The sequence below is a fragment of the Leptosomus discolor genome, chromosome Z, assembly GCF_034619465.1.
Source record: "Leptosomus discolor isolate bLepDis1 chromosome Z, bLepDis1.hap2, whole genome shotgun sequence".
NCBI classification, from domain to species: Eukaryota; Metazoa; Chordata; class Aves; order Leptosomiformes; family Leptosomidae; genus Leptosomus; species Leptosomus discolor.
Window position 1 is genome coordinate 91,534,321 of NC_141419.1, and position 65,662 is coordinate 91,599,982.

The following is a 65,662-nucleotide window of genomic DNA, read 5'->3' on the forward strand; positions in this document are numbered from 1 at the left end:
GAGCAGATGTTGAGCCTGCATGTTCCAGTTCCTGAGTATCTTTCTGCTCGTGGTTTTATTCACAGCTTATATTGCCTTCTTTTGAGTTACATCAGTTTAAGTGACGCTGCGGTTCTTCCCTCTGTCCTCTGTCCATATAATACAAGTCCTAAAATAACGTAATTTTCGTACCTTTTGGGGACTGGGCCTGATGTGGAGCTCTATATTTATCACTTTTCAAGATGCGTAAGCCCCAGAGGCTACAGATCTGGGGCCTTTTAAAAGATTCTATAATCATGTTGACTTTCAAATAGTTTGCTGAAAGTCATACAGGAAGTTTAGAGCAGATCACAGCCTTGAGCTGAGATCTCTCATGTTGTATTACCCCCATTACTAGGCCAGTTGCAGTACTGGAGCAGGTAGGACACAATAAGCAGGTAAACATTACCAGGTTCACTTTCCTATAGAGCTCCTTCCAGCTGAGCAGGGTGAGCTGGCGGAGGATCTCTGCGGCATTGTTCCTCTCCGCATAGCAATTAAATCACCTCACCTTCTTAATCCACTATGTTTCACCAGCATTGAAAAAATAATCTAAAGAAATCCCTTCCCTTCACTAGTCTTAATCTCTTTGCCCGGGTGAACAAGTATCAGGGTGGAGGCTGGAGGGGGACAGCAATGAGGTGAAGAGGAAAGCCGAGAGCTTTTCTCAGGCTATCTGTCCTCAGCGCCGAGATCCCTGCCAGTTACAGTCACCAAAGCAGCAAATCAGTTGCCGGAGGTCACCTTGTCACCCTTTTATCCCTTGGCTTTTGTATTTCTTGGTGTGACGCGGGCAGCTGGGAGTCAGACTGTTGGTCCTGCCACCCAGCTGGGGTCGTTTGCTATAGGGCTGTTGATTTTGCAAGACCAGCCAAGTGTTTTAGAGGCGGGAAATGATTTTGCCTTTGTGTTGTGGGACCCCTGAAGAGCGTTTCATTGCTGGGACAGAGCACCCCAATACCTGAGATAATACATCTTTTAAAGGCAGCTCGGTTAGGAGCCGGTTTTAAATTTGAATCGTTTCTAAAAATGGGTGTTGTCAGGTAATTGCAATCGAGGGAGTTTGACTGGCTTGAGAAGTTATCACTCAGCAAGGTGACCCTTCAGGGACGCTCTTGGTTCACGATGTCAGAGTAAACTGGTGATGTTCAATCTCAGTGGGGATTTAGGTTCATCTTTTTTACTGGATTATTGATATTGTTAATCATATTTTAATCCCAAGTGTTGGGAAGGTGATGAAGGGCTAAATGAAGTTGGTTTGGTTGTTGGGCTTTTCTTCCCTCTACTGGTCCCATTTGATAAATTACTCATCCCTCCTGCCTTTTTTAAGACAAGAAAAAGTTCTCTAATATTAATAAGAACTTCGAGATCTGTAGGTGAGCAGTATATTAGCAAGAAAAAGGCAAAAATAGCAGCAGCAGCATGCGTATCTGTTTGAGCCCTGCTGTTTCTAACGAAGCCATCATCTGCCTGTCTGATAGCAGCGTGTCTTTTGCAGGTATCACGTAAGCCTCTCCTCCGATTTGGAATGGAGACACGATAAATACCACGACATGGATGAGGTTCAGCGGGACCCCCGGGCAGGGTCTGAATCCATCGCTGAGGAAGCACAAGTTGATCCACGGAAATACTCACAAAGCAGCTCGGAGAGGTTCTTGGAGCTATCCCACTCATCCATGGACCGAGTATTTGATGCCGACTGTGGGAAATCGTGTGATTACAAAGTGGGGTCACCTTCCTACTTGGACAAATTGCTGTGGAGAGACAATAAGCCCCATCATTACTCAGAGCCCAAGCTGATTTTAGATTTATCCCACTGGAAAAGAGCAACCATAGCACCCGCAGCTGAGCTATCGCTGGAAGAAGAACCATCCAACCTTTTTCTGGAGATTGCTCAGTGGGTGAAGAGCACGCAGGTGGGTCTCGAGTGTCCCAGTCCCCTTCCGGAGATTCAGGAACGGAGCCTGCCATCTTCTCCTCACCGTCTCCACAAAGAACCCACAGAGGTGAACAGTGAAACAGACCCTGAGTTTGACTTGGACGTCTTCATCTCCAGGGCACTGAAACTTTGCACAAAACCCGAGGATCTTCCAGACAACAAGCTCAATGACATCAACGGGGCCTGCATATCTGAGCACCCCGGTGAGATTGTACAAACAGAGGTGTACCAGAAAGAGCGATGGTGAGGAACCCACGCCTGGGAAACCCCGCTGTATCTCCCAGTTCCTCTCTGATGGTGTGGCCATTGCCCGGGGCTGAGTGGCTTCCGTCTGTCATTGAGCATCTGTTTTTTACACTATACAGAATGCCTTTTTCTGAAAAGGCAAGCACAAACCACATGCCCCTTTTGATGCCTTAGAAATACCCTTAAGGGAATCAAGAGGTGTGAATGAAATACTGAGTTCCTTATACTGCCTTAACACTCTTGCCTTGCGATCTCTGGGACCTGTTTGAAACTTAAATGTACGAGGGAAAGGTGACAGTACATGGTAAGTTTACAAACAGAAGTCAAATCAACTTCTTTTCCTTTCTTTTTCTATAGCATCTTAAAATGATGAGGACAAAATCAGCATTTTCATTATGGTCAGATACCCTCCTGGTTTGATGGGTTCCCAAAACGCCAAACTTTGAGCTCCTCTGAGGCACCCGTGTGAGTACAGGTGGGGCGGAGCGAAGCGATGCCAGGCAGTGTCCGTGGTCAGCCGTCAGTCAGCAGAGAATGGAACTAGAGGTAGAGTTTGGTCATCAGACAGAAAATAACTCTTCAAGAATGTTAATGGGGAAGGAATTTGACCTACCAAATATGGGCCACTTGGGATTTTGTTTTATTTTTTCTCACTGGAAGACAAAATTTTTGCTAAGCGCATTCTCCTTGTTTGGTTTCTCACACATAAATTCTCCCTTCGGTTGCACGGGGTAGATCTGAGCTCTCCGAATACTGAGGAGGCCCCATACGATGCATTTCAGTGTAACAACCTGGTGCTGCGAGTCCTGTCTTGGGCAGCTGCCCAGCAGACCAGCAAATTCTGGTGGTAAGGGCTGGGCAGGAGTCAAGAGCTAGGGTGTCTCACGGTGTGATGCTACCTGGCACCACCAGCTACACAGACTCAGCAAGGGCACCTGCCTTTGCAATAAAAAAAAAGGCATGAAAGTACTACTGTTTTACCTTCTGACAAAGATGCTGTGAAGAAGACAACAGTTCCTGTGGCACTAGATTCGTAACTGGCCACTTTGCTTCCAGCTTCTTTGGAAGACGCTGGTGTCAGCAGGCAACCGAGCGCCGTTTGTAAATAGACGCCAACGCAACTGATCTGCTGTGACTTCTGTTTTCATCCATACTTCTGAGCACCTTAATAATTAATCAGCTAATGAGAGTTTGTATACGGAAGAAATGTTCTATACTTATATTTAATCAAACTCGGCAGTTTTTAAAATGGAAAAACCTGTAAATAGCGTCATAAAAAAGCCAATCTCCGCTTCCCTTGCCGTAGTGTCACTGTGCTCTCCAGCACAGCAGCACTGCTTCTGTTGGTGAAAGAGAAGCTACTGTACTTAGTAATTCCAAGGTCCATATTTAACTATTGTTCCTAGATGAGTTATTTCTACCCTTTTAACAAGCAATCTACGAAACGTTCTGAGATGTGAAGAAAACTCATGTGAGACTCGGACGATAACTAACATCAGCATTTACTGTATTAACCCTGGTTTCTCTTCTTGGTGGGATCAGGTATGGGCTTAGCTGTAGGAGAGCTTGTGCAAGGCATTGCAAGCTGCAAAACTTGTTCTTTATTGTGAAGATCTCTCCTTAGCCTGATTGAAATGCTGTTACTCCAGCTGATTAGCAGCATAGGTGAGAAGGCTGCTGGCTGCATGGATGGGATGGGGTGGAAGTGCTGGGGCAGGGGTGGAGAAGCCATCTGGAAGGCAAAGTCATTGGAGAAGGCATCTGGAAGGCAAAGCCATTGGGCTCTGGTCTTTACTTTGAGAGTCTGGACATCCCCCACAGTGGTTTAGAAAGGGGAAACGAGGGAGAAACAGAGGGTAGGTTCCCAGTGTGTTGCGGATTATTGATATACCTCTACTAAAGCTCAGCACTTTGACCGGTGGTGGGAGAAATTCAGATGCTGAAAAAGCAGCTGCCCCTGCAGTGGAGCGGATCCAAATCCGGCCCCGGCAGCCCATGACTCACCACCCGTGGTCCTGCTCAGCTTCACTGTGCGCCCGGCAGCGGCCAGCAAAGGCTGGGAACGGGATTGCCGGCGCTCAAGTGAGTGTGTGCCGAGAGAGGAGGAGGCGGCAGCAGCCTCAGTTGTGTCCCATCACTCCCTGGTGCCACCCAGGAGAAGAGGAGCAGATAACGCCCAGCCTCTGATGGGAGATGCACAAACACTGCAGCCGGGGGTGTCAACTGAAAATTAGATGTTTGGGAGCCGACGGAGTTTAAACCTGAAGGATAAGATCAGCAAGGCGAGAGCTGACCTTTAAAACTCTCTTCTGACAGATTCAGCAACAATTTGCTACCGTTGGGTTAAACACGGAGACACGCTGACTTGTGAAATCAGCAGTGATCAAACCAGGCCAGCATTTTCCTCGGCGGACATCAGTCGCCACGTCCTCTGAAACCAGAAGCCATTTTCCGTGGGTTGTTACATTCGGGCTGAAAGTCTTCACCAGAGACATACGGGACTATTTATTATGGCCATGAAAGGAACAGTTTTGCTTTTGGATATTGTCTTCTAAGGAGGAGTGGGAGCTTGAGAGCCCACCATTAAAGTGTAATCTTAAATTCACAAGAAGCAAACGGAGTGTATTGCTGCTGCTCTGGATTTTCCATCTCAGTTTGAGCTGTTACTTAACGGTGTCCAAAACCTCGGTGTCATGTGCTGGGAAAGGGGGGAACGAGAGGGGTAGCTTTAATTTGTTACCTGAGTGTGCTCAGCCGATCACAAGCCAGATTTATTTCTCACCTACAACAATAAAATTTAAGGCCTGAGCCTTCCTTGCTTGGTAGTGTGAAATTATTTTGCTTGTTATAAGACTTGAAATGTCTATTCCAGTACTCACATCCAGGTTTCTTCTGCAAATCATAGAATCATTTAGGTTGGAAAAGACCTTTAAGAACGATCACGGACACCTGCATTTGCACATGTATTGCGTGAATATTTGCATTCTGAGGTTATTTGGTCTTGGGTGGCTTTTCATCGAGCTTTGCTTTGGCTGGTGCAGTCCATCTGAGCACTCAGGGTCACAGGGAGGGCATTTAGACCTTGTCGCCCACACACCAACTTCTGCCAACTGCTGCTTCTTGCAGTTGTTTGACGAAACATTTCAGTGCGAGGTTAACCATCAGGTACTCAATAAATTTGCGTGTGTTACTTGAAAAAGAAAGAAGGAGCATCGCTGTCGTTAATAACATAGACAGTGTGGTGGGCCCCTGAGGCCGGGTGGCAGTGGGGTGGATGGATGCCCTGGATTTAGAGGTGTGCCAGCGTGGGTTGTGCTGAGCAGAGGCAGGAGGGACGGAGAGAGCTCGATGTGATCTCTTCAGAGCGAGTGATGTGGTCCTGTTTGGTGACTTGGAGAGGCACTGTAATGACAATGCAGGGGGCTCACTGACGGAAGCAGAGGGACTGCAGGTGTCTCCAAGCTGAGGAGGACCTCAAGTTTAGGCCTTTAAGGTATGTACGTGCCTTCCTGGGTCCCAGCTGTGGTGACCGGCCTTTTACAGTGTTTTATTTGAAGAATCCGCCCTCCCTGAACCTGTGGGAGCTGCTCATGGTGGCCTCCAAGCAAGGGTCTGTCCTCCCACTACAGCCGTCCACCAGCCAGAAGCGGGGGACAGGGAACCCATCTGGGAGACGAGGATGCAGCCGCCTACTCAGCTGCTCGTAAAAACCTTTAAATGTCAGAATGATGCCTCTGACAGTTGAGTTGCTGGCCTGGTGATTGTTCTTCCCCAGTCACAAATACGTGACTATTTTTGCTGCAGTTTATTTTTAATCATGTTGGGATTCAGCAGCTGTTACACCATAACAGGGCTGCGTTAACCCGATCTTCAGAGCTTTGCCATTAGAGTCATGGAAAAAATCGACTTCAGCTTACTTTTAAATATGGCTTTAGGGACATCCTAGGAAGTGTTTCCTATGCAAGCCCCAGCCAGATCCCAAAGTAAAACCACAACTTAATATTACAAATGGAGACTGGGCTGCTAATATTTGTTTCTGTCCCTTTTAACCCAACAAACGTGTATTTGAGCAGTTTCATGCTACCATCTAATGTTTTGGAGAGCTTGCGGTGAGAACACTGTATAATGTGGCATGCAGTCATTTCAGGTCTGAAGCGTTCTTTCTTTATTTTTTTCCCCCATTGATTGTGAGAGGAATTGAAGAGGACAAATACACCGTATGGTGTTTGCTCGTGAATAGTTGCCTTTGACATTTTCAAAGGCAGAGTTTGATTTTGAAGTAGTACAATAATACTCGGGTGAACGTAGTCCTCTCAAAGTGCATCTTCACTTTCCAAGACCATGCGCATTTTGAACTGCCATCTGGCCGCTGTCAGAGCTGGTTTGTGACAGTGACATTGCTAAATTCAAAGAGTAGGATTTGATTGATCAAAAAAAAAGGAGAATCTGTCTTAAAAAGATGACTTTTTCTCATGGGGGCTTATTCCGTCGGCTCTTGGGTTGCAGCGGAATAGATCGCAACAAAAGGACCTGGAAAGGGTTGCTTTGATTAATCTTGCAGTGCAAGTAAGGTATTTTAGGCAGCCTGTATACATTTTTATTAAGCTTTGGAGAGAATATACCCAAGTACATCTTTGACAGGACAGGCTATACCTAAAAATATAATGAATTCCTGTGATATGTCACTCTTGCATGAACATTTGTGTGTACACAGATAGTATATTGTTTTAAGTTTGAGCAATATATAATATTCCTCCCAGAAACTGGCAATAGATGTAGGTAAAGGTGCTGCTTCAAGATGTGATTTGAACTCTGCTTGCTCTGTGTCCATGGGTGAGAACTTTCTGTGCTTCAGTGTCCATGAGTGAGAACCACTCAGGGCACGTCTGATGACCTCTTGGTGCTTGGGCACTGGCTCTGTCCTCACATTCATGGGAATTCCTACCTGGGTCGTGCTGGTGGTGATATAAATATGTAGGGCAAAATCTGGGGTAGTTAAAACTTCGATAGTCCAGTCATCAGAATGGAGCAGGCAAGAATAACCTTTGCATGGGATGGGCTCTGTGATCAGGGGTAGCAGAGGGAAGAAATGTCGTTTATTTGGGGTTTTTGTTTGAAGGATAAGGAGTTTCTCATGCTTTCCTATTTTCATACAGCTCTCCACTAGAAGGACGCTTTATAAAACTGATTGGAACAGCCCAAGTGTAGTGCCAAGTCTCATGAAAACAATCCACAGCGGAGCACCCTGAACCTTGCAGCTTGGCTAAAACCACTGTCGCAAACTGGCTGCTAAATGTGCAAAAATCTTCAAACTCTGCAGAGTTCACCCCTGTCTCGCACCCCCCGTCAGCACGGGCTGCTTGGGTAGCTGGGGCTGCCACTACTTCGTCCGTAGCCCGTAGCTTGGGCACCCATTAGCGCCTGCCAGCCCCGCCAGGGGTGCACAGGGAGCAGGAGGGAATGAGCTGGTGGTGACGCCCTGTCTCACTGCCATGGCCTGTGCTTTTCCATCCCTCGCTGCCTGTTAGGGCAGTTCCTTCCATAACTGCCACCAAAAACCAGCAAGGCACCACTGGGCAACTCTTAAAACTATTTGAAAGGAGCTGGTCCGCGTTCCTAACTGAATGCAAACCCCAGTTTGGGGTTTGACTTGACAAACGTGGGTGCAATTCCGACAGTGTTCATGTGGGGTTTTTTTCCCCTTCTGTTTCTCCTCTGCTGTATGTTGACATTTCAGTGCAAGAAGGGCAAACGCCGGGTTAGCGAACGCCCTGGGAACTCCATGCCTCCAGCAGTGAGCTGTGTGGCTCCGGGATGGAGCAGGCAGTCCTGGGCTGGCTGCTTCTCTGTGGTTATTACAGTATCTATTTTAAAATCCTGGGGCGCTTCTGTTAGTCCCGCTGGCGCTTCAGGAGGGAAGCGGAGATCAATGGAACAACTTGAACTCAGCCAGGTCCAATTATAAAGGGAGGTTGAGCTCCGGGATGAGTAACCATCTGGCTACGAACGGGGCTGGGTGATGGGACAGGCAGCGCTGTGGTGTTTGCGTGCAGTCACCCCGCTGCTCTTGGAGCAGGAATTGGGTGGGTTGATGGCAGATGGATGGGGTGAAATAGGTTTTGGAATGACAATTTAGTAAAGAAAGATTTCCTTTACAAATACACACTGTCTGCCCCCAAATGCTGCTGGCCACTGTTAACTGCTTCAGTACCAGCAGGAGCGCCCAGGGCAGAGCCACAGTAAAAAGCCTCTCGCTCTACACAAGTTCAGTGCTGCATCTCCCCATGAGAGAAGAAGGACGGTGAAAACCCACTGCTGATGGGAGATGGGATGGGGAAGAGAGCTAGTGAGTGTATAGAGGTGATGAAATGCCCCTGCTGAGCAGTAACACGCAGTGAGGGAAGAAAATGGTTTCAGCCGAAAGCATTTTTGCTCGGTTCTGCACAGGGACCTGTGGTCACGAGCGGCTGGGTGCCAGGAAGCCACCGGTTACCCGGGTAAGTCTTCCTCTGAAACACTCAACAGCATTGCAGGAGGTGGAAGGTGAAAGGAAACATGCCCTGTGCGTGAACTGGGCTCAGCACGTAGAGAAACGCATGTGTTTCATGTGCTGAATCCCTGGGGGAGCTTCTGGATCAGGCCTCTGGATTGGAAAGGTTTGTTTCCGTCCTTATAGTTCCATCTTTCCCTCTCATCACAAAGCTCAGCCACATCTCTTCAGCCTCCTTCGCCTCTGGAGATGTAAATTCCTTCTCCATGATGAGAGCTTCTTGGCACCGTTGTAGGAATAAAACCACCAGGAGCTCGGGATACCACAAAGTAAATGCACAGAGGATCTGAGCTGTCCACATACAAATCATCTGCTTTTTCAGCTTGCTGGGGGTGGTTGATACTCGACTTGTTCCATCCCTGAGTGAGTAGCCCATACTTTTAGGAGTTTGATGGGCCTAACCACGTCTGCAGGTGGGCGGCATTCTCATCGTACCAAGGGAGACTCATCAGTCCCCAAAGCAGTCACTGGTGGGGAGAAGGAGACCTTCAACTGAGAAGGTCTCCTCAGGTTCAAGAGTCAACCGTTTGGCACAGCTGGCTGTGAGGAAGGCTAGGCAAGGCGAGAGAGATGTGTGGGCTCCTGCTGTCTGTCCAGTGTAGATAAAGAGTCTCCAGGGATGTCTAGAGACAAGTCACGACTCTCCTGGAAACAGTTAAAAACAGTTTGGAGGGGCCTCCAGATTTTCCTTGTGTAATCCCATGCAACTGTCAGCTGTGAAAGGAAGGAAGAAGAAAAGCCTTTCTCTCCAGAGAAGATGGTGTATGATGGTTATTCACCACAGGCTGAAAAGTCTGTCACTGCGGCAAAACAAGGCCTTAGGTTTGAGTGCTTCTGCCACTACTTCAGCGTTCCGAACAGCTGGAGCCCTCTGTGGTCCCACCAACCCGGATAGCTCATTATTCTCTTCCTACAAAAGGATGCAGAGAAATCAGCTTTTCTGGCTGAAATTAGCAGCAAATCAGGGGCTTATGCTGCCTGTGCATGGCCCATGCTGTCTCTCATCCCGCTGTCTGCTTCTGGAGCTGCACGCCACCACTCTTCTGAGTGCCGCTGCCGGAGCTGGATGGGCTTTGCCTGGTCTGGGTGAGCTTCCTCACCCTCCCATGGCAGAGGGACAGGCTTGGCTGGGAACAGAGACGGTGCCGGCACGTGGAGTTGCGCATCTGCAGAGAGCTGGCAGTGGCAGTTTATTTGTGTGTCACCCCTTAATCCTCAGCCAGGCTGTGCCTTCACTCAGTCTCTGGTGGAAAAACAAACGGGAAACTGAAGGTAACGGTGGCAAAAATGTCAGTCCGTGAACTGCTGAGCAACAAACTGATATATTTAATCACAGAGCTATTTGCAGAGGGGCTGGACAGCAGGAGCCTTAGTTTCTGTGACTTCTCTGTCTCCAGACTTTTTGCACTGACTCCGCATTTTGCACTGACTGAACTGGCTCACTAAAAACCAGATATGGGCAAGACCTGTTTGTCGTCTCTCCACCGGGCGAGGGTCCATTCCCGTAGCAGGTACTTGTAGCTCTAAATGATGTTTCTCAAACCCACACAGTAGCTGCCAGTAAATGCTAAGATCTTCCATCTTCCTGCCTGCCACTGAGTTGTTCCCCCAGGAGCTATGTGGTCTCTCTGTGCTGCTGCAGCTTCAGACGAGCATCACTGCCCACGTACTCAGCTTCCATTAGCCAGCCCTTATTTCCCAACTCGGTGGTTAGGAGCAAGGCAGAGCGCTGCTCTGGGACTCGCTCTGCAGCGCGCTCCTCCCTGGTCTGCTGAGTGCCCAGAGGCAAAATCATTCCAGCTCATGGGTGTCCTTAACGTCATCTGTAAAATGGGGGGGACGCGAAAAAAAATGCTCAGAGAGCGACCAATGAAAAGAGTGAGGTATCCTCCAGTTTTCTTCTCCGATTGTTAAGCTTTTAGGGAATCATCGAATGGTTTGGGTTGGAAGGGGCCTTTAAATATCGTCTAGTTTAGGGCAGTGAAGTTACGAGCGGGCTGAGCGGCAGCCTGCAAGGGAACCCACCTCCTGCACCAGCTCATCCAGGGGAAGGGCAGACACTGAGCCCACACGCCCCCGCTACTGCGACTCCGTTTCTGCTGGAGGTTCCTGCTGGACCTGCGGCAGCCATAAAAGAGGCAGGATCTGCTCTTTGAGGAGACAGCCAGAGAAAAGGTGGAAGGAGAAACCGGGGGAGATAGGAAGCCATGGGTGGGGGGCTGAGCAGGCAGATGGAAGAAGTGGTGGACTCAAGGGACTCCCATCGAGTACTGTTTGCATCTGGGGTGTCAGACAAAGGTCTCCTTCGGGAGGATGTCCCCAGGCCAGGGCTGTCGCTCTGGAAGGCAGCTCTTTCCCAGCCACTGAGCAAGTGGGAAGAATTGTGTTTCCTGGTTAAAAGTCTTCAGAGTTGTGCAGCTCTTGGGAGCTGTGAGCTGTCTTAGGCGAGGAGGGACCGCCCTCTGCAGGGGAGCTGGTAAAAGTGGCCTTCCTAGTTCACTGCCTGGATGAAACCCTACAGATCGACCCCACCAGGGGACTCAAAACTGGTGACACCACCCAGGCCGAGAGCCCAGCCGTGACCTTACATCCTCCAGCAGACTTCCATTTGTAGTGCCCGTGATGTGCAGAAGAGTTGCAGGGCAAGGGTGTACGAGCAGTTGGTGATTTGACATCAAGCTTTTCCCCCTGCAAGGAGAAATAATGGGATCACACCTATTTGGCATATGTGTGAGCAGCGAGGAGCTGCTGTAAGTCTGGGTTTGCAGGTTGGCGAGTGTTCCCTGCTCCTGTGAACAAAGGCAGGAGGTGCTTTGTCCGGCTGAATCACATCTGGTAGGTTTTCTCCAGCGAAGTATTTAAGCACGTCATCACCAGAGTCATTGAACTCAGTGGGGATTACTCTCGCGCTTTGTTGCGTGCATGCGTGTGGTTAAGCACTTTGTTCGCCTGGGTTGGTGTTTAAGTTACGGAGGTCAGAACAGAAAAGGAAATTGTGCTGTTTCTGGGGACCTGAGTCCACCCCGCGCAGGCGCTGAGGCCACCTGTATTGTGTCATTGCGTCTAAAAAAAAATAAATTCCCACCTCTGACAAAGAGGGCAGGAGGGAGGAACCTCTTCCCATGTGGGACTGGTAAGTGTACCTGCTAAATTAGGTGGCTTTTAAGACCCAAAAGGCTGATGCTTTGTAGCAATATTTAAAATATGATGCTGGAGACTGTTTTTAACTCTCGTAGAGAGAAGTGAATGATCTATTGGGGGAGCTCAAAATAGGAAGTCCAAATCTTTCTGAGCAGTTACCTGGTGCTGCCACCCGTTTGCTCGTTAACTAGGTATTTGAGACAGATAATGCACAGCTCACATTCACACAAGTTTATCAGCAGTTGAAAAAGTAGGATATCTGGTTGTTCAGGCCTCCGTGTGCAATGCTGGAAAGTAAAGGATCCAAAAAGCAACACGTAGAGCTGCCATACCTGTGGGTGTCCTCCGACGGCTGCAATTTGCCGTGTGCAGGAGCTGTGGGGAACAACTGAGGCTGAGGGAGAGTAATGAACTGACTCTCCTGGGCTCAATCATGCAGAAAATACACACTGACTGCAGTCCAGCACGCCCGCTTCCAGGCCTGGCCACACGCTTTCCCTGGGGACGGCTGCGGGGAGGGTTGGCATCTGGAGGCTCTTGCTTCTGATGGCGTCTGACAGCTTCTGCTGGCAGTTTCCCAATGAGGGACTGCCAGCACCTTTTGTCTTCAACTGACTCCTGGAGCGGTGGAGGAGCAGCCCTAGGTGTGCATTAAATGAGGGCGTTAAAGAACATCTGGGGTGCAAAGGGACCCCAAAACCCTCCTCAGGGCAGAAGGGATTGCTCAAGTGTGGAGGTTTGGCAGCCTCAGCTGAGGTCCTGCAAAGAAAAGGGAGCGAATCCTCCTTAGAAGCCATTTGTGAGCACCTGAAGTGGATAAAGGTGGTGGGGAGCAATGGACATAGATTTACCGAGCTGTTCCTAACAGCCTCCTGTGATGGCTGCCTGGCAGCTTTCTTCTTTCAGCGTGCTGCCTTTAGACCTCTGGCCAGCAGGCTCAGAGCAGAGGTAAGATCTGTGGCTTCTGCATCTCTGTGCTGTGACATTTTTTTATCCTCAAGTGCCTTTCGGCGGTGGCTTCGTTCAGCCTCAGCCCACCTGATCCTTGGATTGAGGAAAATAAGCCTAAACTGGAAAAAAACCTTGCTAGCTAAATGGGCCTGAATTTTCAAGAATTTCAAGTTCTCTCGCTCTCAGAGAAGAATCTTGTTTGTGGAAGCTGTCAAGAATCAGAGACTTCCATTCACAGCAGTGCTGATGAAATCTTGATGGAGTTAGGTTCTCTGTAATTTAAACTACAGAAGAGCTTCTGAATAAGTGCCAAAGCTCGTTTTACAGCAGAGGTTTTGTAGCTGGCTCATAAATCTCTGTCTGGGTATCTCATAACTAAGATGTCTGACGCCATTCCAAATCCAGATGTCTGCGCCTTCTGGAAAGTGATACGATGCACAATCGATGTAAAGGATTTATGACTTTTATTGTTTATTTGAGATCTAAAAACTCATCACGTAAATGTTTCTCCTTGATCGCATCAACCTCCTCCTGCAGGACATTTTATGCTTCAGCTAGCAATGTGTGGCCAGTGAGAGTACATGTCAGATGCCTTAAGATGCAAAGGAGTCCAAGCAGGACGTCGATGTCACATCATGAGTCAGCAGCTATGACACCGCTTTAGCCAAGTCCTGTGGATTCCTCTGCGTTCAGCAACGTTCAGCAGGCAAATGGTAACTCCAAAAGCAAAAGCCTTTCTCCTTAGTGCCAAGCTGGTGCTCTGCTGGTCAGCTCAGCCTCTTTTCTCCCTTCTTTCATAGGAAACTAAGTTGATTTGTGCTGGTTAGGATGCTGCCCTTATGGAGAAGTCAGGGTGGAGAGGATGGTGTTGTGCTATCAAGTACAGAAAACTCACTCTGACCTCTCAAGCCAGTACAATTTGGAGGCCTGTGAAGGTTAATGGATCTTTTCTGGCAGTTTTCTCTATTCTTTTTGTCTGTCACTGCCATATGGAGACAAAAGTGCGCTGTTTTTGTTAGAGAAACCGGTGTAATTGCCTAGGAGCCCAGGCTGAGAGCGTGGTGTCCGTCAGTTTAAAACCAGAAGCAAGAGTCATCGAGTGTGCGTATGCTGGTGGGACTCATCCTTTAACTTTCAGGTCTCACCACTGGCTCTAACGAGTCCCTGTGAGGTCCATTCTCATTCCACAGCACACATACACACCATATTAGGTGAGAGAGAGAGACAGAAAAGCTCTGTATGCCGATTTCAAGAACTTGAACCCAAATGCAGTGTCACCAAACCCTTACTGACAGGGTTAGACTCCCCTGTGAGGTGTCTGAGTGACACCTCTTTCCAGCTTAGCTGGAGTCAGTGGGACTTTAGGACTTCTAAACTCAAAGGGAGTTTAGGGTTAAGTTTTTGGTGCTTTTTATACCAGCTTGGGTCAAATAAAGGCAGGACAATCTCAACTTGGTATATACTGAGCGATCAGAAGAGGGCAGTCCTTCCCCTCTGTACTTGCTCTACTTTATGCTTGAATGAAGAGCCTCAAAGCCACAAGTTGAGGCTGCAGACTAGCGCTGATATGGTTACACTGGTCGGGGATGTGGATCGATGCAACCCCTGAATGGCATCATTGCTGCGCTGGAGCAGGGCCCACCGCCAACACAAGTCTATCCCCGTGTCCTGTCCTTCCACCAAGACAGCTAAGGAGCTCAGCCACTTGAGAAGAAATACAAGAAGCGTGATGTCAAGGGAGATGATTCAGAAGGGCAGAAGTAGGGTGCTGTAGATGATCTCTGGAAGAAAGCTCCCAGTTACGAGGATGGTGTAGGAAAAGGTCACGGTGTGTCTGCACCACAGCTGAGAGCTGTGACCACAGCACGTATAAATCTACCTGGGTTTAATGCAACTAATCCAACCAGCAGCCAGGGGCAAGGGGTTTACCCTCATTCCCAGCAGCAAAGTAGAGTCATTAGGGGATGAAGGCACCAAAAAGGCTGTGGCCTCCTCCCTGTGAAGGCTGCTCTGTGAGCTACCTGCGGCCTCTGCCCCGTGTAGTAAGGCAGGAGCTGGGCAGCCTTCCCTTTACAGGGCACTTGCTTCTGCTCCCACCACAGCGGCCAGATTAGCTCCAGTATGGGTAAGCCTGTGCAAACCGCAACCGTATTTTCCGCTTGCCGTGCGGCTGCATTAACGGAGCAACGAGGAGGAGGAAGGAGGCGGCCATTGGTCAGTAACATAGCGTGGGGCAGTGTGGAAGGTGAATTGAAGAAACTGAAAGTTGAAGGAAGCGGAGGAAGAGCCAGAAAAGCAAGATGAAATAGCACCTGGTTAGACCACCTCGGGTTTTGTCACCACACCCCTGGCTGTTCAGGAGCTCAGCAGAATAGAAGCCACAGATGATCTGAGGTCAAAACGTGTCACCAGCCTAAAAAAAGGCTCCAGATGAAAAGCAGAGAAATTAAAAACATAAATTAAAAACCAACAAATGCCAGGCCTGTTAACCTACAGTTATATGAATCACTGACAAAGGAATTCGTCGGAACTAGGGAGGGGGAGGGACGTGTAACCACACACTCCCTAACTGGGAAGACTTACAGACCCGTACGAATTTACCTTTAAGCAACGTCACCCCTAATCAAGGTGGATTGAACAGTGCCACAAAATGTCCCCAGGAGCTGGAGCTTTGTCATCGACACTGTTACATCGTTAGCACAATCCCAGGCACGGTGCTGGATCAGCCCAGCTAGCGTTTTCCCAAACAATTACTGGAGACACTGTGGGAGTTAGTGCACTGGTCCCAAACTACAGTCTGCATGTGAACATTGGTTTGGATGGTAAAATGCTTTAATAGCATGGATGTGGGCTGTTCCCACGCGAGCTGGGAATACTCTGGACACCTTGGATTGCAGAAACACTGCGTGAGAAATTTTAAGCAGAATAACTTTAAAAGACAGAAGCAGATTGCTAGGCAGACGTAGAATAAAAATAATGGAAACAGCATAAAGGTAATTAGCAGCATTGTTGCTCTAAAAGAGGCAAGGTTTGTAGAGAGAAGTCATATCTTTCAGTGGAATTGGTCTAATAAAAGATACTATTTTTCTTCACAAAACTTGCCTCGAGGTAACATTCATCTTTACTGCCCCGTTCCTGCTGTAGTCTCATCGTCTAAATGAGAAGACTCATTAGGGTCGTCTCTCTACGTGAGGATTAGTCTAAATACATAGTTAACCCCCAACACTTTTTAGCAGAAATAAAGAGTGGAAGGTGAAGATGGCAGTTTTTATCAAAATTTCTTCCTGAGAGATGGCTTGTCTGGCAGGCTGTACTGTAAAAATTTCTGAGGTTGGAGGGAGATAAAAACTAACACTACCGCTTAAAAACTAACACGACTGCTTAAATAATTATTTGTTCAGCAGCTGTGTATGTATAGCTACATTATTGGGGTATTTGTGGGAGTGACAGTGTAGGTGTTGAGGCAGCACTATGGAGGGAAGGAGAAGAGCCCTGGATCTAGGTGAGTAGAACAGAGAAGTGATGTTGTTTTTTTTAAATTCAGATCAAGAATCAGTGATATAAAACCCAAGAACATCAAGTCCAGCTCTGGTGATGTTGCTTTACATAGGATGCTTGAAATATGGGAAATGTTACAGAAAGGAGAGGCAAAATTATCTCGAGGATGGGAAACAAGTCTTCTGTTGGACTTATCAGACAGACTCGGTTATAATCAGTAAGGTTTACCACTTCCTGTTGGAAGTGTCCGAGACTGATTTAGCAAAACCAGACAGAACAAATCATCAAAAACAGACAGAACAAATCATCAAAAAGTCCAGGAAAACTCAAATGGGAAATACAGCACAGTTTTAGGAGGGTGAGTGATTTAAGCACCTTGATGGATACCTTCAAACTGCGGTTGGATGACTGCTGGGAGATGCATTTTACTTCGGCACAAACCGCTGGCTTCCTCTGAAGAGGAACCCCAGAAAAATGCGATGGCCTGTATACGTGGGAAATCCGCCGTTACAACCAAATAGTCTCCCGTTGTATTAAAAATCTCTGAATGAATTCGCGCCCTGCAGCTGTGACGCTGCCCGAGGCCGCTCCTGCGCAGCCAAGAGAGGGAGCAGAGCCATGACAGTTGGCTTTACGGAGCTGGGGAACGCCAAGGGCTCCCTGTTGTTCTCTTGGCAGCAGCAAAGCAACAACATCATGGGTGCCAAAAGAAACTGCTCTGTGTTGAGGACCAAATATGGTGATAAAAGTCCTCGGGAGGAAGAAGAAACGACGGCTTCTCTTGTTCTATAGCACAGGCGGTTGCATGGATTAGCTATAAATGTTAAGAGTCACTCAGTGGCTGTGTAGTAGCATGAGGTGAAGAGAAAGAATCCACACTACATGGGATTGCCCTCTGTATAGATCGGATGTAAAGTGCCCTCGTTGCGGTTGGTTATCAGGTAGCGGGCTGGGCTGCAGCGTGACGCATCGCTCCCGGACGCTGCTGCCCACCTGCACAAGGCCGGGGTTCCGTTAAGGCACGTCGTTTGAAAAAGCTTTGGTGGAGTCTGGAGTTTGAGAGTGAATGTGACTGATGCCAAAGAGCTGCCGAGAAAAGTAGTGGGTCTAGAAGGGAAAGCTCTCCCTCCTGTTAGAAACGGTCGCCGGGAGTCTCAGCCCCTGCAGCCCTGCCAACTCTCATTCCCTAGGGTGGAGGTTTTTCTCTTCCGCGGCTAATTGCAACACAGCTTTCAAGTCGTTCTTTCAGGAGGAAGCGTTATGCAGTACATTTCAGCGAGGCGTTAACTGTTGTATGTTGGGCAAGATCCTCAACCGGGTCTAAAAGGAGGTGGGTTTACAGCAGCGCTGATTTACGCCATTCGGGTATGAAGTCCGGCGTTTTCAAGTGCCTTCCATGCCGGCTATTTTTAGCCAGGCACAAAGTCGCGACCTCGCATGTTATTTTAGCAATCTCCTTTGTTTATGGGTGCAGCAGCGCATTATTCAGAAATGTTTCAAAGCCCTCACAGTCGTGCTGACGGAGGGGGAAAGCAGCGCAATATGCGCTTCATGACAGGCCTCAAAATCATGATTAGAAGAGGAGGTGGCTTTATGTATTTATTGTTACCGTTACTATAGCAACTCTGCTTCTTTTAACTGCACAGTGCTTGTTCGTACATCTAACAATTTAAATCACGAGAAGTGCCTGAAGAGAATTAAGAGCCTCAAGTTCTGTAACACTGAAAAACATCTTGGAGTTTGGGCTGGAGAGGAGATGGACGAAGGCTCAGATGATCTGAGCAGTCACGTCTCGTACTGTCATACCTTCCCACTCCAAACGCGGTGAAAGCTCAGCTGGAGAAGAGTATCGCTTCTGTTAAGAAGGTGAAAACAGTGTTAGGACAAAAAGCACTGTGTTATTATGAAAAGTGATGCTTTTTCAGACGGCGATTCTTTTCCAGGCCTGGCAATTTTAGTGCTGACCTGCAGCATTAGCTGCCTTGCCGTCTTCTGTTTTAATCCAGGGGTATTCCAGCCCTTCAGGCTCTGTGTGGCAACACACAAAGCAGAGCTTAACTCCTCAGTGCTGTTGCTCGGCATGTTTTGAGGAGCCCTGATCGGTGGAGGGGGTCCAGCACTGCGGCTCCGACCGCTGGGAAGCGGTGTCCATCTTGCTCCGAGTAACTAGACCCAGGGGGGACCCCGCTTCACCCCCACTGCCATGAGGGTCGCTCTCTGCTGCCTTCCTCCTGCCTGGCCTTTCCTGCCTCGACCTCCTCCTCAGCCTGCAGACCCTTGGGAGCTGCAGTGCCCCGCCATCCCGGAGGCCACTGGGCCGCCCTCACGGTCCCCGTCCCCTCAAGGTCCCCTCAAGGCCCCCCTCTCCTCACAGTCCCCATCCCTGTCCGCTGACAGCCCCCGTCCCCTCACTGTCTCCTCACTGTCCCCTTCCCCTCACGCCCCCATCCCCTCACAGCCCCATCCCCTCACTGTCCTAGTCCCCTCACGGCCTTTGTCCCCTCACTGTCCCCCTCCCCTCACGCCCCCATCCCCTCACAGCCCCATCCCCTCACTGTCCCCATCCCCTCACTGTCCCTGTCTCCTTACAGCCCCCCCCTCCCCTCACAGACCCTCCCTTCCCTCACAGTCCCCCTCCCCTCACGGCCCCCCTCCCCTCACGGCCCCCACCCCCTCACTGTCCCTGTCCCCTCACAGCCCCCCCCTCCCCTCACAGTCCCCCCTTCCCTCACAGCCCCCTGCTCCCCTCACTGTCCCTGTCCCCTCACTGTCCCCCTCCCCTCACAGCCCCCCCCTTCCCTCACAACCCCCCACTCCCCTCACGGTCCCCACCCCTTCACTGTCCCTGTCCCTTCACGGCCCCTGTCCCCTCACTGTCCCACTCCCCTCACAACCTCCTACTCCCCTCACAGCCCCCCACTCCCCTCACTGTCCCTGTCCCCTCACAAACCCCCCCTCCCCTCACAGCCCCTTGCTCCCCTCACTGTCCCTGTCCCCTCACTGTCCCCCTCCCCTCACAGCCCCCCCCTTCCCTCACAACCCCCCACTCCTCTCACGGTCCCCACCCCTTCACTGTCCCTGTCCCTTCACGGCCCCTGTCCCCTCACTGTCCCACTCCCCTCACAGCCCCCCACTCCCCTCACTGTCCCTGTCCCCTCACAAACCCCCCCTCCCCTCACGGCCCCCACCCCCTCACTGTCCCTGTCCCCTCACAGCCCCCCACTCCCCTCACGGCCCCCGTCCCCTCACGACCCCTCGCCCCGCCCCCTTCCTGGAGCACTCCCACCTAAGCGCCGGACTCCGCGCCCCGCCCCTCCACGCTGATTCGCTGTCTCGCCTGGTCTAATTAACATATAACAGGCCGCGCCCGGCCGCGCCTGGCCTTGTTTCCCCTCTATCAGGGCGGAGAGCCGCGGGAGAAAAAGCTCATTGGCCGATCGCCACCGCCGGCCGGCGAGCCGTCTTCCTTTTTATTGGCTGCCGAGGTTGTCAGTCATGAGGACTAACCCGCCCTCCGGGGTGTCCCTCCCGGGTGCCTCCTTATTTGCTCCATTCAGTGGTGGGCGCCGAGGTGGACGGAGCTCCGGCGGATGGGAGCTGCTGTTGCACAATAGAAACAGGTCCTCGGCCAGCATCACTCGGAGGGCAGCAGCCGCAGGAGGAGGAGGAGGAGGTAGATCCCGTTCTGGTAACAATTTTACGATTGCAATGGCGTCCGAGAGGCCTCTGTCTCTTTACAAACCCGTGTCTTAGGGGCGTTTTCCCCAGAGCCTCGACCCTTGCTGCCTTTCCTCCTCGAGTGCCTCCCCGCCTTTGAAACCTCGTCCCCCGGCCCTGCCGCCTGCGTGTTGCCAGGGTGAGGAGAGGGCGTTTCGCTTCGTCCCCCGGCCGAATGTGCCACCGAGCTGTAGCCGGAGGTGTGCGCTGGGGAGGACCGGGGAAGGGCGGCACCGGGACCGGGGGGGCCCGGGCATGGGGCCAGCTCCGTCCTGCCGTGAGGAGGGCATGAGGCCCGCCCGGGAGCGGGATGAAGCAGCTGGGGGCGACTGAAGTCGTACCAAAGAAGCAGCTCCCCACCCCTCTTTTGTTGGGAGGCCCCGGGGCTCGGCCTTGCTGCGGGGAGTCGTGTGTGTCCCCACCCCGAAAGGGGCAGCGGAGGCCGCCAGCCCGCCGCGGCCCGCTGCCCGCTGCCCTCGGCCCGGGCGGCCCCGGCGGCAGGTGGAAAACCCCAAAAGCGGCTGGTTTTGCTTGGGAGGAGACAGGACGTGAGCTGCCTTAGCCGTGCGGAGGGGGTGCGTGTTTGCCAGCTGTCAAAATGGGTGACAAATTCAGCTGCCGCCCTCCGAGAACAGCAACCCCCCCCTTGTTGGTAGCAGCTCCCCGGGTCGAGCCTGGGAGGAGGCTCCCCCAAAGTCGCCAGATTTCAGGGCAGCAGCTGCTTCTGCAGCTCCCATCAGCGTTGGCTGATGGTCCTGACTTTCACCCTGCGGTGAACTTCTGATGGCGTGGCCCTAAAAGCCGGAGAGTCAAAGTTGGGAAGCGGCAGAGCTGCTGGTGCAGTGTTGGAAGAGGGAACCTGGTATTTTGAGAACAAGTCGCTGTGGTCCTTGGGTTTTGGCTCTCGGTACTGGATAAATGCCAGTCCCTGAGCAGCTTGGTGTGTTATGTCATGGCACGTGTCTCTTTAACTAATGGAGGGCACCCGAAAACTTACAGCATGTTGATAAAGGATGATCTTGCAGCCAAGCAAGCCGTTAATTATTTAGTCTCTTTGTGGTCTTAATTCTGAAAAAGTTGGTGGTGAACAAAAGGGGAGTTTTCCACATAGGTGTATGTACACATGGGTAATAGAAAGAGCTAAGCGGAATATGAAACTGCAAGTAATCCATGTGTGTGGGCAGCCAGGAGCGTCTTAACATGATGTCGGCTCTATTAAAACATGATAAGGTCTGCAAAAATTTAGTCTGAGCATGTATTTTTAAGAGAAAGCGTGTGTTACGGTCCCAGGACAAAACTTATGATAATCCTGTGCAGTTTGTTATGAGTCAGCAGTGTGAGCGCAGGCAAGATTTGAAGCTTTTTCTTCCACAAACTAAGAAAAAAGCTGTCAAAATGCGTGGTAGTGTGCCACGCTTGAGCGAGTACTAATTGAATGTTCATCTTTACTACTGGTGGCAGCACCTTTATTGCAACAGAAGGAGCACTTCGCTGTTACTTGGGCTGGTAACTAATTGTACATGGGGAGTTTTTCAGTTTCTTTAATTTAAGCAGGATTTTTTATTTTAAAGGCCTAACTAGTGCACACTAAGGTTTATAAGTGGTTGGCAGGCTTGTACTTCACCTGATGGACACTGAATTAGCAAGCAGCTCAGTTTCTCCGTGCTTATTGCTGAGCTGTTGCCCCAGGAAGAATTCCCTTTTGTAAGTGTGCAACAGTTGTTGAGAACATCCTTGTTTCTCTCTCAACTTGGATCCAAAAAAACCTGTATTTTTGAACCAGAGGAAACAGCTCTGATACAGAGATGTACCAGCTCTCCAAAAAAAGCAACAGTGGCTTTGTATTTCTGCAAGCTTTCTGAGGATTCTGCAGGATAAGGCCTTTGTCCCACATACATAGATGCACTTACTTTTATTACCAGTAGCCCTCCCAGTTAGACAAATGGAATAAAATCAAGAATGAATACATCTCGTTGTCAGAGTAGGCCAGGAATGCTGCTGCATCTTCCACGGTGCAAGATAATGGACTTTCTGATGCTTAAGAAAAATACCAAGGCCAGCTCCATTAATGTATAAAAAAAACAGCGCTCCTATGTTGAGTGGCAAGAGCTTTTTATGAACCAAGACTCAATACTGAACGCTTTAGTCCTACTTTCTTGTAGGACTTCTTCTAGTTGTGCTGTGAGAAGTTTGCTAATATTGTAAGTTAATGTTGAGAACACACGGTATTTTTACAAACGTGTTCTGAAATGATTCTCATTTGAATTCGCCTGAGTGTGCTCTATTTGCTGAACCTTTCAAGCCTCAGGTTGTGAACTTACTCTACTTAAGTACTTTACATCTAACTTTTCTCCTTGTTGAATTGGTTGCCTCAGAATAAGAGGGAAGAAAAGTACTTTCGATAGGTTAGAGATCTGCTTCCAAAATGACCCACTTACCACTGCCAAATGTTTTACTGGTAACACCTCCCCATGTGATCGTTCCTTTTAATCTGCAGATCTCCCAGTGTCCTTTAAAATGTCAGCTCAGGACTTTGCTGGAAGGAACCTGAAATATTATTGCCACCGTTTTCCGCTAACTTCCCCCAAGAGCGGCTGGTTCAGCTCGGGGAGGCAGAGGTGCCGAGTTGCTGTGCGGAGCTGCGTCGCCCAGCCTTGTCCCTCTGCTCCCTCCTCCGCACGCGTACGCGCTGGGGGTGCTCCTGGCGTACGATAGAAGTGTCCGCCTTGATCCGCAGAGCACCTGCTGCAGGGTGGCGGGTCCAGGGAAAGCTTGCTTTAAGTAAAAGTCTCGGTGGGAGACACATTTATAGTTGGTACGTGCCTAATGTAATCGTTTTAGACTGCTTTATCATTACCGAAGTGATGAAGCCAGCTAGAGTGTGCCTGGTTTGTGTCATGCTTGGGTAGGCAAGGCTTGTCTGTTTATTTTAAAAAAATAATAGAGAATAGAGTGCCATGATGCATCCACACCCGACTTGGGATAGTGCAGACTCACCGGCTAGATTGCTGGGGGAGAAAAAGTTTGTTGGCCGTAGAGCAGCAATGCTTAAAAAAAAAACCAAAACAAAACAAACAAAAACCAAAAACGAAACCAATTGAGTCCAGAAAGACTGGAAATTTTGTGAGGCCTGTGTGATCTTGAATTAATAACTCCAGTTTGTGTTGTCAAGAACAAGCTCCTGTTAACACACAGGTCTTGGTGATTTCTGTACATGAAAGGAGGAGTGGAACTGTTCATTGACACAGGATTTCAGGAATGCTTGAAGTATATTTATGTTTGGCCATCCTTCACACTGAAAGAAGCCTGTGAAGTCATCAAGCGCAAGTTGCTGTCCACAGGGAGATACTCCTTAGTTTTAAGGTGTAAGCCACAGCCTGTGCAGTAGTTGAAGCAGACCTTGCTTTAATTGGTGCTGAGCTTCCTGACTCTCTGAGCAATATAATTGTACCTTTTAAAAGTATGATGAACCTTTCTCTTAAAAGTAGCTTTTGCAATTTAACAAATCCATAATTGCAGCAGCAGAACATTTGCTCCTAGATAAGGGCACTTGTGCAGCATTGGTAATTAGTTTGACCTGGCCAGATGCCTCCTGATAAGGCACAGAAGAGAGCTGTCATCTGGTATGCTGGAGAATTTAATTCTCTTAAATTGTGACACAGCATGTACGTGGTAATGAGTCAAAAATTGCCGGTCATATCGGGTTAAGTCCAGTGGTGCACCGCAGTCTTGTTTCATCCTTACCATTGTCAAGTACTGAAAGAAGAAAAGAAATCCTTGTTCTGGTTATGCTGACTTGTGTTTTAGCAGGGATTTTATTCCTCTTTCAATTCCTCTGCTCTCTCCCTAATTCCTCCTAACAGGACATTGCACAACCTCAGTCCTCTGTGTGTGTTTTCACACCATCGCAACCCCCTGTCTTTCCCTCAGTTGACATCCTTCCCCCTCCTCTGTCAACTGGATTGTCCCGTGCATGTGTTCTTGGGGAGGAGTTAGGATTTTTAAAGCAGAAGGACGTGGGCAGAGAGGTGGCTTGTTCCTGCCAGAACCAGGAGGAGAGGGTAGGTGGGTCACGGAGGGCCGTGCAGGCAGAGCACAGAGCTCTTGGCACTCCTGCAAAGGAGTACGGACAGGGATGGGGAAGGATGCTTGCTTCGGGGCAGGTCCCATTCAGGTGAGTTTTGGAGGCAGATTCTTGCTAAAACACATTTAAAAGTCTGCGACAAAAGAAGTTAGAGGAGATGTGCAAGATGGGAGATGAAACCGAAATAGGAAACAATTAGAAGTGGGGGGGGGAGGAGAGCTGAGGACCGAGTAACCAGTCAGGTTTTATGCTGGATGTAAGTTAACTGGGATCTTATCTCTTGGATCTAGAGGGACTGAGTGGAGAACAAAGCCTGATTCCTCCCACATGCTGTATGCATCTGAGATACTATCAAGAGACTCATTCTGGAGGTGCTGGTATGGCACCTCAGAGGAGAGGAGCAAGTCTCCTCTCTCAGAAGAAAGTAAGATTTGAATCACATCTCTGAAAAGTCTCTCTCCCTCTCTCTCTCTCTCTCGTTGATTAGAGAGTTAATTGATCAAGTTAGGAGAAATCTGGGCCACAATCTTGTTTGGTTCTTAAATGCTCATTAATGGCAACAAAGTAATTTAAATTTAATTAGAGTGAGATAAGGTGTGGTGTTTGTCCTGCTTTTTAGTGCCTTGTTTAAGGTATTTGCTCCTGATGGACTGAAGCGACCCTGACACCAGGCTGATGGGGTGGGGGCTGAGGTTTGCTGTGGCAGTCACAGGTCGTTTTTATCCTCACGTGCGTGAGGAAATGGACTTACAATTGTGTAATGATGGCAAATAAGCAATCAGAATTAAAGCCAGTTAAGATTGAATTTGCCGTTCCTGAAGGCTGCTCGCTTTGCAGCACAAATTGCATTTTGCTTATCTGATCCTGATTTTTCAGCTGCCCTGAGTTCTGGCAGGACAGCTGTGTTTAGTCCACCGCTAGCTGGTTTAGGGAGGAATTACCATGTCAAAAGTGACATTTGTTTGTAGTGCTGGCAGGGCTTCCATTCCTCCTGTCTCCACACAGAAAATTTATGTTCTTTACCACAAAACAACTAAACATGTGGGTTTTGAGTGGAACTTTTTTCAATTGCAAGGCCTAAACAAACAAATAAAGGATGAGAGAAAGGGATCCCGCTGAATGTCACTGCTACTTTCCTCTGCGCTCTATAGTGAGTAGAGGAGGAACTTGGGCATAACTGACAATGAAAAATTAAATATTTGCATGTTCTTTTAATGCTTGGAAAGATTTTGAAGAAAATCCTCAGGTCATAACTTGTAGGATCAGTCTGCCATCTTACAAGTTGATTATGTGTAGATTTGATTATAGAAAGGTCTTCTCAAGTATTCAGGCTATATTTAAGATAATGAGGTTTTGTTCCTTAATCTGATTTTGGCTTCCATCTGGAAGAAATTAAAAATCCAAACCATGCATCATTTCACTCTTTAAAAATGCCTCATACCTACTTTACTCTCCTTGCGTGTGTCTTGGATGTGAACGTTCGGCTGGACCAGGGGATGATGGAGCAGGGCCTGCGGGGGTCCCCAGGCCAGCTGCAGTGGAGGGGAAGATGGGGGCTCTGCCTTCCTCCACTGACTGTCTAGGCCTGTTGCTTAAAGGGATCGATTGCCTTTTCCTCTCCCCATGTCAGGATTCTGCATGATACTGCATCCACGCCTGGCCTGCCATCTTGACGTGTCGTCACCCAGGCCGTGGTCCTGTGTAAGGCCTCGCTGTGGTCGCTGTTGGTGAAATAATGTTTAGAGATGAGTCCAGTGGTGGACCTGTGTTATGCAAGCATGGAATAAATGATAATTTCTGCTCCAAAGAGCTTGCAGTTGATAGTTGAATGAAATGGGTTTGAGGGTGGTTATCACCTGGCGACGTGATAAGCTTTGAACTTGAGAACTAAGCTTTTGAGTGGTACTGACAAATGTTTTATTTTGTTAGGGAAACATATCCTTTGTTGAAAAGGATATATTCTCTCTGAAAATAACGCTTTTTTTTTTTTTTAGGTTTGGAATTTAAAAAAAAAATTAAGCGTGGAATCCAGAGTGCCTTGGCTTTTTGACATTTTAATTCTACATTTTGCTCTAAGCTCGTTTTAATATGCTAATAGACATAGTTTCTTTCCTTTCTGTTGTCCAGGCCGCAAGATTTCATTGTCAGAAAGCTGTTGGAGAAACTCAGCTTCAATTTTCTTGCTGCACTAGCCCAAGTCATTCTGTCCTCCCTGGTATTTGCACTGGTGCCAGTTGCACGGGTCACCACAGAAGGTCAATGTTTGCTAGTGGCAATTCTGCTCCGGGTTTTTGGTGCAGCTATAAGACAACACCTAGTGAATGCTGGCTGACTGCAACCCACAGCATAATGCTCGCTCACGTTAGTATCCCTGTATGTTGCCTCCACTCATTCCTGCACTCTCGTTGTAAAGCCTTCCTTCTTTTTCGTCCTCCTGGCTGCCACAAGGCAATTTTGGGTTATTACCACGGTGTTTGAGCAAAGAATCTTATCTAGCATGTACCTATTTCTTTTACAACAGATGGCCTACAAATGTGAACATTAGTTCCGCTGCCTCTGTATCTGAATGGTTTTCTTTTCCTTTCACCAGGTACAGTTTAAAAAAAAAAAAAAACCAACCCCACCATGTTCTCCCGACTACGCGTAGCTGCCGCTCCCTGTGCGATGGCACGCCGCAGTGCACATACGAAAGAAAAAGGCAAGCCACTGATGTTAAACCCCCGAACAAACAAGGTTGGTAGCGTGTGATTATCAAATATCTTATCTTCATCCAGTAATCGTCCAATGGACCTTGTTCCAGGGTTAAACCACCTCCAGGAGGTGTACTGGGCCACAGCCAAGAAAAGGGTACAGAAGATGGAGGAGCCAGGGATCATTCCAAGTTTACTACGTGGACATCTACGGTATAGGAACGTCCAAGGACACCTTCTGCTTCTGTCAGCCTGTGCTCGCCCTGGTTTGTGGTGGTTTCCATGATCCATACTGCTGCTTCCTCGTGCCAAATGAAGAGCTGCTGATTCTTGCTGATCACTGGCTTAGTTTTTGGGCTAGTTGAAGTAAAGCTTTAGCAGATAAAAAGTCTTATTTCATAGTTTGCAAAAGTTAATTCTGAATTCAGTCTTGCTAGTCATAGAAAGTGATAGCCTCTCTGATGTAGTCCTGACTTTTTCCTGCAAGACTGTGAGTTGGGACAGAGCCATATCAGTAAGAAACATTCCTGCGCAGAGAGTCAGAGAGCATCTAAAAATAAGCCTTGAATGGAGCTAGCTGGGAGTACAGACATTATGGTAATTCCATGCATTGGGAGGAAATTCTCCTAAGAAAGCAGCTTTTTTTTTTAATACCTCCACAAAAATGTTCATATTTTTCTTCCTATTGTCCACCTCACCATCCTCAATCTCTTTTTGTCCCACAGCAGTAGTAGCCTTCAGGAATATTGAAACAGTTAATGTGTAAATTAAAATTAGTAGGAAATTAGATGAGGGCTTTTGGTAGCTGATCCAAGATGTCTAAAGTGGCCAAGAAAGGTGACAAATCCGGCTGCCTCTGACAGGGTATTTCATGAGCAATGAAGCTACAGAAGCTGGAATTCCATAGTTTTAGCCTATGTTTTTAATGTCTAGCTTTTCTCCTCTTCCCCATTCTCTGGTTTTATTTTTTTTACCCTCCTGTAATGCCTTGTATTTCCCCTTCACTGTACGTTTCCTTCCCTTCCTTTTCTGCCCTTGGCCCTGACTCCTCCTCTGTATTCTTAGCTCCTTCCCATGTCCCCTGCCACTGCCTAGACACAAAGAAGCACATGCTGCTAGAAATTGGCCAGCAGGCAAGCAGAGACGTGTAACCCCAAGCCTTTCTCTCAGCAGAAGGGCTAGGCTGGCTCTGCATGGCAAAACCTTCTTTGTTTTTCTTTTCTTTGTTTCTCTCTTTTTATCAGATTTACAAGTTGGCTGGTGGGTTTGGAATATCTGGGGAGGATATCAAGTTAGGAACTGCAAGCTGCATCTCCTTGTGTTCTGCGTATGGGGAGGATTGCTCCACTGTGTCTTTTGGCAGGTGGGACTCCTCTAAGTGTCCTGAAAATAAAGGAAGAAGACAAAATATAGACCTGCAGTCATGTTGTTTACTGTTTCTTGTACAGTATAGTGTCCTGTGAGACGCCTTCATGCTGCATGAATGTAGGCTGCCTGGAGAGAGGGAGAACTGTAGGAGTTAGAGAGTGGCTGACTGGATTGCCATCTCAGGGAAGGAGAAAAGAGTAGATTTGGTGTGCTTGGTCAAGATCAGATTATCTCGAGACTTTTCTGAGCTGTAAACGCTTTTGACATGCCGGTGGAAATTATTGCAAGCCCTGTAAGCTTTTCCAAGTGCTGATTATGCAACAGTATTCAGAAACAAAAGCAATAAGTCGTTTCTTATTGTTCTTCTAGTGGTAATATCTTTCTTAATTTTTACTTTTTTTTTAAGCCTGGAATTCTCTGGCAGACTGAGCACAATGCAGTAATTTTTATGGTATTTTTTAGGAGGAGGGAAGAACAAAGAGATAGTTATTAATAGCAGTGGATTTTTTTCTTTTTATTTTTGGATGTCTCCAAGAAATTACACTTGTGAGAGGGGAAAAAAAAACCCACCAACTTTCCACATTTCTTCGGCTCTGTTGTATCAGCCTGTCCTTAAGGCTGACGGCTGTTTGAATGGGTCTGTAGGCTAGTTAGGTGATACTGGTTGACATTGGAGGCAGTATCTGTGTAGGAATGTATTTTGGAAATTCAGCAGAGAAATAAATGATTAACTAAATATGCAAAGTACTTTACCCTTTGTGCTTTCTTGCCCACAGTGCCTCATGTGCATATATATATCATATAGATACAGGCACAGATAAAGGGCTTTATCTCTTGCTGGCAACTTGAGATTGTCATTTTATGACTCATATTATGTTTAGTTGTTAGTCCCTATCAACTGTACAGAACGTTTGATCTCCTTTGATATAAGTGGGCCCTAAAATAGGAACTGCGAGATGGCAGCATCCCCAACAGAAAACCACCCCTTCCCCTCGTGCTGTCGTTCTTTGCCATTGGAGTGGGTTTTTCTTTTACCGCTTTTTTTTTTTTTTTTTTTTTTTTTCCCCACCCTTACCTGTCTCCTGGAGGTGCATCCTGCACCTGCATCACCTGTTTCGGGTTTTTATGCTTGAGGGCCAGCTTTCCAGTGTTTGTTGACCGGGCAGCTCGGAAAAGGTCATGAGCTGTATCAGTAACGCCCTTGCTGTTGCAGCCAAACAATTGCAGAACCTACTGTAACTGCTTTGCTGGCATCCGTGGATATTTACGGTCTTCCATGACGTTTGATTTCTGCTTTGTGACAGGGATTCAAATTACAGTTAATTGGCTTCAGGACCTTTTATTGTGCTGGAGATCCCTGCTGTGCCACGGCAGCGTTTTAAGCTTGTTGGGCGCTTAGAACACTGTTAAGGACAATCTTGTTTGTTTAGTATTGGCAATTAAATTGGCTTTTATGTTGTGCTAATGCTTTGGATTCTCACTCAAGGGCCAGGATTTCTTCTTCCAGCACAGAACAGGTGATGCATGAGCAGATGATCCCTGACCTTGGCGATGACCATTCTGCCGTGTAAAGTGGCATCACTGTGTCCTTATCTTCAGTGGAAATACGTGACCTGTAGTGTTATTCGTATGTTTGCTTTCTGTGTGCTTGCAGCAAATCTGTGACTTCGAATAATTTGAGACACTTCCCGTATTGTAGTCGGCGATTTTTCTGCCTTGTGCAGTCAGTTCTTGTTACTCGCTAAGGACGCGACTGTATTTTGAACAGTTGGTTCAATTACCCCATTTTCTATTATTTTGTTCCTCAACATTGTTTGGTTATTTCATTCTTTACGATCGTTCTGCTGTACTGACAATGCCTCCCAACTGTTTAGCTTCAGCAAATATCTTTAGGACATTGCATTAAACACCCACCTGCATGCCCACATATTTGTGTGGATGTGTATGTCTGGGCACATGTGTGTGGGAATACATGATGAATTTTGAAAAACAATTCACGGATGGTCTCGCTAGTGGCAGTTTAATCCCAGACCGATTCCTGAGGAATTGTCCCAGTGTCTGTCTTCCACATGGGTGGTCGTCATCTCATGCCTTGTCTGTTAATCACAGTTTCCTCTTTTCCAGCCCAATTTCTTTTCATCTATGCCTTACTGAATACTTCCAGAAACTCTGATAGATTAATTTTGTGTAAAGAATCGGTTCTCTTAACAAAGATGTACCTGACCTCACTGTCTCCTGGCAAATACCCAAACAGTGTGTTTCCAATTCAGGGTAAAAACAAACAAACAAAACCAACCCAAAGTTAAAGCTAGTTGGACCAAATAAATAGGATAGGACAAGAGAATGTGAAGAAAGATTGTATGAACTTGAAGATCTAAAAGCAGATGTGCTGTTCCCCTTCTACTGCCCTTTCTCACCGTGCTGGTTTTTGACACAGTTTTTCTTCTATTTTAATACTTTTTGGATGGTGTCAGTTGGGTTGAGCAGCCGAAGTGTAGAATATGCAATGCCCGTCCGCCTTCCTGGGGAAAGCAGGATAAAAAAGGGTATGGAAGTGCACTGCAAATGGTAATTGTCATGTCACTAAGAAATACAGCGCTTGAAATACTACCAGCAGTTTCTGTCGGTCGCAAAGAAGGATCCCAGAAGGCAGGAAACTGATAGAAGCTGCTGGTTTCTTTGTGCACACACACACCCAGCCCAGAAGTCCCACCACAAGTTGTGTGTCCTGCCCAGCTGGTTTGGAGACGGAGAGGTTGTTGGATGGAGGTTGCACAGCCATCCGGCTGCAGCTTTTATCAGCTTCCTTGAGATCTGCCTGCTTTTAAAGGGAATTAAATGTGGAAAGATGGCACTGTTTGATCTGTAACCAGCTTTTATCATCTGTCTGAAAAGGGGCTATAAGTGCTAAAAGTGGTATGTAGTATTGCCCCTCATTTAACTTAGATCAGCTGTTCTGCTCAGGATTCGTGAGCTGCTGGAAGGTGGGTGGAGGAAGGAAGGCAGTTGTCTTGGTTTTTAATTTTTCTCGATTTTTTAATTGTAGGATTAATGCCATTAAAGGAGAACAAAAGCAATGGCATCTGCTCAGTTAGAAAAAACAGCAGTTTAATGAAATGTCTCTGAGTTGTTCAGTGATGCCGTGGGATGGAGACGCACCATTTCAGTCCATCATGCTCATGGTTTGCACTGTACAGCTTTACCATAACCGCTGGTGCTTGGAAACAAACCCTAGAGAAGCTGATGACTTTCTTGCTGGTGTGTAAAGGGCTTTCCGTTTCTGACTTTTTTCCCATTTTCTGCAGGGGAATGCTTTTAATTGAAGCCACATCATTAGTAAATGAGAGCTACTGTGTGTTAGCCAAGTGTAGTTCATCAGCCAAAGTGATTTACAGCTGGTTCCACACATACAGAGGTGGTACAAGAGCTGGTGGCATCTTTGTCTGTGGAGAGACTGAGGTCTTTAAAGGCTGAATAACCTCAGGAAGCTCTGGGCCGTGTCACAGTTCAGCAAGGAGCAGATTGCTGTGCTGTACCAGCCACACCCTCCAGTATATATATATATGGTGCTCTTTCTGGAAGAATAAAGGTATGAGATTAAGTTTAAAAAATGAAGGAGGAAAGAAATCAAAGGAGATTTCCATATTCTACACTGTTCTTATAAACACAGAGAAACTTTGAATCTGTGGTTGAGATAGCAAATACACCTTTGGTTGATGCGAGTGAACTTTATTAATTTGCAGTGGAGACACATTATGCAATAGTGAACTTTGTGATTTAGCAAAAAGGGAGCAGAGTTAAGACAAGCAGCCCCCAATGTAACGTCTACTTTATTTTTAAGATGTTTATGATGCTACTTCAAAGCTTGTGATATACTGGTGTTATAACGATGATTAGAAGCTACATGAAAACCATTTGATTAAGTCTGCCCTGTGAAGTAGGCTAACTTGTTTTCCAAACAGTGGCATGTTTGGATATATCCTGCATTTACATCTTTATCAGGGGCTTTGCATGGGCTATTTGTTGTGAGCTGTACAGGTTTTCAGAATGCTTAGTCAGTGGTGCTATAAAAACCAGGCCTGCAGGATTCAGGTCTGCTGTTCACCTTCATGCAAAGCGGGCAACTAGGATTTTTATATGCTGGTATTTATAGCACCTCTCGCTTTGTGTAGTAGAGCCCGGTTGTTAGGGCTAAAGTGAGGTCCCAGTGCCAGATCGTTTGTGGATTAAAGGTACAGTACGTGGTGATGCAAGGCGAGCCCGTCTTAGCTAAAAAACTGTCAACACTTCATTTTACGTGCCCCTTCCCCTGCCCCCGCCCCAGCAGTGCGTTGGTTTTGCTGCGATAAATTTGTCCGTGCGTATTTATTAATTCATTTATGGTCTTTGAAGTGTGCGGGGTTTTGTCCTAGATGTGCTCCCTGCTTGGTCTGTACTCTTAGAAAGGACACCTGGTTTTTCTGAGCTGTAAAGGGGATTAAGGAAACTAATCCAAGTGAAAGTCACGGCATAACACTCGGCGAAAGGACACCTGGCACTGTGGGTCAAAGGAAACCAAAAAACGATCCTCGTGGCTTAAACCCAAATTATTACAGTATTTAGACATTTAATCCCAGTGGAAACCAGAGGGAATTTGGCCCTTAAGTAGGTGCTGGGATCTTAAGTGCCTTTGAGGGCGTCAGTCCCGCTGCTGCGAGTTGCTGAGTGCCTCCCGAGTCACTGGCACCTGATGGCTGGTTCTCTTAAACTGTGCTGGCATTGATAAAATGGGGGGAAAGGCTGGGAAATTTGTTAACAGTGCAGCTCCTAGGCGCCCTGGTTTAAGGAAAATCTCCGTCCTGTGAGGTGCTGTGTGGGGAACAAGCCGGAATCTCAAATCCAAAACAAAAGGCAGCTGAGGGTCATGGACAAAAATAATGGATGGGAATACAGCAAATGTTGGAAGGGCTCTGGGTTTTTTCTAGTGCTGCTCTGGACTAAACTTGTTCTGTTCGTGTTGGAACGAGGATTAAATTTCTGTATGGAGGCTGATGGTGTTCAGATTCCTAAGTTAGGCCTGGGCAGAAATGGAAGTGCTTTCATGTGGTAAGATCTAATTGTCACGTGAATAAACAGCTGGAAGTATTTAGTGCTGCTTAAAGAATTCACTGTGTTTAATGTAATTGTAACTCCAGATAGGCTTAAAAATGTGAATAAACTGAATAAAGGTGGGTAGCTGTTCTGCTCAGTACTAACCTCAGGGCTCTGTTGATATTATTAAGGACCCAGGTAGTTTGAGGTCACTAGTTTCACTGTACAGGGAAATTAAGGAAAAGCCACATCCCATTGTGATGCAAACAGTGGAAATTAGAAATTACGTAGAGTTTATTTTTTAGGGACTTGAGAGTTTCTGATGGGTTTTGCTAGTGAGGTATTCCAGCCAGTTTGGAGTAAAATGTCAGCATAGCCTTTCTCCCACTGAAGGGATTCTGGCCTTTGACATGCCTTAAACTGGTGACGTTAGTGGCTTTACTGACAGTGTTTGTATATCTTCTGAAAAGATACTAAGCTCTTTTTTTTTTCCCCCTTCTTATTATCATTACTCTTTTGGCATCATTTTTGTTTTTGCAGTGCCTAAAGTAACAGTCAAAATACTACAGATGTTGACCAGCTGTAGCTGACCAGCTGTACTCAGCTTTGTGTCCTAAATCACTTGCGCTGCAAGTACAGCTTGTGTTGAGAAATGGTTGTTTTAAAAAGGCACAAACTGCTGATGGTAAGAAATTAGGGGGTATTTAGGGAACAGAGGAAGATAGCGGAGAGATGGGTTTGCATGGGTCACTTCCATGCAGTCTGTGGAAGACGCATTTACATTCCCAGAGAATCTTTCACTATTTCTTCAGAAGTATGCGAAAGTGAAACCCAAGTAGATCCTTTGCAATATAGGAAAAAAAAAAATTATGGCATTCCATTTTTTCTTGTGCCAGTGCTGCTTACATGGTTGTGTTCTCAGTGGAAATTTTGCATTATTCACGTTTTCAGAAAAAAAATTATCACGTGGCCAAAGTGACCGTTACACCCAGCAAAAGACCAGCAGCAAGGGTAAAAAGTTCAGGAATAAGCCCTCGTCTGGTATTTATTTCCAGACAATATTGGAAGAATACTTGAGGATAACAGTTACATTAGGAAAGAAAAAAATGGTTTGTGAATGATAGTAGAAAATAGACAAATCGAGTTCAGTATTTAATGTCAAATCTACTACATGGAAGGTTGTCAGAGTTGTGAACCATCCATCTATTTTAGGGTTTAAATACTTAACAGGTTTTTGCAAAAAAAAAAAAAAAAAGTATTTTCAAGTGTGTTTTTTTTTTTTAAAAAAACACTGAAGTTTTATGTTGGGGTTTTTTTCCCTGGAAGTAGAGCAATTTGCTTAATTAACTTAAAATATTTAATTAATATTTAATTAACTTAAAATATTTTATTACTTTAGAACACAGTCTAGAAAAGCAGGTGGACTGCTTAAATCAGTGTAGTCAAAATGATTGATATGAAACGATGGTTTAAATAAGCAAAGAGAAAAATGATGTAAAAAATCTTACTTTATATTGGTGTGTGTATATATATATATTCAAGTATGCTGAATTGCACTACGTATAGCCTCTATTTTTGTTATTTTTTGTAAATTTTTCTGTTAATTGGCATGCTTTCTACAAATACCTGTGAGTCTGTTCACACATAAGCAGAGGTGAAAACAGATATATTCTAATCTGAATTTATGTCTTTTTTTCTAAAGTGGGAAAATATTAAATTTTTTTCTTGTCATTTTTTCCTGGTTGCAGGAGAGTGTAATTGCAAGGCACAAAGCAAACCATAGAAAGCTTTTTTAACCTTTTAGGTTTAAAAGTTTTAAGGCTTTTTTGACTTGGCTGTAAGAAGCTGCTTCCAGCGTGGGGAAATAGGAGAAAAGGCACTCTTGTTTTTTAATCTAGCTGGTTTAGGAAACAAAGGAAGTGTTGTTTGTGAGCAGAACTGATGTTTCTTGTTTCCATCTCTTTCAAAACATCACAACTAGCAAACCTTTCCCTTTCTGAGTCTGCTTTTGCTCACAGATTGATGCACACCCTTGACACACCAGAGGCTTTCCTGGGTTTTCAGCTCCTGCCTTCGCAAATACCAATTTATTCACTCACTGATCTGACCCAGTTGGATAACGTGCAGTAAGGAAAGTTTGTCATTGGAAGTGGCCAACTTAAAGTGGGGTCAGTTGTTGCTGGAAATGGGGTCAGCACTTGGAGCCAGGTTGGCTGGGAATCGGGACTCGGATCAGTTGGTGTTTTGCAAAGTTCCACCCAGGAGTTCACCGCCCCATGAAAATGTCTCTGCTAACAGCAGGCTGTCAGGTGACCTAAGTGGAAAGCCAGTTTTATCGATTGTTATTGTTAAATAATTCACAGTTGTATTTAAATAACCATAAATTAAACTCTCCATCCACCTTGAAACAGCAAAGAATGGAAACGGTGGGATATTTTTGCAGTTCAACTCTTCTGAAACTTAATTTGTTACAATTGAGGCTGTTTGGTAGTAGATGACCACAGCTGAAGATGAATAGATTAGTTTTAGCCCTAAGTAGAAATGAAGGATTTGGGTTGAATCGTGATCTCAATAGAAGCGTTAGGGCAATTCAGTAACTTCGGGGTCTGTCTGGATTACTGAAAGCACGTAGGAAAAAGCAGCAAATGGAGCAAATCGGGTAAACCTCTGTGGACTAAATGTTGCTGTCTGTGGTTGTAGGGACCAGTCTGGGTGACCCACATGTTCTTGGTTAACTTTATGTTCCTATGAAACAATTCAAGAACCAGCTGTTATTTTACTTGTAAACCTTAGCCTGTCTGCAGTGGGATCTCCTAGTCGTTCTCCGCTTTCACAGAAGAAAACAAAATCTGGCGAAGGGCATGAGATCTCAGAGATGTGGAAAAGCTGTGGTCAAAAGGGATGAGAACCCCAGCGGAGGCAAATATATCCAAACCCCGCCTGCTGTAGCACCTGCCTTGAGGAAAGGATGCAGTGGGGAGTCAGAAATGGCGAATAGAAAGACATTCTAAACAGAAATGCTAGAGGAAGAACTGCTAACTCTTTCCCACCTCTCTTGTTTTCAGGGTATGGCCTTTACATTACATGAACGACAGATGCTTGGGCTGCAAGGACTTCTACCTCCCAAAATAGAGACGCAAGACATTCAAGCCTTACGCTTCCATAAGAATTTGGCAAAAATGACTGACCCCTTGGAAAAGTAAGCGCTCCTCTGGCCTCATTTTGTCCTGCAAGTAAATGGAAATTGCTGTAAGATACTGCATGGGGATAACCAAACGAGGTTGCTGTCCCTCCTCTGGGTTTTTCAGTTGTCGGAGATTGTTTTCAGTTTTGCACAGAAAACTGCTTTCATCAATCGGGCGTTCATCCTGTGGCTAAATGAAGTTGGGGACCTTTTTTCTTATATTTCATAGTCATAAGGTAACAAAAATAACATGCACACATTAACCACTAACAAAGCTGCAGACCTTGCTGTAATATGTATTTCCATAATATGTAAGATTTGCATGGCCAAGCACAGAACTGTTGGAGGGGAAGAGGGCCAGCTAGAAAAATAAGTGAGAATGAAGGTAGATTGAGGGTTTGATAATTAGGTATGTAAAAATACGCAGTTTCCGGGACCACTGGAATGGTTTGAGGCTTACTGGATCACATCAAACCTCTTTTGTCCTCGTGCAAACCAAAAGATGATTTTTAGATCCACCTCACGTCACTTCCTGATCTGAAACAGTCATGTCATCTGTATTGGCAAGGTGCCCCGTTGCTGTAGCCTGAGATGAATCACTAATTCATTATCTTTAGGTTGTCGGGTCAGCAAGACTGAATAGGGATTGATACACGGTAGATTGGCAGGTAGGTTTGCAAAAAATGCAGGTTTAATTTACACATCTAGGTAAGTCCTTCAAAACGAACATTTTGTTAGGAATTAGTTTGTTTTGCAATTGTGTTAATATCGGGATTAATGGGACCTTACTATCAGGACCTTACTTTTCTTGGATGAAAAGTTCTTTCACTGATAATTTTTTTTTTTTTTAACAGTAATGAGACTTCCAGATGCATCCTGTAATAAAGCCATGGGTTATCTTTTATCACAATGCATGTTGGGGCATTAACTTGTTAGCATGCCTGGTCTGTCATACCCAGTATTTTTATTTCAGCTTTTTAGTACTGCTACTCTCTCTTTTCCAACTTTTATTAGTGCTCAAAGCCCAACTTGAAAGGAAGCAAAAATTTCGTGAAGAAGTAATATGAAGCAAGTTTGGGGTTTGCTTTGATATATTTCACGTTGTTTTAAACAAGCATAAATGTGAAAGAGTAAGTGTTTTTCTTTTCTTTTGCTTAATTTCAGGTATATCTACATAATGGGGATCCAGGAGAGGAATGAAAAATTATTCTATAGGGTATTACAAGATGATATTGAGCGCTTAATGCCAATTGTATACACACCAACAGTAGGCCTTGCCTGCTCCCAGTATGGACACATCTTCAGGAGACCAAAGTGAGAACAGTAGATATATATTGCTGCTACTTTTATTATCATTTTCTCTGTATGGAAATGTTTTTATTTCATTTCCATTTGGGTTCAGCTACACAAGACTTGTGCCAATTCAGGGCAGTAAAAGTTCATTAAATAATATCTCAAGACCCAGTTTATCTTGGAAAACAGCACGTTTGAGAACACAAGTGGTAACGTGTCACGTAAATACCGCAAGTGCAGGGCTTCAGCCCCATTTCCAGCTCTTCCTAGATGCCGTACAGCTTTTTAATTCAGAGGAGAGTGCTGTAGCTCTCTCCAGCTCTCAAGATCACATCTGTGAGAGGGAGGATCTGTACCAGGACAGAGCATTCAGAGGGAAGTGTAGGAAAGCTTTCAGTTATTGAGACACAGTAAATACACTTGGCTGGGATCTGGTTTGGGTTCAGCAGTGGCTTCAAAACAACCGTTGAGGTTATTAGCTCTGTGCTGAGGAAACTAGTGCAGACTGGCAGTCGTTTCAGCTCATTTCTGTGCTGCTCTCACTGCAATTCGAAGTGTATTTCTAGAGCCCTCTCGCTTGAGGGCTTTAGCACTGTGTGGAGGAAGGGCTAATCTTTCGCTCCCATGAGGACTCAGCTGCACAGTGCAGCTGCTGTGATAAAGACAGTAAGGAGCTCCTGATCTGGGGCACGGGATGTGAAAGGTGGACTCATAGTTCTGACATACATTCCTCTTCCATGTCTCCGTATGTAGTCTAGAGCACTTTGAAAACTGTCCCCCTCTAGATGTTGTCTGTACAAGAAAGCAGCATGGACTGGAACTCGGGACGTGCCCCTTTCTTTCCAAGAACCAGCACTTTCCAAGCATTGGTAATTTATCCGTTACCAGCTCTGCTGAGCCTTTTGTGCCCCCTTTCCTCCTAACAACAGAAGCCTTGTTTGAGCAGAAGAAATACAGACACTTCTCTTCACCTCTGCGCCTTTGCCTCCCCTCCTGTGTTCCCACGGAGGAGCACTCAGCAGTGGGAAGCCCTCTTCTCCTCCTGGTCTTGAAGAAGACAGTATGCTCGGTCCCCACCTCGCTCTTCCCTTTCTTTTCCCTCCCCTCACCTTGTGTAACGTCGTGGAGACTCACTAAGGGAGAGCCAGGCTTAGGATCGTGTTCCCTTCTCATGTCCTTACAGGGGAGCGGAGATCCTGTCATGTCTGACGCTAACACCAGAGGTGTTTTGCCCTAGAGGAGTATTAAAGGTGAATATCTGTAGTAGTGTAAAAGCCAGGTGGCATCACGGAAAGTATTTTCTCCGTGTTCTTGAGTGTCTAAGTAGCCGAGAAGACTTGTGTTTTAGAAATCATCCTTTGAGTGTTTTATGTCAGTGGTTGTAACGCTTTCAGTTTTAAGAAAACGGTACTGTTCGACATGTAGTTTTAGAAAGCAAGGTGAAATTTCTAATTGCCACCTATAAAATATTTCTGCTTTGTCTTTTTCTTTCAGAGGACTATTTATTTCAATCTCAGACAGAGGCCATATAAGGTCAATCGTGAATAACTGGCCGGAGAACGACGTTAAGGTACTGCCACTGAATACTTTTTTTTTTCTAGTTGTTATTTAATCTCGGTTGAGCTTCTTAAGATTTGTTAGTACTTGATGGAAATGTAAATACTAAATAATGCATCCTTGGCTGTTTGATGATGATGGCAAAATACACTGTTTTATCCTAAATATGTAGTTTGAGTAAACAGTGATGAGAACTAGACTTGTCAAACTTATTTTACTTCATTATTCCACCTTTTGGGGAGGTGCTGGGGGATGCACCTCTGGGTCTTGCTTATTGTGTTATGTAGCAATAGGAGAGGGGATCTTGTCCTTAGATTAGGACACAAAGTGGTGGTTTGGAGGCCCAGATTTTGCCATTAAATCATGTACGACCCAGTTGAGTCAATAACCACAAGGGGAGTTGAGGTGAATGACTCTTACACAACTTATTTAATGCCTGGATTTACACGTGGAAATCATAAACCCAAGTTACAAGCTGGAGTTCCACACGGCAGCGTGGATCCTTCCACTTAGCTTTCAGGGACTGGGGCAGTGGATTTCAGCAAAGAAAAAGGAGCACAGCAGATTCTAACATTAAGCATTATTGCTTCAAGTGAAATATTCCTTGTATCTGTTCTTTGTTTGACTGTGCAGACGCACCTGAATTTTTTCCTGGAAAAAAAACCACAACTAATATTGCTTTAAATGTCACTGAACATATATAATTTAACCTGCTTTTGTTTTCAGGCTGTTGTCGTCACTGATGGAGAAAGAATATTGGGTCTTGGAGACCTAGGTGTGTACGGGATGGGAATTCCAGTAGGAAAACTGTGTTTGTATACAGCCTGTGCAGGAATACATCCAGATAAATGCCTGCCTGTGTGCATCGACGTTGGAACTGATAATACAGTGAGTTTGGCTGAACTTTGCCTGCCATAAGTTATCCCTATGAAAAGTATTTATTTAAGAGTATTTAGTACTAGAGGAGAATATTTTTATTTGAATGCTTTTATTTAAGATAAAACCGAACTTTTTGTGTAAGAGTCAATGATTTGGAATTCACTATACAGTTTCACATCGGTGATTGAAAAACGCCAGTTAATTTGTCAGTGAAATGGTGCATTTGGAAGTAGTTTGAATGCTGGAACACTGTAAAATAGACAGTCAGGTTGACCTGACTTCAAGAAGCTGAAAATGTGAATCAGATTTATTAAAGCAGTTTATTGTTCACAGTATTGATTTGTTCCATTTTAAAAGCAGCCATCACCAGCCTCAAGTGCCAGCTGAAATTACCGAGCACTGATATAGACTGGAGGCAGATACAGTGGCTGTATAAATGCAGTATCTTTGGTGTGAAATGTGTTACTGTGAACTCTGGAAAGTGTGTATTGAGGAAGTGATTCATCCTGCTGCTGTCTTTGATTTATTCTTTTTCAGACTCTCTTAAAAGATCCATTTTATATGGGCCTGTACCAAAAAAGGGATCGCTCGCAGGTCTATGATGACCTAATTGATGAATTTATGGAAGCCATTACAGACAGGTATGACACTTGAGTATTCTGCACGGAAGTATGGCCAAAACTGCTGGCAAAACAACCCCGTAACACACTGTCCTTGAAACAGTCATTAAAGGACTAAGGATAGGACTGGAAGTTGAGAGACTTAGCTCTATTTCTAGCTCTGTAGTGATTTTGCCTGTGACCTGGAACATGCTGCTTGTAGTTACCTGTTAAATATGCACAGAGTTGGGACTGTTTTGAGCAGTGAAAGGCCTGAGAATGTCCTCTTTCCAAAGAGAATGGATTACGTGCAGGATTTGCTTTAAAAGGATTGCCTTTCTTTATGTGATAGGAATATTTGCCATGTTCTGTAGGTATGGCCAGAACACACTTATCCAATTTGAAGACTTTGGAAACCACAATGCTTTTCGGTTTTTAAGAAAATACCGAGAGAAATATTGTACCTTCAATGATGATATTCAAGGTATACCCTTCGTTTATGTTCCTTAATGTATATGCAGAAATTTTGCCTAAAACCCTAATCTGCCACGTAGATCTGTTCAGTTCACCATAGATTTGTACTGCTTTTACAGGGACAGCTTCAGTGGCCTTGGCAGGACTGCTGGCAGCGCAGAAAGCCACTGGTAAACCACTTGCAGAGCAGAAAGTGCTGTTCCTTGGAGCAGGAGAGGTGAGGTCTCTGAAGGGCTCTAGAGCAACAGGAGATTTAACTGTGTATTTTCTGGTTCTGTAGGGCTTGTGGAGATTTGTGTGCTCTGAATGCCGTTGCAGAGCTTTTTATATAAAAAGGCCAGCTGAAATACCTTAACAGAAGGGACCACCTGCCTAAAGATGACTATTTGAAAGGTGCTTAATATTTGCAAGGACTCAAGTTTTTTCACTTTCTTACACAAACTTGAAAAAAGCATCAGGGACTTGTGTGTAGGTGAAGGAGAATTTAGCATAAAATTATGATTTAGTAAGAAAGAGGGTAAGAACATCTGCTAATTTTCGTAACATTGGAGAGAAGTGTTGGGTGGTTTTCTTAGCTGATTATATCAGTGGCTATTTGCAGCAGACACTAGTTAGTTACTGGGGCAGCAGAGTCAGGACCAGCATGTGCTTCTTGATATATCAGCAAAATTGCTTCTGTGGTGCTGACAAAATAACTTAATTAACTGAAAATTTCTCTAGCTGGGGAAGGTCCTGATTGCGGTAATTGGCCAGTGCTGTGTTATTGCCTGAGCACTGAGCCCTGCTCTGCGCTTCCCTCTCTGCATTATTTCTCCTGCCAGACTTAGCAGCATGAGAAGGGATGTGGAGCAAAGCCCTGACAGCATCTGCTTTTGCCCTCTGTCTGTGAGGCCTTTATCACGGGCAGCAGGAGCAGAGAGAGGTTCAGAGGACAGTTGGATACAAAACACTATACCATGGTTTCTTGATAGGAGGGCTGCAACACTAAGTTGTTCTTATGCTCTGGTTGGCCTGCTTTATTGTGGCTGTTGAACTGGTACAGGCATGGGGGCCCAGTACCTGGAAGATCTGCCTCTCTTGCTTGAAGAGATGATGCTGTTGATCCTGGGAGTCTGCCCCCATCTAGGTGAACGTGTGTTTCAGAGCTGACAAGGGGTTGGACTAGATGATCTTTCGAGGTCCCTTCCAGCCGCCAGCATTCTGTGATTTTTGTGGGGACCTTGAACAGGGTGGTGTTTGTGATGACATACCTCTTTTGTGACTTGTTAAAAATCAAAGTCCTTTTATCCACAAGGCCGCCCTGGGAATTGCAAACCTCATTGTTATGGCTATGATGGAAAGCGGCGTTTCTGCTGAGGAGGCCTACAGGAGAATATGGATGTTTGACAAATACGGTTTACTGGTTCAGGTAGGGGTGCACCATACCTTGAAATACCACGGTACAGATGGCCGGTGCTTTCTGTGTCCTTTTCACAAAAAGAATCAACTTTTCCCCTGTAGGGCCGAGAACAAAAGGTAGATTCTAATCAAGAACCATTTACGCATCAGGCTCCAGAGCAGATACCAAAGACGTTTGTAGAGGCAGTGAATGTACTTCGGCCTTCAGCTATCATTGGTAAGCAAGGTTGTTTTTGCTTCTGTGTCTCCATCGTTTGGTTATTTGCTGCATTTAATTTGCTAACATGGCTCCAGGGAGGTTGGTGACAATGATCAGCATTTCTGCTGGTGTAAATAAGATGAAAATGTGAGGTCAGTTTTCTGCTTGAAAATACACTGACTGAGCTGCGGGTTATCTCTCTGTGCGTCCTTCATTGTAGCTGTGGTGCTCCTTCTGTATCTTGCGTCCTTGTTCACTGCTTCCTCTAGTCCTTGTCCAGCTCATGCTGGACCCTCCTTAGAAATCTTGGATCATGTTCTCAGGGACTTCGTGGCCACAGTGAACTGAAACTGTGAGGAAGGGCATTAAGAGTCAGAAAGGCAAAAATACGACCTTTTTCCCAGACACATTTCCTACACCAAGGAAAAGAGAGCAGTCCCAAAGACTGCTTTTGCTGCTTTACAGGAGTTCTCTAGCTTGAGTAATTTTTGTTTCTGACCTTCCTTCCCCGAGTCAGCTTCTCTGGCCAGAATCTGCCAGCAGCATGGCTTGAAGGAGCTGTTTCATACTGCAGATCACCCAATACCTGTTAGGTCACTGATGTATGTAGGTATAGATTTATAACTGGCTGTCTGCAGAGGTCAGGTGGGATTAAGAGGCATTTCGAGGTACAGCTCTGCAATTTCCTTTGCACATGATTTATTTGGAAAAGAAAAGGTTTTTGACCAAGTAGCTACCCTGGAGTTTGTAGCTGGTGTACAAGTGTACACCACTTCTATGTATTTGTATCTATGTGTTTGGGTGTGGTCAGAAATACCAGTATCAAGGGAATGTGCGTTGCACAGTTAACACCCAGTTAGGATGAATCATCTGTGGAGAACCTGGAGTTCCCGCTTGCTTATCCAGGGCAGTGATAAGTGTTCTTTACACAAATCAATACAGAAAATCATGTAGAATAGGCTTTTGGGGCACATGAATTAGATGTTCTTGTGAAAATGAGAATTTTAAGCAGCCGCTAACAGCAGTGCCTGGTTTCCATCTCCTGCTGCTAGAAAAGCCTGCGGTGCTTTGCTCGGAGTGGGAGACTTCAGGACAGTCGCTGTCATCTGCCCTGAGGCAGTCAAGTATTGATTCTATTTTTATGTCTTTCCCTTTACTTCAGGAGTGGCAGGAGCTGGGCGGCTCTTCTCTCAGGATGTGATCAAAGCAATGGCCTCTATCAATGAGCGGCCCATAATATTTGCACTAAGTAACCCTACAGTGAAAGCTGAATGCACAGCAGAGGAAGCATATACGTTAACAGAGGTATGTCATGTTTAGAAATGTTGATGTATGGGCATTTGGTGATAGAAGTGTTTACTGAGTGTGAGAATGCAAGAACTTAAATTATTTTTATTATTACTCGGACTTACTGACATCATAATATCTCTCTTGTCTTCTGGCAAAAGGAAATGGAGATGATGTGAAAAGAAGTCTTGGTTTTTAAATAATGACGTTTTGCAGAACTTAAAATAGCCCAAATCTTGTTACTACTCTTTAAAAGGATGGCCACTAGGTCCTATTGAATAGCTTTGATCAATTAACTGTTTCCCACCACCCTTTGTGATTATTTTAGGTTTTGAAGAAGCATCTTCTGTTGATGTTGTAATAGAGACCAGGTGCAACCTTTAAAATGTAATGGCTGAGTAAAGTCCTTAAGGCAGGTGCTGTCCTTGCGCCAACCTGGGAATTCCGCTTTGTGCTCAGTCATTTCCTAGTGTCTGCAGGTCAAAACTCATGTATCGTTAACCCGTGAAGACTTGTGCTTCCAGGAGGCGGTGGTGGCCTTCTGTCCTTGTGTCCCCCTCTCGCAACACATCTGTGTCTCGTACACTGGCACCACCAAACGTTGAAATGAGTGAACCGAGAATAAACACACCTCGGTCTGTGCCGTTACCTCAAAGCCGTCACACTGTGGGGTGCTTGGGGCGTTTGGAGGTTGGGGTTTTGGGGTGGTTTTTTTAATAACACTATCACCAGCACGTCCAGACCTTGGTTTTGTCTTTAATGAAGCAAGTCTTTTATCCTTCTGCACAACTTTTTATATAAAACTAATCATCTTTGAGAAGAGCCTGGGGGGAAGGAGGTGGGGGCAAGGGAGCATCAGGCAGACGAAGCGCTCGCTTTCACACTTTGAACCAGCTGGTAAGGCAAGGCAGACTCCAGCTCACTGTGATCTCTCCCCTGCCCGCAGGGCCTGCCTGCAGATTTCGGGGGTGGAGCTCGTGAAAAGACTTCTTTTTTTTTTTTTTTTTTCTTTTCTTTTCTCTTTTTAACACAGTCACAAATCAAGTGACTCGTATGAAAACGAGTGGGTGGAGATCTTTCCATGTTACTTGACACAGAACTCTGAACTCCTTCCTTCCACTGTTAGTCTGGCTCAGTTTGCAGCCTTACAGCCTCAGCGGTGTTAGCTTCACCCCGGGAAGGGGAGAACTCCATCATCTCCACTTGGCACCCAGATTCTCTTACATGTTACTGGGCCCATCAGCTTGGAGGGAGCTCTTGCTACAGAGATTTGCAGGTCCCAGAGTGAGTTCTAGGCAGGAATAACAGCCTGTGACAACCCTAGATCTTAGCTTTTGATAGTAGATGAGAATGCTTTTAAATGAAGATGGTTTAACATCTCTCAGATATCTTGCATTAGCCAGAATAGTGAGTTGGGCAGTGTTTTGGTATATCAAATTAAATTCCAATATCTTGGATAGAAAATAAACGAGTTAGTTATATAGCCAAGCCTTTAGCTGGCATAAATAAATGTAAAAACTATTGGCATCTCTGATGGCTGAAGGAGGCCAGCAGCACTATTAGAGGGAGAATCAGCCTAATTTTTGCTTGCGCTTTTTTTAGAATATCAACGGATCAATAGTTGTTTTACGGGAAGAGGCTCACTTGTTCCCCATGGCTGTGTGTTGAGTCCCAAGCAGCTGGACCTCAGAGTAGTTGTTGCTATTGTATCAGAGAATTTTGGGGGTTGGAAGGGACCTCTGGAGATGATCTAGTCCAACCCCCTGCTAAAGCAGGGTCACCCAGAGCAGGTCACACAGGAACGCGTCCAGGCGGGTTTTGAGTATCTCCAGGGAAGGAGACTCCACAGCCTCCCTGGGCAGCCTGTGCCAGGGCTCTGCCGCCCTCAGAGTAAAGTTTTTCCTCATATTCAAGCAGAACTGCCTGTGCTCCAGTTTGTGCCTGTTGCCCCTTGTCCTGTCGCTGGGCACCACTGACAACAGCCTGGCCCCATCTTCTTGACACCCACCCTTTAGGTATTTATAAGCATTGATAAGGTCCCCTCTCAGCCTTCCCTTCTCCAGGCTGAAGAGCCCCAGGTCTCTCAGCCTGCCCTCGTAGGAGAGGTGCTCCAGTCTAATCATCTTCGTAGCCCTCTGCTGGACTCTCTCCAGCAGTTCCCTGTCCCTCTGGAACTGGGGGGCCCAGAACTGGACACAGCACTGCAGGTGTGGCCTCACCAGGGCAGAGCAGAGGGGGAGGAGACCCTCCCTCGACCTGCTGGCCACACTCTTCTTGATGCACCCCAGGATGCCGTTGGCCTTCTTGGCCACAAGGGCCCGTTGCTGGCTCATGGTCAACTTGTTGTCTGCCAGGACTCCCAGGTCCTTCTCTGCAGAGCTGCTCTCCAGCAGGTCGCCCCCCAGCCTGTACTGGTGCAGGGGGTTATTCCTCCCCAGGTGCAGGACCCTACACTTGCCCTTGTTGAACCTCATGAGGCTCCTCTCTGCCCAGCTCTCCAGCCTGTCCAGGGCTCGCTGAATGGCAGCACAGCCTTCTGGCGGGTCAGCCACTCCTCCCAGTTTTGTGTCATCAGCAAACTGGCTGAGGGTGCTCTCTGTCCCTTCATCCAGGTCACTGATGAATATATTGAATAGGACCAGACCCAGCACTGACCCCTGGGGAGCACTGCTAGTCACAGGCCTCCAACCAGACTCAGCACCACTGATCACAACCCTCTGAGCTCTGTCCTTCAGCCAGTTCTCAATCCACCTCACTGTCTGCTCGTCTATCCCACACTTCTTAAGCTTCCCTATGAGGATGTTGTGGGAGACAGTGTCAGAAGCTTTGCTAAAGGCGAGGTAGACAACATCCACTCCTCTCCCCTCATCCACTCAGCCAGTCATGCCATCATAGAAGGCTATCAGGTTGGTCAGGCATGATTTCCCCTTGGTGAATCCATGCTGACTACTCCTGATAATCTTCTTTTCCTCCACATGCTTAGAGATAACAGCCAGAATGAGCTGTTACATCCCCTTTCCAGGGATGGAGGTGAGGCTGACTGGTCTGTCATTTCCTGGATCCTCCTTCTTGCCCTTTTTGAAGACTGGAGTGACATTGGCTTTTCTCCGGTCCTCAGGCACCTCTCCTGTCCTCCATGACCTGTCAAAGATGATGGTGAGCAGCTTAGCAATAGCATCTGCCAGCTCCTTCATGCAGAAGCAAGAGTGCTGGTTAGATTCAGGTGTGGTAACATGCCTTCACTGAAGTAGCTATGTGAGCATAGTGCTGTTTAAAAGGTTGTGCCAAATGCAGAGAGGATCTTTGGGGTTTTTTTTCTATATTGGATCCGTATGTCCTTTTATTCATGATTTTCCTTGGGTTTTTTTTCTATATTGGATCCATATGTCCTTTTACTCATGATTTTCCTTAAGTTATTATTTATAGTCATGGGTTATTTGGACAATTAAGTATTACTGGTCAGTAAATGAACGGGTGTCATTTTGTTCCAGTCCTTATTAATAAATTTTGTAGTGTTTCTGGCTCTTTAGACTTTTCTCCATATCTAATGTTTGTTTTCATAATGCTCTTTAGTTCTCTGCATGTACTCAGTTTACTCATAGTCTGCCCATCAGAATGTGTAATATTTTTCCCTTCAAGAAACAGTAATTACCTAGAAAATCCTCTCTGACTTTACTTACTTTGTTGTTTAACTAACAAAGTTTGTCAGGGAATTAAGGATTAGAGCTGTCAGTGCCATGTGTCTCCTGGCCTTGAGAACAGCCTAATCCTGGCTAGTGTAAAATCTTAGGCTAAACTGGGGTATCAGTAAGGAAATGAAGATATCAATATCACTAACCTTTTATTCCTTATTCTTTTTCCACTAGATGGCACCTGTAAAAGCCTGATGGTATTTAGTGCTCGCTCGCCACTGTATTGTGTGGGCTTTTGGTGTGTTTTGATTTTTCATTGTCTTTTGGTCCTGTCCTCAAATGCACCCGTCTGTTTTGCTCCCTACACGAAAAGACTTTTGTCATGGGTGTGCCCTAGCATTCAAACACAGTTCCCGGGTCTTTAACTTCTTTGGTAATTTGTTCTCAAAGGTAGTGGTCCTGGGAAGCCTTAAATATTTTAAAGTCGTGTTATTAAACCTGTTACTCAAAAGAAAGTCGAGATTTTTTGCTTACAGGGGTTTTACTGCTTGAGGAAAGGGTCATTTATCTGGAGGGTGTATTTCCTGCTCCAAACATCTGCAGATGCTTACTGATTCTTGTGTGATTTCCTGGCCCTACTTGGAAGGGTGGGTTTGGTCCTTGTTATTCTGGGATTGTAGGAACTGAGTCGGCAAGGGATTGAAGCATGCGCTTGAATCCAGTTGCATTCAGTAGGGCCGTTGGCCCTTTTGCATTTGGCTGTGTGCTTGAGTACCTTCCTGACTCGGTCCTAGAGCTGAGCGGGAGCTGTAGGACTGCGGTGTCCCTGTATTTCATAACGACCCCATGGCTCCATACTGTTGGCTCTTCAGAAGCTGCCTGGCTGATGATTCCTCTGTTCAACAGGGCCGTTGCTTGTTTGCCAGTGGCAGTCCTTTCGAGCTGGTGACTCTGAAAGATGGAAGAACCTTCAAACCAGGGCAAGGAAACAATGCTTATATTTTTCCAGGTAATAAATGAAACTGTTCTCTTTTAATCGTTAAGACTAGGCTATTAGCACCTCTTCTTGGGTTCCCTTGCTACGGTTAGTGAAGCAGCATGAAGAGGTGTTGCCAGCATTTAAAGCTGAGAACTCAATCAGAAGAATAAAGGAAAGAAAAATCAGTTAAGGATGGATGTTAGGCATGTGCAGCTACGTGTGCGACACGCACACAGTGAGCTCAGCCAACTGGATATTTCTAAGAAAACAAAAGGATGTTATTAAAGGCTTTGAAAGCTGCTGCGTTAGGGGTTCTTCTGCTTGTTTTGGGGGGAAGGAGAAAATGAGTGTCAGTACGCTCCTCTTGAAGTTATATGTGCACAAATGAGGGTAAAAAAGAAGCACGAGGGATATTTCTCTGCCTTCCTTCTCTCCCTTTCCTCCCTCAGCTGCTAAGCTCCAACCCCTTGTCAAAAGCCACCTCTTATGGTAAACGACTAGCACACGTGGTACTAGTTTTGCAAATGTGTGTAGAAAGCTATGGGAAGATTTTTAAAAATGACATTCTAGGTGACTCGCAGCTTCTGGGCAGCAGGCTGCATATTTTAAAATGATGTGGCCCTAATTGGCAATAATTTTATTGTAGGCGTGGCTCTCGCTGTGATCCTCAGCAGTGTTCGACATATTAGTGATAAGGTTTTCCTAGAGGCTGCTAAGGTAAGTGTGGAAGCAGAGTAGGTTGTGGCTTCTGACACGGTGGGGGATGACGTGATAGGCAATTTCTCAAATCTCCCTGAAACTCTGTGTTTGACTTCTGTTGGGTTCATCCCTCCACAAGGGAAAAAAAAATGGATTTTGATCAAAGAAAACCACGAAAAGTATTACCTTCCATTGCGATTTTATTTCTTTTCATCCAGAAACCAAACACCCAAACAGGAAATCTGTCCTATTGGAACTCCCAACCCTATAGGTCTGGCAGCAGGCCTGCCTCCTCCTCCCGCCCCGCTCTGGGTTCCATAGCTGGTGGTGTGATCAGGGATGCACGTGGCCCCCAGGCTCCCGTCCTATCCTGCCTTTCCACTCAGGAGCAGGAGCACCTGCCGCATCGGGGTAGCCAGTGAATCACCTGGCCAAACACTGCAGGCACATTGTGCTCTTGTAACTTCCGTGGTTGTGGCTAGTTCAGCCTCTGAAAAACGGGATCTAAATGCTCACAAGCAGCATTTGCTGATACGGGCGCAGATTGGAGAGTTGGTCTTTGAGAATTTTGAGATTTTGACTGCCTTATTCTAGTGCTCTGGGAGCACTCTAGTCGTAGGAACGCTGCGACATGATTCTCTCAGGTGTTTTAGCATGTTATTGATCCCATTTGGGATGCAGTAAATAGAACTTGATTGTTTTTCCAACTCAGGCATTGGCGGAACAGTTGACTGATGAAGAACTTGCACAAGGAAGACTTTATCCTCCACTGTCTAATATCAGGGAAGTTTCTATTTATATTGCTGTCAAGGTAAGTATGAAGCATCAAAGTGGAGTGAACTGAAAGTAGTTTATGTGTACGTTAACCTGATGAATTGCACAGTGTGACCCTTGAACAGTAGGTGCTCGGGCACAAAATACCCAGTTCTTTCTGCCTTTAATAAGAGACACTTTAAAAAATTTTGAGTTTGTGGCATGCTTCAGTTTGGCAGCAATGATGGGCCAAAATTAGGCTCCTTTGATTTCTGAAACAAAGTTTTCATATCCCTGGTAAGGCATTTGGGAATTGTAAAAAGTGTTTGTCTTCATCCAGCGTGGGAGTCCTTGCAGTGGAAGCGTGGGTGTTACGTGAGTGTAGTAAAAGGCACAAACTGCATGGTAATTTAACTTTTCAGGTCATGGAATTTTTGTACGCAAACAGCATGGCTTTCCATTACCCTGAACCGGCAGACAAGAACCGTTACATTCGATCAAAGGTTTGGACCTACGAGTACGAATCCTTCATGCCAGATGTGTATGACTGGCCCGAATCTAAGGTTCACTGATGCATCGGAAGATTGCACTCCTCAGGCAGTATCTTCTACTCTGCAGGGATCCCTTTTTCAGACCAATTTAAATCACAATCTCTGAGTCCTGTAACTTATTTTCGCTCATTTTGTGGCCTTTTTTTCCTTTCTACCCTGTTTTTCACTTGACGTAGATTTCTCTCCCCTCTCCCAAGTACCTGATAAACTGTATGGATGATGGCATCCGTTACAGGAATGAGAGAGCTCTCCAAAATTCATTTAAATAATGACATTGCATTTCTAGCTTAGAGCTGGCGCCACACTAAGGAATTACATTAATGACATTTTAGCTACGTGTGTTTGATGAACTATAGCTCTCTCATCACTGCTGATTTCCAGAATGATTTATTTCTGCTTTTAATAATGTCTTCTGATTGTCCTAGCGTTGTCACACTGCATTATCTGTGAGATCACCAGAGAGCATTTGTCAAAAAAAAAAAAAGGGCAGCTTAAGACAAATTTAACAGTCTAATAGGCTTTCTGTTTTGGCTGATGTTTAAAGATGCTCATGCTCAGATTTCCTTGTGGCATTGGCTGCTCCGTTTCTTTGACTGTGCTTTGAGGAGCAGCGTGGTGTGCACAGGTGGAATCCGCAGCAGTGTTTTTATGTGGTGTTTTCATTGTTGTGTAAAATCAGTTATCAGAAAAAATGTGAACTAGTTACAATTATCCTGGAAAGCCTGAAAATAATATTAATCACTTAATAGCTTTTAAAAATCAAAGCTACGCTGTTGCATAACAAATTCGATCATATAAAGGCAGGATCTGAAGTAACTCACAGAAATCTTTCAGAGATTTTACAAGGAGATTTTTCTACAGTGGAGTCCAAGGGGATGTACCAGAGGATTTTTGTTCCATTTGTTAATTTTTTCAAGGTTCTGTTTCTTCTAAGCTGAATTGTTTTCTCCCTTGCATACCCTTGTTTTCGCAAAAAAGACTTGTGTGTGATGTTTTCGTGACATCGCTGACTCTGAGTGGACTCACTTGCCACTTCGAACAAACCCCCCACAGGCAGCTGAGGAAGCTGGAACAGAAAGTGTTACAGGCAGCTACTGACACGCACACTTCCAGGGGTTTGAATGCTTCTTGTGGTCTCAGCCCAGTATATTCAGTTCCGTTTGAATACAGGGCTCGGAAGATCTAATGCTTAGAAGCTCTAAGTTGATCACTTCATCTTCCTCACTCCATTTACAGATTTAATTTGTCAGGGTTTTTGTGTGAAAACGAAAATGACAAGTTGAATTTCTCGTTGCAGTGAGTACTACTGCACGTTTGATACAGATACCGCGACGTGCATGCCTTTTCATTTCGTTCATATCACATCTGAGTGCCCTCCATCGCTTTGTGTTAGCAGGCGGGGACGCGCAGTGCTAGTTACAGTCTGTGGCTTCTCCAGATCTGGCCTGAGTAACCAAAACAATGGTACGGCAGGAACAGAAATGAGTATTACATGCTGTTCTGTAGCTTGCTGCGCCAAGGCAAAAAAGGACAAGAAATAAATAAACAGATAGATGTAAAAGGGCTATACTGGCAAACCTGTAGCCAGAATCCAAAGACATGAAGTAAAGCTTGCTCAGGATTTACCCGTGGCAAGCACCTCTCTGACGTCCTCATTCGTGTTGGGAAATGCAGTTTCCACAGAACAGGCCCGAAATAGAACAGGGAAAATTGTCTCTGTACCCCCTTAGACATGGTCTGTGTCACTTACTGCCTGGTATCTGATTTTAAAATTCTGCTTGTGTGTCAGGTAAAAAGAACAGTAAACTTTGGGAAGGCTTTACCTAAGTGAGGAAAGACGACTGAGTATATAAACACAGAAAATAGCGATGAGGGGGGAAAAGTCTGCATGTTCAAACTGTGGTGAAGTGCTGTCTGGTGGGGCTCAAAATGCTGCGTTGCCAAGTTGGGCGACGTACGTGGGTTGCGACTTGTATATGTAAGTATATGTACAAAAAAAAGACCGACACACACATAGGATGTTTTTACAAAGAATGCTTTTTTTCATCTATTTTTGCTATGCCTGGTTTTTATTGTATTTAAATTTGTGATCTTGCTGAAAAATTATTTATTTAGTGTACAAATTCTTTTTACCTTCGGGAAAATTCAACTCTAGCTGAAGCCTGTTGTAGTGTGTCAGTGGAGTTCTGCATCGCTGGGTTGCAGCGTATTGGGAACGCACACTTCCTCCCTTCTGCCAACATACTAATGAGGCAGACGAGTAACAAAAATATCCCGTGGACTGATCTTGTGTCCCAGCTGAGAACGATCGCAGAGGCAGGGCGATCGGGCCATCAGTACAACTCTGTCTTACAAAATAAAGATCTGCATCCATCTGTTCAGTCTGATACTTGTTTTTTCAGGCAAGAAGTGCAGTCATGGCCCGTAACCAGTGGGACAGTACTCGGGGAAAACCTGGCGCTGGGGAAAAGCAGCGTTAGCTGTGCGCAGGAGGAGTTTTGCTTTTGGGCAAGAGCGGTTTCGGTTCCCGAAGGGAGCTCCCACGCAGGGAATTCGCAGAGGCTGCTGTCAAGCCGAGGGAAGATGCCTGTTTTGTGAAGTGCTGTCCTTTCCCTTGCTGGCACGGGCTCCCTGCTGTCTTTAAGCAGATGCCAAGAGGGGCACTTCAGGCAGTGGGATTTTCCTGCATCATTTTTCTGGGAATCCCGCTGCACAGGTGAGGGAAAAACAGTCTTGAATGGACTCGGAGGCTCCAGTTAGCGCCCTGATGGGGCTGCCGATGTGTCGGAGCTCTAGGGCAGAGAAGCCTGACTCTCTCTCTCTAACCTGTCCCAGGTTGTAGAGGTTGTTTAGTCAGGTTGGGCGGATCATGTATAGCTTGCAGTATAGACAAGGTGGAATGTATAGCCATCGTTTCCCGTTAGCAACAGGTAACATGTCGCCTCACAGAGTTTTAAGTGCATTTCACTCTCCCTTTCATCTTTTTCAGATTTTTTTTTTAATAGATTCATCTTCAGCGTTGTATATTCTTCAGAACGAATTAATTACAACTGCTAATCTTGCTGCTTAGTAAGGAACCACGGGGTTTTACTCAGCCTGGTTTTTTTTCTATTTGCTGGCTTATTCAAAAGCATTTACTGATCTTTATCTATACAGAAAACTGTCTTATGCAGTATGCAAAGGGAAAAAGTTGTCACTAGGATGCATTTTGTAACGCTACACAGCGTAAGTTAAGATTATACTGTTCTTGAAAATGTCACCTAAAGGATGACTAGTGTTCTAGCTCTTCACACACCCCTGGTGGCTTTTGCCCTCCAAATGGTATAGAAGTCTGTCTTTCATGCCTCTTCTGTGAGGATGCTGTTCTGGAGGTACAGAACGCTTCTGAGAGGATCAGAAACTCCCACGCAGGTCAGTAGTTCAGTCTTTTCCAGGGCGGTTCTGAGACCTGCTTCCTTAAAATCAACAGGAGCAGGACTGAGCCTCTTGACAGCAATGTATAGAAATGTCTAGGGGAGGAGAACAATGGTAGCTAAGGGAACACAGCCTTTATTTCATATTAAATATGTGTATTCTTGTTCAAAGATGTTACAAAACTCTGTGTCTTCCTGAAGCATATGCCCGCGTGCCAACAATTGACATGTGGAAGACAACTATTAAAACGTTGTGTCTGATAGATTTTTAAAACCCAAATGTGACTCCTGGCGTAAGCTCTGGGTTCTGTTTGTGAACAGTGCTGTTTCATGATGTTGTGTTTGTTTTCCAAGCTTAAAACAAAGCAACACTTGACGTGCAGGTTGGTGTTTAACAGGTTTCCTGTGGTAGGTGCGTGTCTTCTCTGTCCTGTTGTTTCCAGCACGCTGTTCTGTGGGAGGGGGTAGAGTTAGCTCTTTGTCACACTCCTCTGGTAGTAACTGCAGAGTGATACACCTTTAGTTTTTCATTAGCAGACCTATTTCGTGACTACTCCTGTAGGAGAATGGGGATCACTATTGTACAGCTACAACTGTGAATTTTAGTTCAGCTGACTCTGGGCCGAAGTAAATCCGAGGTGTCACCTTTCATTTGCTCCTGGTCTTGAGTTCAAAGGTGCAGATTTGAGCAACTCTGTCATTCGGATAAAGGTATTTACGAGACTCTCAGATCGGGCTGTAAGAACAGTGCAGTTTGGACTCCAGTTCTGTCTCGGCTCTAAGTGCTGTTCCTGAGTTTCAGAAAACCACTGTCATTTTTTGGACTCTCTTTTAACATGATGCGTACTGCTACCCTGTTTCATAACAGCTGTATGTAATAAGCAGGGCCCGGTGTTACATTGAATACTGGAGCAAGGAGAAAATCTAGAGCACAGCTCTAATTGCACTCACTTGGCAGCTGAATTTGAGCAATGTAATTCAGTTGCCGCTGGTGAAGGGACATCCAGTTCTGTGTGGATCTACCTTGACCTACCTACCTACTCCCAAAATACACATCACCATGGTTTCAGAAAGCCTGCAGATGTTCTGGGTGAACTGCGAGGAAGATGCAGCCCGCTTTAGACCTCTCTTCCCGCTGTCGCTTCCCGAATTGCAGCACTCTGTGAGGATGCAGCTTACTCGTGCCTTCTCCGGAGGAACATGTGCTAACAGCTACATCGTACCTGGGGAATCCGGTACCTGGTGGCACGGTGGACCATGGCTACAGCTGATGTAAAAAACTCCCTTGCATCAGACGTTTTGCTTAGGGTGCGGGAACCAAGTTGGTGCTGGATTGAACTGAACTCTCCAAGTACCTTTGACTTATCCGGCCTTTAAGTAGATCCTTTCTAATGAAAATGGAAATAAAAATACTTGTAGGGCTACACAAACAGAGTAAGATGTCAAGAAATAAAATAATTTACTTTTATTTCTACCTTAAACATATCTAGCCTATCTACTGGAGTGCTTGTGAGAACAGTTCTAGCCTAATCTGACCGGGGTTGACTTTACCTGGGAGGGTCATTGCTCAGCTGAAACTAAAATTGTAACTAAATGTGAACTCGTTGGGGTTTTTTCCTCCTTTATGATGTTGTAACTCTATTGAAATGTGTGTTCTGGTCTTCTATTTTCTTAGTAAAACGCATTCCCTTTGCCTAAATTACCTTTGATTTTGTTTATTCTGAAACAATAACGCTTGACCTACACGGAACTGATAACGTGGCCGCCTCAATCACCGACGTTATTTACTTTTTTTTTTTTTTTTTTTTTTTTTCTTTCCCCTTTCCTCGCTTGCAAACGATCAGCCACCAGGTAAAACAACCTCCCCTTTTTCTCTCAAAACTGGTTTTCTACACCGCCTGGCTGGCTGACAGCGCTCCTACAACAGAGCTCCTTTGTGAGGGCACTCGAGGCCCCACGCCCGTTTTTTTTTTTTCGGAGAGATAAACAAACCGACTCCGGGGGGTGGCGTCCCCCGGCAGAGCAGGGCCCGCCGCGGGGGCAGGGCCGAGGCCGAGGCCGCCGCCGGGGCGGGGAAGGGAGGGACGGGCCGCGGAGCGCGGGCTCCGCCTGCCGCCGCCGAGGGGGCCGGGCCGGGCCGGGCCGGGCCTGTGCGCGATCGCGTCCTCCGCCGGAACCGCGGCCCCGGCCTCCCCCCGGCCGCGGGCCCTTCCCCACAAGCGCTCCCTCGGTGGGGGGGGGTGAAGGCGACGGGGCGAGGCCCGGCGCGGCTGTCTGCGATCGGGCCCTTGTGTTCCAGGAGGGGTTTAGGCCTCGGTAGGTGCCGGCCCCCTGACGGCGGAAGGCCCGAGAGGTTGTTAACGTGCTTTTTACACCGAGGAAACGAGGCAGCAAAATGTTTATTTCTGCTTTTTGGGTGGGTGTGTGAGGGACGTTTATCCTGCCCGCCCCCCCGCCCCAGGGTCAGGTAATTGCGTGTTGCACTTTGATGCGCTTGGGAGGAACGTGCAGGGAAGGGGACTGCTCTCCTGTAGAAAGTTGTGGCAGCTAAACGTGAGAAATGGTAATGTGTTTTGCTTGAAAGGTACCTGAAGCTGTTGAGGCACCTGGAGTTTGCAGTGAGGTGGAAATACATCTGAAAACCAGGTAGGAACCAAGTCTGGGAAGACTAAGGGTGAAGAAAGTGCACCCCACGAGGGGAGACGGCGTCAGTCATGCACGTGGAAATTCTGCTCCTGACGCGGCTTTTGGAAGGTTGTCCTGCTCCTGCAGCCCAGCCAGGCTCCTCATCTGGGCACTATAGCGGATATATAAACAAGTGGGGGTATAGCAGCAGGTTGTGTAAATCCTTCTGCTGCAGTAGGTGTCCCGTGAGCTGTCACGCAGCCTCCAGGTGACGTGAGGGTTTGGTGGTGGTTAATTCTTCACTTGGCACCGATGAGGAGTCAAACGTGGATCCCTTCAAGGATGCTGTTGCAAAGGAAATCAGGTCGCTCCTGGCCTCATGCGGTATCTGAAGTTGTTTTGAGGGGAGCAAATCTTTCCCCTCTGTGGTGCTGGGCTGCCCACTCCTGACATCCAGTAGCAGCATTTAAATGTCAGCAGCGGCTGGTGTTAGTCATTCTGAAAAGGCTTTTAGAGGAAACAGCGTGCAGGAAAATTGAAAGTTTAAATAAAGCAAAGAAGAAGGAACAGTGGCTTTAAAGATTAGAGCATTTCCAACTGGCTGGGGCTGTTTCCTCAGGTAATGAGCAAAGGTCGCGTCTTACGTTCGGGCTGCGTGTTTGCAACCTTCCACTGACCTAGAAAGGAAAAGGAAATCTGCTGCTTGTAAATACTCTGTTGACTGAAAGTCATGTCCTACTCCAGAGAGGTTTTATTTATTTTTTTTTTTAAGGGAAGGGGTTTATTTTTTTTTTAAGGGAAGGGGAATTTGATCCTCACATTAAAGTGCGTAGGATGCCTTCACTGGAAGCAAAAGTGTTTGTTTCTTTCCCAGCATGAATACGTTTGTTCAATGGCTCAAAATCTCTCTTTCAGGTGACATACTGACATATTCAGAATGTCGATGGATATAACTTTCCTCGGCACAGGCTCAGCGTATCCCTCCCCAACAAGAGGGGCGTCAGCGTTAGTGCTTCGCAGGGAAGGAGAGTGCTGGCTCTTCGACTGCGGAGAGGGAACGCAGACACAGTTCATGAAGAGCCATCTCAAAGCAGGTTTGTGCTGTTGACAGGGATTGTGATGAGGGAAGGGGAAAAGTTGCATGAGATCTAAACAAAATACTGTGCCCTCGTGCTCGTGGTATTTGAATACCACGGTACTAAAGGTGCCGGAGCAGCTGAAGGTGCTGCGTACGGGTGGCAGTTGCTGAACCTGCCGTGCAGTCATCCTGTGTTCGAGAGTTGTGTTTGAGAACCAAACTCTCCTGAATTAATTTCTGGGGCTTTGTGATTTCAAATGTGGATTTACTGCGAGGAAGTGGGAACTCAGCTGGCAGAGGAGACTGAGGCAGCCTGGTTAAAGCACACGTGTTTGTAGTGAGAGAAAATTCCGGGCTTTTTTAATGCAGCGAGGGCAAGCCCCAGTGCCTGAGAGCTGGAGCGAGACAAACTCAGATGTGAAACAAAGCCCAAATCTTTAAGCGCAATTTTTCGTCTGTGCAAAACAAACCAGCTGGGAACCGTGGGGTTCTTGCCTTGTAAAAAACCTTGGAAATCAAACCTGGGCGCTTTTGCTTTAATTGTGATCATTTCATGTGCTAAATTCAAAACTAGGAACAACACAAAATCCACTTTATGTTTCTCGTTAGTCTGCAGTTTCCATGTAATACGTGAAAGCTCCACCACTTTCCAGCACTACTTTGCATTCAGATGTGGCAGGATCAGCCAATTCTGCTCTGTGCTTTTAATTTCCCTCCTTCCTTATTTCCTACCTGTTGCCAAAAGTGATTATTTCTGAGCTGTTACAGCGTTGGTTTCTTTTCCTACCTTTTCCGGGTTTGTTTTTGTTTTCCTGTTGTTCTAATCGATAGGCAGGATCACCAAGATTTTCATAACTCATCTTCACGGTGACCACTTTTTTGGACTTCCTGGCTTGCTGTGTACACTCAGCCTCCAAAGTAGCCCTGACCCAAACAGACGCCCCGTTGATATTTATGGACCGTTAGGACTGCGACACTTCATATGGAGGAGTATGGAGCTCTCCCACTCACAGCTTCTCTTTCCCTACACTGTTCATGAACTGGTACCTACTCAGGACCAGTGCCCTGCGGAAGAATTTAAGGAGTTTTCTTACTTGGACAGAGATGAGGTCTCTCCCCAGGGAGCACAAGGGAGAATACTCCACCTGGATCCAGTAGAACACTCGTACTTGCTGGTTGAGGATGAGCAGCTGGTTCTGAAAGCATTTCGCCTGTTTCACCGCATTCCTTCCTTTGGCTTTGTGGTGGAAGAGAAGCCCCGGACCGGTAAACTCGATGTACAGAAACTGAAAGACCTTGGTAACTACTTTGACTTATTTTTCCTCCTTTTAAATGCCTGAAGGCATGTGTTCAAGCTGAGCAGCGACTCCATTTTTCAGCAGATGTAACAAAACTGGGTTCACGGGCAGTTGAGATCTTTTTATGACCGCCTTTCTAGGGCTTCTAGCAAATCAGAGCTGCTGCATCCCTCCGTAATCCATTTTAATTCAATTTTCCGTTTCCTATTAAGCACATTTTAGTACTTCATGCTGATGCAGCAGTGTGTAACACTGGTGCTGGTTAATATTGGAGACCAGTCTCATACTGGGAAGACCAAACAAGGTCGGAGCTTAAAGTTCAAAAAGCCCAACGTGGCTTTCAGGGGAATGTATGGCCAGTGTGTTTGCACGACTTTATTGACTTTGATATGAAGAGCATAGCTTTTCCTCAAACACGCTTCCTGCTAATGTTACAAGCTTTTTATTTGTATGAAGGATGTGAAATACCGATTGATATTTATATTGAGGTTGTATTTTTTTTCTGTGAGACAGGTCTATATATAGCGTGTCTCCAGTGGTATTTTTCTTTTGAAACCTGACATTCATCATAACAACTTGTGGGATCTTTTGCCTTTATTTACCAGGAGTTCAACCAGGTCCTTTATATGGGAAACTGAAAAACGGAACTGCAGTTGTTCTAGAAAATGGAGTAACGATTTCTCCTTCTGACGTCTTGGAAGACCCTATTCCTGGAAGAAAAATTTGCATTTTGGGGGATTGTTCAGGGGTGGTTGGAGATGCAGCCGTGAAGCTCTGCTGTGAAGCAGATGTACTGATCCATGAAGCCACGCTGGACGATACCCAAGAGGAAAAGGCCAGAGAGCATGGCCATAGCACTCCAAAAATGGCGTCGGATTTCGCGAAACTGTGTAAAGTCAAGAAACTGGTTCTGACTCACTTCAGCCAGCGATACAAACCCGCCGCTCAGAGAGGCGAGGGAGATACGGACATCACTGAACTGAGGAGACAGGCAGAGTCAGTGTTAGACGGTCAAGAAGTAACACTAGCTGAGGATTTTATGACAATAGACATTCCGATGAAGAAGAAAAAGCAGCGGTGTTAGCAAGCTCTGTATGTTGGGTGGTGTTGGGTAGCGCTTGAAAACAACGGCAGGGTTTCTGCTGTCCACAGCAGTCCTCTCTGTGGCACACAGAGGACCGTGGCAAACTGGAGAGAGTAGCAGGTACAGTGAGCGTTGCTCTTGTAAAGCAAGGAAAAAAGGATACTCAGACATCTGGAACTTGGAATAAATTCGTAAGGGATGGTTTTGGTCACCTAGCCTCCCCAGAAGCCGAGTGTGTAGGCTTCACAGCCGTGGGGTTTTCCTCAGACCGCAGGTTCCTGGAGCAGAGCGCGGGATCGTTTGGCTTAGTGCGGCCCTCGGGAAGGTTTGTGTTCTGCACCCGGGATTTAAGATGTTACAAGCTTTTGAATAACATCTGTTTCAAACTTGTAAACAGTATTTTGTACCCGTTTGTCACCCAATTTACGTGCAAGAGGACTATTGCACTGCAACTAATAAAGTGTAACTCTGCCAAGTGTTTGTACCTGGAGGTGTTGCTGCGCTCGTGTTGAGGAGCTCTTACAATTCTCCCTTGAAGTTTTCGCATAAATAAATGTAGTTTAGGCTTCCTGTCAAAAACGAATCACTCTGAACAATTTGATTAATTTAAAGCTCTGATGTTTCCCCTGGCGTGAGTTCCTGAAAGCTGAAACACTTCATAGCTTTCTAATAGACGCTGAAAACGCTGGCGGGTTTAAGTACAGCTGCTGGAGTTTGTGCTTGTACTTTTGTTGAGTTGATGGTAAAACATTTGGAAAATGGATCGGGTTGGATATACCATTTCCCTCCCTCCTTTAAATGTAGAATAACAAAGCTCCACAAAACAGAAACTCCCACTCTTCAAAGGGCTCTCGCCCTTTACCTCTGGGTAATCCTCACCCAGCCCAAGCTGGTGAGATGTGGGAAGTTAAATGCTGCAGGTAATTTTTCTATACTCTTCACATTTTCTTCACCAAGAGTATATTTGGCTATAATTAAGCCAAGGAGAGGTGTGTGATTTCCTAGGGTTTGACTAAACGGATTGAAAGGAACCCGATGCTTTATCCCCACCCTTCAAACAGACACTGCCTTGCCTGCGGTTACGGTAACTCCAAGCTGAATTACACCAACATTACTATGTCGTGCTTCCAGTAGGCTTCCAGTGTAGAGGAATTATTTGATTTCTTTAAAAAAAATAGATTGGGAAGAATTGCAAACTTGAAGAACATGACTTCTGCAGCAGACGCTGATCTCTCTTAAACATGGTGTAAAGCGGGCAGAGCGAGCAGGTCCTGCACGTTCTTTTCCCCCCATAAATTGTTTTTTGTTTTCTAACAGAAAAATTAATGGCAGGCGCAGAGATCTTGGTGTCACACTCTGCTTCGTGTAGTCACAAGCTGAGCAGACGCCAGCTATTCTGTTTCACACAGTAGAATAACTTTCTTCGTTGTCCTGACCTGCTCCGCTATGGCTGCTTCCACACTGGAACAACCAAAAAATTCTTATTTCTAAGCCATTCATGGTTGTGAAACGAAATTTAGGGAACAACTTCAAGGATTTGTGGAAATGCCACCTGCACATGACAAAATCGATGGATGGAAATAAACCCAAGGGACAATCCAAAAGCCTGTGCAACCAAAAATGTGCGCACCCACCGCTGCAGCTCATCTCCCCGCGGCGCCAGATCGTGCTGGTCCAGAACTGGGTTATCCACCCCAGCGGTAAAGATGTTTTTGCATTCGTGTGGTTAGTCAATCCCTGTGAATTCAGGAATAGCTTCGGTTCCCGTTCAGATGACGGAGGGGGTGGGTAGGTGGGGGAGATGGCACAGGCTCCTGGCGTGGAGGGAGCCTCGCTCCTCTGTGCCCCGTGGTCCCGGTGCCCCCATGGTCTGGCACAGCGTACGGTCCAGTGTTTGCCTGTCAATAACCACCGGTTCCTGCCAGCCTGGAAGAAAACTGCCTGCTGGGCTTCATTTTCAGTTGAATTACTGCGTGAAGCCACCTTGCTGCACGGCTCGTCCAAGGGCTGAATGAAGGAGGGTGTGGAAGTGCTTGGCTGAAACTGGGGAGCTGCTTGGGACCCCCCACGTGAGCTGATAACGTTGGGTCAGTCCTACCGTGCAGCTACATCCTAAATAGGTAGGATCTAAATCCTGGATAAGAACAGATAAAGGAGACAGAGGGAAGAGCGTATCCAGTCGAAGCAGCAGGCCAGCTCCTCTTGAGATATTAGGTCTGGGGACTTTGTGGCACAGAGTTGATTTTTTTTATCACAATTTATCCTGTGTGGACAATCAAGGGGGGAAGGGCTTGTTTTATCTAGGCTGAGAAGAAAAGCTGCAAGCTGCCTGGTCTGTATGAAAGGCCGGATTAACTGTGTGGCTGTCATTTTTTGTAATGGTGTCTTTTTGGTATGCTGGTGAATTATTTAGTGCTGGAGTTATGAGAAATTCCTGTATTTTCAATTCGATATATTTTAGTATTTGTAATCAAGTTACGGTTGTCTCTTTCTTAGCAGCCCTGTGTGCCTTGGCTTAACATGGTCCACTCTTCTCTCTAAGTCTGGATGCTAAATTACTTCATAAATCTGACTGCTAGTGAGACTTGGATTAAATTAGTGGCAACATGTGTGCCGGTAAGGCCAGAAAAATTTGGACCATAAATCGTCTGTTTTCGCAATGAGTTTATCTTCCCACTAACCATTTGTTAATTACCAGAGAACAAAATTCCTTTGCATTAAAATATATCTGCCCCAGAGTATTTCATCTGACAGCAGATAAAGGACTCCAGTCCGGTTCCGCAGGGACCGGGAGGGTGTTTTAGCAAGTTCTGGATATTTTTTTTTTTAGCTTTGAATGACTTATTTTAAAAATTCTTCTGCTTTCCTGGAAGAGTTCCTCTAAGTTTGGTTCCCTTTTTTTTTAGCTGGTACCAGCGGAGGGACTTGGTAAACTGCGAAAGAAGCTTTTTATGTTGTGTGAAAGGGGAGGAGGGAGGAAATAAGACGTGAGGAGTTTTGTAATAGCAGAGATGTTCCTGCGTTGTACGCGTAGCTGCTGACGGAATGGATGAGCGCTGATCAAAGGGAGTGAGGGTGAATCTTCCTTCTGCTGAGATCTGCATGAGCTTGCAAAAAAAGGGAAAAAAAATAAAAAAGGTTGAGAAATAAGTTGACCTACAGCTCAAAAAATGGTCAGCTGCTCCGAGTGTGGTCCGAGGATCGAGTCTGGGCTCTCAATCCGGCTGGGAAAGGGATCCTTGATGCTAGAAGTGGTTCAGCCTGTGATATCCACCTCTCCCCATGGCCCACGGTGGGACTCTTCGTCTCTCTATGTGGAAAAAACCCTGATCTTCGTTTGGGAGCTTTTTTACTTTTTTAAACAGACTTTTAAAATGATTTGCTCGTACCGAATTACTTTCATTTATAAGGAAAAGGATGTTAATTATTTACCTCGGGTGGTTTCATTCTAGAAATCTAATTTCTGGCGAGGTGGTAGGACTGATCCAGGTCTCGCTGAAATTGGTGGTTTGGCACATAGTCACTAGAAGAACTTAATGCATTTTTTATTAATAATAAAAACATATCGATTGGGATCTTGAGATAGAACAAGTTGCAGAAATTTGATCAAAGCACCGTTTTGGGGTGGGGGGCGGGGACGGATGCTAAACCACAACGTGTTCGATTGATCCTGCCTAGTACCAGCGTTTGATACTTGAAAAACGTTTGCGTTCAAGGCATTAAGGTGGTTGGAAAAAGTGCCGTTTTGTGGGACACGGTACCTCTGCAGCGTTTCAAAATCCCCTTCGTGGCCTACAAAGGTCCTTCCCAGGACTGTTTGGCTTTGGATAAAGGTAAGGCAGGAGCTCAGCATCTTCCCTGGTGAAGCACCGACCTGGTGGTCACCCCAGTCCCTTTACAGCTCCAGGTCAGGCCTTTCCTCGTGTGCTGGTTGTGGTGGGGTTTGCCGCGTGTCCCAACAGCCACCGCACCAGCTTGGGACACTGGAGACTGACGGTGGCAGCTGCTCAACAGCTCTTGCACCCCCAAATCCCCCGTTTCACCACCCAGTGCAGTAGGACATCGCGTTTTGAACCCCAAAAAGAGACGTATGTGTAAGCACAGAAAGTTACCAGTGCTTTTCAGACACCTAATTCAGCTCTTTTCAGATTTAATCCAACATTCACGCTGCAGAGGTGAATTAATTGAACGTCACTCCACTGCAATGTCATTGTTGGGGATTTCCGTGTTGGATTTGCAGCTTCTTCGCACCTGCTTGTGAAATCAGGTGAAAGATTGCACTGAATTTCCCAACACCCTTTTCGTCTTCACTTTTAAAAGCCAAATTTTTGCCTACGAAGACGGCTGCCTGTTAAATGGATGTTTAATGCACAGCATCGGTTGTGGCAGTTCGCTGCATCCCTTATTCTTACCAGAGGAGGTGCAACAGCAGCACCTTGCCAAAAACCCCACTTAATTAGCAAAAATATCTTGCGTTTTGCAGTGGGTATGTTATTTCGTGCACCTTTTCCTTTCTGTTTTGTATTCTAAGGGCGGCCCAACACCACAAAGGTAGAAAAATGTAACCTTCTAGTTAAAAAAAAAATAATCTTTTCCTTTTCAGCTGAATTCCTTCGCAGAATTTGCTTTTGCTGGACGAGGTGATGAGGAATGGGAACACTTGGCAGCTCGGTGCATTTGTTGGAGTTGGATTTGGGGAGCTTTGTACTTTTGGAAGTGGTATTTGCGGGGCTGTGCATTTGTTGGCATGGCATTTGCAGGGATTTCGGCTTCTGGGGGTGGCGTTTGGGGAATTTTGCTCTTTTTTGGGGTTGTATTTGCAGGGCTTTGCACTTAATGGGGGTTGTATTTCCAGGACCATACATTTATGGGGGTTGCATTCGTGGCCCTGTGCATTTGTTGGGGTGGCATTTGCAGGGTTTTCGGCTTCTGGGGGTTGCATTTGTGGGATTTTGCACTTGCAGGGGTTGCATTTGTGGCCCTGTGCATTTGTTGGGGTGGCATTTGCAGGATTTTCGATTTCTGGGGGTTGCATTTGTGGGATTTTGCATTTGTAGGGGTTGCAGTTGTGGGATTTTGCACTTGCAGGAGTTGCATTTGTGGCCCTGTGCATTTGTTGGGGTGGCATTTGCAGGCTTTTCGATTTCTGGGGGTTGCATTTGTGGGATTTTGCACTTGCAGGGGTTGCAGCTGTGGGACCGTGCATCTGTTGGGGTTGGCTTCAGGGCTATGCATTTATGGGGGTTGCATTCGTAGCCCTGTGCATTTGTTGGGGTGGCATTTGCAGGATTTTCCACTTTTGGGGTTTGCAGTTGTGGGGTTTTAGACTGATGGGGCTTGCAGTTACGGGGCTTTGCATTTCCGGGGGTTGCATTTTCGGGTTTTTGCACTTACAGGGGTTGCGTTTG

The 65,662-nt window shown here is 46.2% G+C and overlaps 3 protein-coding genes across 3 annotated transcripts in view; all 3 read left to right on the plus strand.

The window, feature by feature from the left end:
* MAPK4 (mitogen-activated protein kinase 4) overlaps positions 1-2,204 on the plus strand; it is a 21,341-nt gene extending 19,137 nt beyond the window's left edge. Inside the window, exon 5 of the mRNA XM_086479633.1 lies at positions 1,517-2,204. Within this exon, the coding sequence (XP_086335759.1) occupies positions 1,517-2,204 (688 nt within the window). The remainder of the gene's footprint in view (positions 1-1,516) is intronic.
* A 24,565-nt stretch (positions 2,205-26,769) lies between these two features.
* Positions 26,770-50,851, plus strand: ME2 (malic enzyme 2). Its single transcript, XM_086479088.1, has 15 exons — positions 26,770-26,877; positions 36,338-36,471; positions 37,621-37,770; positions 39,244-39,319; positions 40,033-40,194; positions 40,723-40,826; positions 41,159-41,268; positions 41,378-41,475; positions 42,553-42,666; positions 42,759-42,873; positions 44,018-44,160; positions 48,681-48,783; positions 49,400-49,470; positions 50,165-50,263; positions 50,628-50,851. Exons 1-15 carry the CDS (start codon positions 26,770-26,772, stop codon positions 50,775-50,777), a joined length of 1,737 nt encoding a protein of 578 aa, XP_086335214.1. The 3' UTR covers positions 50,778-50,851.
* Positions 50,852-57,704: 6,853 nt separating this feature from the next.
* Positions 57,705-60,729, plus strand: ELAC1 (elaC ribonuclease Z 1). The gene is made up of 3 exons (XM_086479573.1): positions 57,705-57,888; positions 58,704-59,171; positions 59,776-60,729. Exons 1-3 carry the CDS (start codon positions 57,732-57,734, stop codon positions 60,252-60,254), a joined length of 1,104 nt encoding a protein of 367 aa, XP_086335699.1. The 5' UTR covers positions 57,705-57,731; the 3' UTR covers positions 60,255-60,729.
* Positions 60,730-65,662: the final 4,933 nt, after the last annotated feature.

Excerpts from the sequence above, each read along its gene's own strand:
- ME2 (XM_086479088.1), top strand. The coding sequence starts at position 26,770 with ATGTTCTCCCGACTACGCGTAGCTGCCGCTCCCTGTGCGATGGCACGC. Across the intron at positions 26,878-36,337 it reads TAAACCCCCGAACAAACAAG|GGTATGGCCTTTACATTACA; the intron begins GTTGGTAGCGTG and ends TCTTGTTTTCAG. Across the intron at positions 42,667-42,758 it reads AATACGGTTTACTGGTTCAG|GGCCGAGAACAAAAGGTAGA; the intron begins GTAGGGGTGCAC and ends TTTCCCCTGTAG.
- ELAC1 (XM_086479573.1), top strand. The coding sequence starts at position 57,732 with ATGTCGATGGATATAACTTTCCTCGGCACAGGCTCAGCGTATCCCTCC. Across the intron at positions 57,889-58,703 it reads GAAGAGCCATCTCAAAGCAG|GCAGGATCACCAAGATTTTC; the intron begins GTTTGTGCTGTT and ends TCTAATCGATAG. Across the intron at positions 59,172-59,775 it reads ACAGAAACTGAAAGACCTTG|GAGTTCAACCAGGTCCTTTA; the intron begins GTAACTACTTTG and ends TTTATTTACCAG.